The sequence below is a fragment of the Adiantum capillus-veneris genome, chromosome 22 (assembly GCF_014529385.1).
Source record: "Adiantum capillus-veneris isolate H3 chromosome 22, ASM1452938v2, whole genome shotgun sequence".
Classification (NCBI taxonomy): Eukaryota; Viridiplantae; Streptophyta; class Polypodiopsida; order Polypodiales; family Pteridaceae; genus Adiantum; species Adiantum capillus-veneris.
Window position 1 is genome coordinate 65,176,888 of NC_140952.1, and position 72,089 is coordinate 65,248,976.

General features: G+C 41.8%; 1 protein-coding gene and 1 pseudogene across 2 annotated transcripts; both read right to left on the reverse strand.

The window, feature by feature from the left end:
* Window positions 1-35,762: 35,762 nt before the first annotated feature.
* Window positions 35,763-39,718, reverse strand: LOC147429494 (DNA mismatch repair protein MSH4-like; annotated as a pseudogene). Its single transcript, XR_015185883.1, has 5 exons — window positions 38,034-39,718; window positions 36,761-36,836; window positions 36,578-36,650; window positions 36,316-36,461; window positions 35,763-36,240 (listed from the first exon to the last, which is right to left on the reverse strand). The product of XR_015185883.1 is annotated as a DNA mismatch repair protein MSH4-like (transcript).
* A 383-nt stretch (window positions 39,719-40,101) lies between these two features.
* Window positions 40,102-43,159, reverse strand: LOC147429495 (pentatricopeptide repeat-containing protein At2g03880, mitochondrial-like). Its single transcript, XM_086495767.1, has 2 exons — window positions 42,730-43,159; window positions 40,102-42,574 (listed from the first exon to the last, which is right to left on the reverse strand). The coding sequence occupies exon 2, from the start codon at window positions 42,493-42,495 to the stop codon at window positions 40,957-40,959; it is 1,539 nt and encodes a 512-aa protein (XP_086351893.1). The 5' UTR covers window positions 42,496-42,574; window positions 42,730-43,159; the 3' UTR covers window positions 40,102-40,956.
* Between the last annotated feature and the right edge of the window lie 28,930 nt (window positions 43,160-72,089).

A 72,089-nucleotide genomic window follows, 5' to 3' on the forward strand; every position in this document is an offset into this window, starting at 1 on the left:
ACACACATATATATATCAACATCACAAACCTTGTCAGAGAGAGAGAGAGAGAGAGAGAGAGAGAGAGAGAAATCAAAGAGGGAGGCTATTCTTATGGGTGGTTTGCTTAGGCAACATAGGTAGTAGCAACTAAATGTGAAAGTGACAGACAAAAGCATGCGATAAAGAAAAGCACACAAAATTGATGGTTTGAACTAGTGAAAAATTGGATGGCTTGGATTAGTCCAAGTCGCTCACTCTAGGATCAAGAATTCACAAAATACTTTTAGGTTAACGAGTAAAGATTACTCAAGACCTCTTGAGAGATAGATATGGTTCTTGAAGATCAAATGTGACCTATGAGAAAATAGAAACATAACATGTGGGGTGTATGGAGTTTGTAAGTGACTCTTGATGCTCAAAGATTATGGAATTGAGTATCACAAGTGAGAGTCCATCATGGTTGGGAAGAATGTGTGCAACAAGAGCTCATGGTTGAAAATGTGGGTGAAGCAAGCTCTAATGTGATCAAAAGCTAAGCACTTAGATTCGCGGACTTGTTGGTAGCCAAGGGTATGGCTACAAGTGTACAAGGGTGGGTGTGATTCTCTTATTCACAGAAGAAGATGGTTTTGTAGTTGTGTGCAACATACATGGTTTTGGATAACCCTCCTTTCCTGTACTTACGTGGTACAATAAGTTTTCCATGGCCGATCCCCCAAGATTAGAGTGACATTGGTATTAAAAGTGAAGTTTCATTATAATGGTTGTTTAGACAAGTACATGGCTTGCCTTGTATGCGCAAAAGGACGGTATTGACTTTGATGAGACTTTTCCTCTTATTGTATGATTCAATACCATACATCTTATGAATGCATTTGCTGCACAACAAATAATGTATGCCTTGTTTATCATATGAATGTCAAGTTTGCTTTCTTGAATAGTAATTTAGAGGAGTAATTTTATGTGAATTAACCTCCTAGTTTTGGTATTGATGATTGTGAAGATCATGTCTACTTATCCAAGAAGACACTATATGGTCTTCAATAGGCATTGTTACCATGTATGTGGTAGTGATTTGTGTGAACACACTTAGTGTTAGCGGGTCGCGACGATGCACGTCTATAACATAACTATCTCGTACTAACATAATATGTCAATACTCAAAAATTTTATAAAAAATAAAAAACTAATTATAAATTGATCTAACTCAAAATGAATTTTGTTATGTTTGTTTGTGAATGAAATTTTTAATAAAATTTATAAAATAATGAAATTAATAATTTTTAAAAAATTTTAAAATTTGAAAATGTGTGTGTGTGTGTGTGTGTGTGTGTGTGTGTGTTAGATTGTTGGAAAATTAATGTGCATCTTTATTTATTTGCGTGTTTATGTGCACAAGTGTGGTCATATGTGTGTGTGTGTGTGTGTATACATGAGATGAGAAGGATAGGGCACTCACATGTGGCCTATGTGAGCACAAAACACTTGAGAAAATGTTGCCAAATCTACAAAAACACACACACACACACACACATTCACTCTCTCTCTCTCTCTCTCTCTCTCTCTCTCTCTCTCTCTCTCTCTCTCTCTCTCTCTCTCACACACACACACACACACACACTATGTCAAATATAGTACATGACAACAAGGGCTAAACAGAATCTTCCACAAACACAACATCCCGTGAAACTAGAATACACTTTATTTGTGGATGATACAACCTGTAACCTTTGCTTTCAGCACTATAACCAACAAAAATACATTTGATAGCCTTATCATCCAGTTTTTTGTGATGTGTTTGTGGCAGCAAAGCATATGCCAAACAACCAAAAACACGCATGTGCTCAATAGAAGGCTTTCTATCATGCCATGATTCATATGGAGTAATAGACTGCAAAGGTTTCGTAGGACACCTGTTTAGTACATAAGTGGCACACATGATGGCCTCAAGCCAAAAAGAATGTGGCAAAGCTTGACTTTTGACCATACATCGTGCCGTTTTTGTAAGTGACTTGTTTTTCCTCTCAACAACACCATTTTGCTGAGGCGTATAAGGCACTGTACATTGGTGTTTATCCCACGACTAGCCAAAAATGCATTAAATTCATGAGACATATACTCCCCCCATCGATCAGAACGGAGGGTGCCCATAGTACATTTTGAGACATTTTCAGTCATAGCCAAAAATTGTTTGAAGCACATAAAAACTTCGAGCTTTGCTTTAAGCAAAAATACCCATGCATTCCTGGAGTAATCATCAACGAAAGTCACGAAGTAAAGGTAATTGCCCAAGGACGGAGTTTGCATGGGCCCACAAACATCACTATGCACAAGCTGCAACCTGCATGTGGTCCTAACCGAACCATCCTTTGGAAACTTCGAATGCTGCATCTTATCCAAAATATAGACGTCACAAACATGTTTGACAGGTGCTTTAAGAGGCGGCAAAGAAGCAACCATATCAGATTTTTGCAAACGCAGCAAACTGGAAAAAATTAGATGACCAAAATGTGCATGCCAAAGTTTTGCATCTGAAATAACCTTTGAATCCAAAATTGCATTTGCAAAATTTTTCCCACACCTTGTCATACAAAGTGAGTTTATACAGCCCATGGCATAAAATGCCATGCAACAATTTCATCACCGAAACTAAGATCATGTATTTTACATTTGTCATCCACAAAATTGACTACAAGACCAAGTCTAGCAAGTGCAGATACAGACAAAAGATTCTTCTTGATCCCAGGTACATAAAGTGCATCAACAAGTGTGAAAGAACTGCCATTTGCAGTAGTAAGCACAATATTTCCAACTCCCTGAACAGGATAAGAGGCATTGTTGGCATAAGTGACTGAATTCCCATGAGGGACAGACTTGAGAGAGGTGAAGAAATCACGATGTGAGGTAATGTGATTTGTAGCACCACTATCAAAATACCACACATGTGAATCTGTAGCAAATGACATGCATGCATCATGAACAGCATGATTATAGGTACACTCTGCACTAAAAGCCCATTCTGCATCAACATTAGCATCATAGTCTCCTTTCACAGAGGACTCAACAATAGCTGCATTTGTAGTGGAACCAGCATTTGCAGTGGAACCACCCTCTTTCTTCTTAGCCTCTTTGGCCTTCAACTTAGGACATTGCTTGATCAAGTGATCATTAGCTTTACAATAATGGCAACGCATCTTCTTTTTGCCCTTATCACCAAAATTTCCAGACAAATTGCTGCCAGTAGAAGCATTAGGAACATGTGATTTTCCACTCGCGGAAGAACCATAAGAAGTGGTTGCATTGTTGCCAGCATAAGCATTAGGGACATGTGAATTTCCACTCGCAGAAGAACCATAAGAAATGGTTGCATTGCTATTACCACCCTTTCTTTAAGAGGCAATAAAAGCCTATTCAAATGCACGCTGTCTAGTCCTATTTTTTTAATGGAAAGTGACTCTTGCAAACGACAATGTGCACAATGCATCAAACTTGACAACTTTAGGATTTCCTTGGGTCATAAGTCTCCAAGTACTAGCAAAAGTCTGGTACGAGTCTGGCAAGGCATCGAGAGCAGTCTGCACAAGGGAACTGTCTGAAATGACTTCACCTACAGAAATAAGTTGCTCATTGATATCCTTGACGCCAGCAAGGAAAGTGTTCGTATAATCTTCCTCATGCATAATCTTCGACTCAACTCTTTACGCAGCAATGCAATTTTTGCCTCATTGCGTCTTGCATAAAGACCAGCCAGAATATCCCAAGCCTGTTTTGCAGATTTTGCTAAACAAATGTGAGGAGTAATGGTGTGCTTCATAGACAATGCAATCAATGCATGAGCCTGCACATCCTTTACATCCCAACGAGCTTGTTCAGTCATAGGCAAAACAACTCTAACAACAGCAATCCTTGTAGCAAGACCTGCAACATCCTCAACATTGCCTACATCCTCAGAACCAGGGCGTACATCAATGCCCTACACAATATTCCAGACACCCTTTGACACAAGAACATGTTGCATCATGTAAGACCAGATAGAGTAATTGTCCCCATTCAATTTGTTCTTAGCAACAACAAACATCTTGAACACATCTGTGTTGTTGTCACCCTTGGAAAATGCCTGCACTTGATGTGAAAACTGCCCGAAGTGAGGAGAATTTCAGTGAGACCAACACGTGCTATATAGCACAAACCTAAGTAGAATGTATGGGACCTATTATGCAGTAATTTACACTGATAAAAATTCTGCACAAAATGACAAAATAGCATTGACGGGAGCAAAGCGAGACATGAACCCCGATGGCCTCTAAAACGTCGGGAGAGAACGACAATGTGCACAATGCATCAAACTTGACAACTTTAGGATTTCCTTGGTTCATAAGTCTCCAAGTACGAGCAAAAGTCTGGTACGAGTCTGGCAAGGCATCGAGAGCAGTCTGCACAAGGGAACTGTTTGAAATGACTTCACCTACAGAAATAAGTTGCTCATTGATATCCTTGACGCCAGCAAGGAAAGTGTTCGTATAATCTTCCTCATGCATAATCTTCGACTCAACTCTTTACGCAGCAATGCAATTTTTGCCTCATTGCGTCTTGCATAAAGACCAGCCAGAATATCCCAAGCCTATTTTGCAGATTTTGCTAAACAAATGTGAGGAGTAATGGTGTGCTTCATAGACAATGCAATCAATGCATGAGCCTGCACATCCTTTACATCCCAACGAGCTTGTTCAGTCATAGGCAAAACAACTCTAACAACAACAATCCTTGTAGCAAGACCTGCAACATCCTCAACATTGCCTACATCCTCAGAACCAAGGCGTACATCAATGCCCTGCACACTATTCCAGACACCCTTTGACACAAGAACATGCTGCATCATGTAAGACCAGATAGAGTAATTGTCCCCATTCAATTTGTTCTTAGCAACAACAAACATCTTAAACACATCTGTGTTGTTGTCAGCCATGGAAAATGCCTGCACTTGATGTGAAAACTGCCCGAAGTGAGGAGAATTTCAGTGAGACCAACACGTGCTATATAATACAAACCTAAGTAGACTGTATGGGACCTATTATGCAGTAATTAACACTGATAAAAATTCTGCACAAAATGACAAAATAGCATTGACGAGAGCAAAGCGAGACACGAACCCCGATGGCCTCTAAAACGTCGGGAGAGAACGACAATGTGCACAATGCATCAAACTTGACAACTTTAGGATTTCCTTGGTTCATAAGTCTCCAAGTACTAGCAAAAGTCTGGTACGAGTCTGGCAAGGCATCGAGAGCAGTCTGCACAAGGGAACTGTTTGAAATGACTTCACCTACAGAAATAAGTTGCTCATTGATATCCTTGACGCCAGCAAGGAAAGTGTTCGTATAATCTTCCTCATGCATAATCTTCGACTCAACTCTTTACGCAGCAATGCAATTTTTGCCTCATTGCGTCTTGCATAAAGACCAGCCAGAATATCCCAAGCCTATTTTGCAGATTTTGCTAAACAAATGTGAGGAGTAATGGTGTGCTTCATAGACAATGTAATCAATGCATGAGCCTGCACATCCTTTACATCCCAACGAGCTTGTTCAGTCATAGGCAAAACAACTCTAACAACAACAATCCTTGTAGCAAGACCTGCAACATCCTCAACATTGCCTACATCCTCAGAACCAGGCATACATCAATGCCCTGCACAATATTCCAGACACCCTTTGACACAAGAACATGCTGCATCATGTAAGACCGGATAGAGTAATTGTCCCTATTCAATCTGTTCTCAGCAACAACAAACATCTTGAACACATCTATGTTGTTGTCAACCATGGAAAATGCCTGTACTTGATGCGAAAACTGCCCGAAGTGAGGACAATTTGAGTGAGAATAACACGTGCTATATAGCACAAACCTAAGTAGACTGTATGGGACCTATTATGCAGTAATTAACACTGATAAAAATTCTGCACAAAATGACAAAATAGCATTGACGGGAGCAAAGCGAGACACGAATCCCGATGGCCTCTAAAATGTCGGGAGCCGATGGCACGCCTCGCGCCGGTCACGATAAAGCGAACATGGGGCACCACCTAGCTTTGAGTGGCTTGGACGCAGACCACGGTGATGTGAACACCGCAAACTTATACACACGAAAAGAGAGAGAGAGAGAGAGAGAGAGAGAGAGAGAGAGAGAGAGCTTTGACAATTGATGAAAACCCTCGGGGGTGTAAGGGAGAATTATTTCTTGCAGTATTTACAAATGACCTTCCTTCCGACGAGGTGGCACACCGTGGTGATGGAGAGGTAGGGAGAAGAGATGGTGCATCTACTTGGTGCGTTCTCTAAAGATGACTCGATGATGCAAAACTTGCTACCAAGAAGGTGTGTGTGCGTGTGCATCAACCATTGGAGTCGAGAGGTGGACGTAGCTCTCTTCACATTGTGCAATTCCCAAAACAAACCATCACACAAGTCCCCTCCCCGTGATGCCAATAGTGTCAATTCCTCCCACTAAAAATCTACCAAGTGCTGACCTCTCATGAACTGCCCCCCCACCGATAGTGACCTCTTAGTGCCCTTTTATAGGTGTTGGCTGCTTGGATTAGGGTAATCCAAGTTTGATTAGGGTAAGCTAATTGGGGAGACAAAGCAAGGCGGTGGGCCCGGTGTAGTTGACCCTTGCTTTGTCTTGGGAGTTATTTAAAATGAAAACCTCTAGGTGGGCCTTTGTGACCATCACCTAGAGAGAGAGAATTTACAAATTGGGAATTTTACAAGGCTTGGGCGAAAACTGGAAAATGATGATGATAACCTACGGTTTACTAAAAATGGTGTTGTGGTTGCGTGATGCCGGTGAATGGTAGCTTGCCGGTGCGTCGGTGTAGTGCGTACGTCTTTTCGGGGTCGGCCGGGGCATGCCTTTGGCGCCTTTGTTCTGTTCGTTGTTGGTGTCATGTGATTCGGGTCCTCCTCCTTTCTTTCGTCGAGGTCAATGTCGTTTAGTTTCTTCTTCTTCTTTTGTATTTTTTTGGTGTGTGTGTATGTATGGGTGCATGTGGGCAGGCGTGTGTGTATATGTATGAGTGCGTAAGCGTGAGTGTGTGTGTGTGTATTTGTATATGTATATGTGTGTGTGTGTATGCGTGCATGGGAACGGGGGCGGGTATGTATATAAATATATACTTATATATTTATTTATTTTTTCGACTGGCGACACAGAGGTGGGGGGGGGGGGGGGGGGGGGGGTGAAGATGGAGAGAGAGAGAGGGGGTGGGTGCGTAGCGCACGCGCGTGCGTGTGTGTGTGTGTGTGTGTGTGTGTGTGTGTGTGTGTGTGTGTGTGTGTGTGTGTGTGTGTGTGTGTGTGTGTGTGTTGCTTCACGGCGGCGCCTACGGGCTGGTGTACATAGCGCGAGAGAGGGGGTGAAAACTGTTAGAAAATAAGACGTAGCTAAATAGATAATTGAGTAGATTACTTAATGGAGAGAGAAAAATTTACACACACGAGATTATAGAGTAGAGTGAGAGAGAGAGTACACACGATATACGTGGTTAAAGCAGCCACTCAATGGCTTTAGTACTTCAAAACAAGAAGTAGTTTACAAAGGGATTATACCCTTAATGGAGCTCCCGCCTTGCTTCACTCTCACCACCTCACACTCACCTTGTTGCATCAACTTCACACTCTATGAAATGTGTGTAGAAATGGCCTCCTTTTATAGGCCAAAAGGGCTGCCCTCTCTCATGAGAGGCAGCCATGTGTAGCCACCCTTGTGTAGATAAGTCCAAATCGGACCCTCCAATCCGCCCATGTGTGGCCGCCCTTGAGAAGACAAGTCCGCTTTTGAATTCGGCCACCGGCCATTGACTTCCGACCAGCGGCCACCGGCCATTGACTACCGGCCACTGGCCAACCGGCGGTTGTTGTCAGACCACTTTCCGGCCGCCGTCCGGCCATAATATTCCGGCGGAAAGGAATATTCCGGCGATGGAAAAAAAAGTCTCGAGGGCTTCCGCCTCCAAGGCCCCTAAAGTTGCCCTTGATTTTTGACCGTGACAATTTTGGTTTTCGGCGAGTGATTTTCTTTCACGCACGATGGCTTCTCCTCATAATGGGGGCCTTACAAATGTGCGCTTTTACCACAGAAAATTACAAGGGTAAATCAGGCTCCATACTTAACAATCTCCCACTTGGAGACCGATCTCCAAACCAAACCTGTGACTGCTTTCTATCCTGGCTTCTTATCCTTGAAGGCCGATTGAAGATGAGCAAAAGCTCAACTTCTCCTTGTTGACCACCTTTGTAAACATGTCTGCAGGATTTTCACTTGTATGCACCTTTCCTAGCTTTTACTGTCCCTCTTCTTAAAGAGTGCGTATGAAGTGATATCTCACCTCAATGTGCTTTGTCCTTGAATGAAAGGCCGAGTTCTTCGCAAGATGGATAGCGCTTTGGCTATCACTGTACAAGACACAATTGTCTTGTTTGAATCCAAGCTCTTCTAAGAATCTGTGAAGCCACATAATTTCTTTGCTTGCCTCTGTCATTGCTACATACTCTGCTTCCGTGATAGAAAGTGAAACCACTTTCTGTAGCTTTGAAGCCAGCTTACTGTTGTGCCTCCAACCATGAACACATGGCCAGTAGTGCTTCTTCGAGTATCTTTGTCACCTGCCATATCTGCATCAGCATACCCTTCTAGAAAAATATCAGTTCCTCCAAAATACAAAGCATTTGTTGTTGTCCCTTTTAGATACCTAAGTATCCACTTCACAGCTTGCCAATGCTCTTTACCTGGGTTGTCCATGAACCTACTCACAACTCCCACTGCATGTGCAATGTCTGGCCTTGTCAGACCATAGCATACATTAGAGAACCTACCGCTGCAGCATATGGAACTTTAGACATATAGGCTATCTCCTCTTGTGTCTTTGGACACATATCCTTCGTTAGTTTAAAATGACCAGCAAAAGGTGTAGAAACTGGTTTTGCATTTTGCATTGCAAACCTTTCTAGTACCTTCTTGATGTAATCTTCTTGAGATAGCTTTATTGTCTTCTTCGTCCTGTCCCTTGATATTTTCATACCAAGTATCCTCTTTGCAGCACCTAAATCTTTCATTGAAAAAGATTTAGACAGCTCCTCTTTTAGGTCTTTGATGTCCTGCATGTTAGCACTTGCAAAACATGTCATCAACATACAACATTAGGATGATGAATTTCCCATCTCCCAAATTCTTCGTGTAGATGTAGTGATCCGAGTTGCATCTTGTGAATCCATGATCCAACATCCATCGATCAAACTTCAAGTACCATTGTCTTGATGCTTGCTTTAAACCATACAAGCTTTTCTTTAATCTACAAACCATTTTCTCCTTACCTTTTACTTCATACCCCTTTGGTTGAAGCATGTAGATTTCCTCCTCTAAGTCACCATGAGGGAATGCCGTATTTACATCCATTTGCTCGAGATTTAGATCATGAGCAACCACAAGGCTTAAGACAAGCCTAATTGAGTTCATTTTTACAACAGGATAAAATATTTCATTGAAGTCATATCTTTCTTTTGAGAAAACCCTTTTACCACAAGCCTAGACTTGTAGCTTTTCTTCCCACCTTCTTCTTCCTTCAGCTTGTACACCCATTTGTTTTGAAGTGCCCGCTTACCTTTAGGCAACTCAACCAACTCCCATGTCTGGTTGCGATGTAGTGATTCCATCTCCACTTACATGCTCTTCGTCCATTCTTCTTTGGATTCATGTTGCATAGCTTCTTCGTATGATTCCGGCTCTCCAGAATCTGAGATCAAGAGATGGTTGAAGGAAGGAACAAACCTTTCTGGAGGTCTACTTGCTCTTGTAGATCTTCGGGGAATAGGTTGAGGCTCTTCATTTGGTTGACGTTGTTGCACATTGTCACCGTTTGCAGTCCTTGAGTCTTCACCATCCTCAAGCTCCATGTACTCATCACCTGTTTCTTTTGTTTGTTTTCTTTCCAACTAATCTTTGTACATATTTTGCTCGTTAAAAATTATATCCCTACTCCTTAAGATTTTACCATCTTCAGGATTCCATAGGCGATACCCAAAGTCACCTTCTCCATAGCCAATGAAGAAACACTTTTTGGACTTTGCATCTAGCTTTGATCTTAGGCTTCTATCTATGTGCATGAAAGCCTCACACCCAAACACTTTGAGAAATGCATAATTCACCGGTTTACCTGTCCATGCCTCTTTTGGAACTCCCCCATCCAATGCCGTTGAGGGTGACCGATTGATTAAGTACACAGATGTACTTACAGCTTCCGCCCAAAGCTCAAGCGATAGGCCTGCATGTAGCCACATGCTTCGTGCTCGCTCCATGATTGTCCTGTTCATCCTTTCCGAAATCCCATTTTGTTGAGGTGTCCTTGGGGTTGTTCTTTGCCTCTGAATGCCATTGCTAGCACAAAAGCTTTCAAAAGCTTGGCTGCAATATTCGCCTCCATTGTCAGATCTGAGGCATTTAACCTTGGTACCTGTTTCATTCTCCACAAAGGGTTTCCACCTTTGAAATATGGAAAATACATCGGATTTATTCTTCATGACATAAACCCATGTTTTTCTAGTCGCATCGTCTATGAATGTTACATAGTACAATGAGCCACCAAGTGATGGTGTACTTGCAGGACCCCAAACATCAGAATGAACCAACTCAAGTTTTTTATTTTTTCTTTCATTTCTTGATTTTTGAAATTTTACCCTCTTTTGTTTACCATAAACACAATCTTCATAGAACTCTAAGTCCACTTCTTTCAAACCTGGTAGAAGCTTCTTTGTTTGAAGGATTTGCATTCCTTTGGCACTCATATGCCCAAGTCGGTAGTGCCACACCGCACTGTCAACTTCTGCAGTTGCTCCACAAGATGAAGGTTGCGTGCTAACAGTACACAAGTAAAGTGTACCGACTTTTTCTCCCTTGGCAACCACCAAAGATCCCTTTGAGATCTTCCACCGTTTGTTTCCGAATGCAATGTTGTGACCTTCATCGTCCAATTGTCCTGTAGAGATCAAATTTTTGCGAAGAGAAGGAACATGCCTAACATCTTTAAGCTTCCATTCATTTCCGTTAGCAGTTTTGACAGAAACTGTACCTTTGCCGACAATCTCATAAGCTTCATCATCTCCCAAGTATACATACCCAAAATTACCTTTGGTGTAGTCATGGAAATGTTGCTTGTGTGGTGTCGCATGGAATGAAGCCCCGAAATCTACTATCCAGGAATTAGACACATTGTCTAATGAGAGAATTAGAGCATCTTGCTCTTCTTTACCTGCCACATTGGCCTCCGATGTTGGCTTGTTGTCTTGAGACTCTGTCTCCTTCTTCTTCTTGGACCAGCAATCCTTCTTGACGTGGCCCTTCTTGCCGCAGTTCCAACATTCAAGAATTGACTTTGTGTGTGACTTGCTCCGCCTTGAGCGATCACGACCCTTTTGGTTTTTGAACCTTTCCTTAGGCCTTCCTCTTGTTTCCACTGACAATGCAACACTTGATGATTCTCCTGTGCTTCTCCTTCGTATTTCCTCTCTTAGGAGAACACCCACAACATCATGAAACTTAAGAGTATTTGTACCAGAGATAGAATTACTTATAGCCATCACAAGGCTGTCCCAACTATCCGGTAGAGATGATAGTATAAGGAGAGCTCGCACTTAGTCATCGAAATTGATTTTCACCGATCGAAGTTGACTTAGGTTTGTGTTAAAGTCATTTAGGTGTTCTGCAACTGAACCATTCTCTGCCATCTTTAAATTGAACAATCGCTTCATAAGAAATACCTTATTGGATGCCCATGGTTTCTTGTAGAAGTCATCAAGTGACTTCATCAATTCCTCCGTGGTCTTCATCTCCGAAACATTGAAGGCCACCATTGACGCCAAGCTTAACCGGATTGTTCCCAGGGCCTTTCGATCAAGGACAATCCATGCTTCATCTGCCATCGTTGCGGGCTTCTTTTCAAGACCGCCTAGTGGCAAATAGAGGTCCTTTTGGTAGAGATAGTCTTCAATCTGCATCTTCCAATGTTGGTAGTTTTTGCCATTGAACTTCTCAATCTTGAGCTTCCCTTCCCCCGCCATAACTCCCACTCAATTCAAGGAATCCTTTCCTTGAGATAATTTAGTTACGAGAAAATCTTGCTCTGATACCAGTTGTTAGGAAATAAGACGTAGCTAAATAGATAATTGAGTAGATTACTTAATGGAGAGAGACAAATTTACATACACGAGATTATAGAGTAGAGAGAGAGAGAGAGAGTACACATGATATACGTGGTTCATCCAATGTGGGCTACGTCCACGGGAAAGCAGCCACTCAATGGCTTTAGTACTTTAAAACAAGAAGTAGTTTACAAAGGGATTATACCCTTAATGGAGCTCCCGCCTTGCTTCACTCTCACCACCTCACACTCACCTTGTTGCATCAACTTCACACTCTATGAAATGTGTGTAGAAATGGCCTCCTTTTATAGGCCAAAAGGGCTGTCCTCTCTCATGAGAGGCAGCCATGTGTAGCCGCCCTTGTGTAGATAAGTCCAAATCGGACCCTCCAATCCGCCCATGTGTGGCCGCCCTTGAGAAGACAAGTCCGCCTTTGAATTCGGCCACCGGCCACCGGCCATTGAATTCGGCCACCGGCCACCGGCCATTGACTTCCGACCACCGGCAACCGGCCATTGACTACCGGCCACCGGCCAACCGACGGTTGTTGTCCGATCACTTTCCGGCCGCCGGCCGGCCATAATATTTCGGCGAAAAGGAATATTCCGGCGAGGGAAAAAAAAGTCTCGGGGGCTTCCGCCTCTGAGGCGCCTAAAGTTCCCGTTGATTTTTGACCGTGACAATTTTGGTTTCCGGCGAGTGATTTTCTTTCACGCACGATGGCTTCTCCTCATAATGGGGGCCTTACAAATGTGCGCTTTTATCATAGAAAATTACAAGGTTGATCAGGCTCCATACTTAACAAAAACGGGCCGCCTGCGGGCTGTGTACAGAGCACGCGAGAGAGAGAATGAGGGTGGGGTGAGGTGCTGAGGGAGGGGAGAGGGGATAGGGGGGTGGTGTGTGGTTGTGTATGGCCGAGAGCGCGTGAGGCGAGTGTGGGCGAGCACGAGGCTCGGAGGCCCGTAGCCGACACAGGGCAAGACAATGGGGGGGGAATGTAGTCAACGAGAGAGAGAGAGAGAGAGAGAGAGAGAGAGAGAGAGAGAGAGAGAGAGAGAGAGGGTGGGGGTGAGGTAGAGAGAGAGTTTTTTTAAGGGGTACGGGACCGTTTCTAAGAGAGGGTGAGAGAGAGCTAGATTCAGGGCTAGGTGAAGATAGGGGGGAGGAATATAATGTAGCGGCCCGCCGGGCTAGGGTGTGGACAAGTAGAGAGAGAATGAGAATCTTTGAAAGAGGGAGAGAGAGAGTATACCATATCTGTGAGACGGCCCGCCGGCGCTAGGGTGTGGACAAAGGCTTAGGCGTCTCATGTGCCTACCCGGCCGCATGATGCAGCGGTGGAGCACAAGAGACATGGAATATTTGGCGGCGCCGAGCAGTAGGAGAGAGAGCTCGTCTTTTGGTGATAATGGAGGGGTGTGGCCAAACTGGCGGCGCCCCGCTAGTGGTTACCTAGGGGGGGGGGGGGGGAGGTATTGGTGAATGGTAAAGAATGTTTTTTTTCTTTCTCGGTAATGGGCCTTCTTTTCCTTCGTGTGTGGTTCTCACGATCATGGTTTCGAAAACCGCCCATCAGTATGTGCAATACTGCCTGTAGTGGAAACGGAGGCCGAAATGAGCCCGAGTCAGAAATCTGAGAAGACTAAGCTGGATGAGCTCCCCTGAAATTTTTGCCGACCTGCGAAGCTTGCCAAAGCTCACTAAAATCGGAGAAAGTGAGCAGGCGTGTGCTAGAGCTGCTCACGACTAAGCCCGAGAGGACGCAGCCTGCTCTAATACCAATTGTTGGAATTAGGGTTTCAAGAAAACACACACAGCTTGGAGAAGACAAAGGAAGCTAAAGGCACACAATAGAGAGTGTATTATTTAGTTTGCAATGTAAAGATAGGTAGCCCTAGAAAGAATGGGCGTGTATACAATGTACGGGGGAAAAAACCTCCTAAAGAGGGAAAAAATCCCCCAGCATTCCTAAGTGTGTTCACACACATCACTACCACATGTATATGTTAACAGGGTTCCTACAGGTGGTCTGGTGCAGTCCCATTGCATTGGCATCCTGTTTTCAAGTGTATGGAGGAGTGAATGAGAGATTTTTCTCTTCAATTTTGCACGTGGGAGAGTCTATGGAATCTCTAAGGTTTCCATGGATGTGTGTGTGCGTAACATTTAATGGCCTAGTATCTTGTATGTAGCGGAAAATAGCATGAACATAGTGAGCATTTCATTAGAATAGATTCCTAATGAGACTAACAAGAGTGCTTGGGTGGAGAGAGAACCAAAAAGCATAACACCTAGTTAGATAGCATGAACAATACTTCAAAAGAAAGAGAAATTAAGCAATTGACAACAATTGAGGACCGGATTTGCATGGAGCCAGTCCCCGTCCAAAAGGCTTTGTATTATGATTTCTCCCATCAAGAGAGACATTTTACAATACAATTCTTTGTGTTCCTTCAATACTAGCTAGTGCAATGAAGATGGAAACTTCATGCACTAAGCAAAACACTTATCAAACACAAAATCAATTCCCTCATGGTCTGAGATCCAAGACCTCACACAAATTCGAAGATGGTGAGAGCTAGTGGGGTATGAGAGTAGATTGAGAGGAAGAAGGAGTATTCTTACGAGAAATATGTACATCTCCTCACATAATCACTCATATTAGCATAGCTTAGCTTAGTAATTAGCATGGTAGAGGAGATGAGCATGTATTGAAGCTTGGCTCTTGGCTGGATTTGCATCACAAAGCCAAGAGTCGTTGATGTAGGCCTCCCTTCTCACAAGCTTGGAGTAGGTGGTAAGCTTTCCATTAAAGCTTGAGAAGGAGAGAGAGTCTTCTTTGCTTCACACATGAGATTGTGTGAGTGTGTGTGTGATAATGCCTTGCAAAAATCATCCCCCTCTCTCTCTTGGTCGACCCCCCTTACTAATTACTCATGCTAGAGCCCTATTGGACCTCCCCAGCCTCAGCCAATGGAAATTAACAGGCATAAGTGATAGCCTTCTGACATGTGTCCCCCTTTCCCCTTTTGTGAGAGCTTTAGGTAATTATTTAATTCAACTAAACTCTCATTGGACCCCTTTGCTTCCTGGCCAATAGGAATTAGGCAAGCCATTGGGCTGCTGAATTCTCATTGGTCCCCTTAGGAGACTGTCCAATAGTCTTCTAGAGAGCTTAATTCCTATTGGTTCTTCTTTTAAGTGTTTTTAAATTAATTAAACTAGATTTACTCTAGCCTAATTCTCATTGGTTCACCTTCATGGCCATCCAATAAGATTTGAGTACAGCTTGTGGGCATCTGGCCTAGGGAGATGACATGTGTTCCTCTTTCCCCTTGTGTACAAAGGGAGATTGTGTGTGTGTGTGTGTGTGGGTGTTTCTCTCTCATGCCCTACTCCTTGGGCTCGCCCCCTCCTATGTAGGGCTTGACAAAGACTTTTTGGGAGACACACAAAGCATCCAATTCCCCTAATCTTTGACCTTTGGACACAACCTTTGAATTTTGGAACCTTAGCATTTTGGAAGTCTTAATGGGCTAAACCTTAGGGTCTTTTGAGACCATTGTTGCACATAGCTCTTTTGCAAATGCCCCCCCCCCCCCCCCTTTGGATCCCTATTTTCCCTCCTTTGGATCCCTAATGTGTGACTGGTCTGCTAGCTTAACCAATATTCTAGCTTTTTCTCCCCTGACACTTCCCCATATTAAATGATTAGTTTAACATGAGAAAATCATTTGGGAGAATTAGAGATTGATTGTTATGACAGTGTGCTACTCCAAAGAGTCCAACAGACTGGAGTTTGGTGAAGGTTTGGCAATGGTTTGAGAGAGGCCTTTTGTGACTAGAGTTTATGAGTTTTAGATGGTTTCTTGTATATTTTGGTCACCATCAAGTGTGATTTCAAGTGTTGATCAACTCGGCTCATCTTCTAGTGTCTTCGGGCAGGCAAGGGCTTGTAGGTCGAGGTGTTTGGATTTCGAATAGGGATTGTGGGGAGAGTTTTCATTGAGATCTTGAGTGATGGTGTATGTGGGCTGGAATTTAAGTAAATTCCTTGTGTTGTGTTGAGTTGTCTCGGTGTGTGAGTGTGCACACGATGTCTTTTTCTCCATCAACGTCTTCGTGCAAAGCACAAAGGCAACACGTATCGCAAACACTACACGAGAAACAAATCCCACTACTTGACAACCAGATGGCTACATCGACTCATGAACAACCAAACCTTTAGCGGCTTCCCAATGTCATTGCAAGACATACATATTTCTATTTTCTAGGACTACAGTATCGGCAACGATATCTGCTGGGGCTTCGAAGTACGCCGATATTTTTCCAGTGGATGATCGACATTAGATTACTTGATCCCTAATACTTTCCTTGCCTGGCACAAATACGTTGAGACTCAAACCAAATGTTTTGGCATCCCAGACTTTGGCACACCTTGCCTAGGCAATATTGAATAGGTGCAAGCCAAGCTTTGTATCGACGAAATTTGAATCACAAACAAAATTTTATATATCAATGTGTTCGCCTTGTTGCACTCGCCAACAATTGAAACTACTCAAAGTCGCAAGGTACTTCTCCTAAACCAACAGTGGGCTATTTCCCCATTGCCATGCTTAGAATATGGGATAGAATAGTCAAGAATAATGTGTACCACTCTTTTCATTCAATTCCTCCTGATGATTTTCATGATGTATTTGGGAAAATTTTATGTAATAACCCCCATCATATTCGTATAATGTTTGATAATTACCACAAACCACAAATGTCCCCTAACTTTAGGGGCATATGTGTTGGAGATCAGTGGGATAAGCAATCCCCATATCTCTTTGACCACCTATCAGAGGAACGGGCAGAGATCCATGCATAAGAACACATACCAATCACCAATCTTACCCTACCCGATCATTGGTATGAATTCCACAAGCCGCACTTCTCTTGTCATGAGTACGGCCCATGGATGTGTTAGGAATCGCAAGACACTCATCCTGAATGGAAAGAAATGACTTTCATAGCCGCATGCGACAACTGGGAGGCCAAAGTTTACTGTATCTATGGTGAAGCAAAACCAAAGCAGAACCAATGTAAATAACCTCTTTTGTCATTTTATATGGATTTCTAGTGTTACGAGAATAAAATTTTCAATTTTTGTCTATGCCTCTTCCAATCTTTTAGCTCTTTCTTTGGAATTATCTTTTTGTTTGATCTACAATAGCAGATGTGTAATAATTTTTGCAATTATTTTACATGTTGTCTACAAATCACTCCACTACGGTTGTAAAATTACCCAAAAAAATTTCCTACCGTTAAATACCCAGTAGGTGAAAATCCATATAAGTTAAGCTCCAAAATCAAAGATAACATTTATGCATCTACTGATGGTTGTTGGTTAACATTCCTACCACCTTGACACAAGATATTCCAGCCTCTCTCACTAGATAAACATAAAAAAGGTATTTAAAATTTACCTTTTCGCTTTATTGTCTCTACATTGAAGCACATAAGTATCGTTTATTAATGCATTCACACTGCAAGCAATCACTAATGGGAAAATATATTATATATATTGGGGTGATGAACACTTCTCTAACCTTAAATCCTCTCATTATCAGCTTCAATTTGTATTAAACAAGATTCATATTTTCATTCTACTAAATTGAAACTCATTCCTACCTTAGACGTTACGTGACATTGCTATTCTTTTTTACGTATTTTAATTGACATAAATTGATTTTGCTTAAGCAAGATGACACATTGTTTAATCACATAGCAGATTATTAGCACAAAATTGACACATTCTCGATTTGTTAACTATACTTTGATGCAAGTTTGATAGTGGTAGCCCTCTCCTACTTGTATCTCTCTCCACCCACACACTGATACATGCTTTTTTAGATGAACTATTTTCTCCAGCCATTTATCACATTCTGGCTTAAGCTTCTACTAAATGGAATTTTTATTGACATCATATAATATCAAGCTATAACATGAGCTCAATTCACTTGGGATGATTGTCAACATTCGATACATACTTTAGTAGTCCAACCTACTCCAATTTGGTACTAGGTAAGTATTTTGTAAGTTTTATACCTTGTCTAGTCCATTGGTCATGTGCACACAAATTTGCCGATTTTGGTAGTGTAAATGTTCATTCTAGTGTAGATTTGCTGATTTAGGCAACACCAACTATACGTACATCCGCTAGTTTAGGCAACACAAGTGAAAATTCCCCGATTTAGATAGCACGCCAACAAACTGTAGACTCACTAGTTTAAACAATATTAAGTGTAGATCCACCGATGTAGCCAGCACAAGTGCAGATTTGCTGATTTAGACAGCACAAAACTAAATGCACGCCAGTTTAGGTAGCATTAGTGCAGATCCATTGATTTAGGCATCACAACTCATTGGCATAGATTCGCCGATTGAGGCAACACAGATCACAAAATCATGCTGCAATGGATGGCTACCACTGTCCCTATAATATGATTTTGTTAGCCGAGGTATGTAATTTCAATCATTTGGATTTAGAATTGGATTTGGACTTGGTATATGATGATATCTTGTCGCAACAGTGTTTGCAATTTATGAGAATTGATTTATTAAACGATGAGTGTGACCAATGATATTTTGATCCATCAGGGTATGACATGTATTGCTTATTCAAGTGGTGTTGGACACGAGAATATGTAGTATGTGGATGAAGATATGCCTAAGAAATGTTGTTTAATTTTATGAATTTTTTCTTTCAATATGTGATACTTGTGACATAAACTACTAACCATTTTTTTTGACAAGTATGGTTTGCAAATTATTATCTTTGCAATTGAGGACAATTGTATTCTAACGGAGAGGTATGTAATGGAAATTGATATTTTGTTATTTACTGCATCTGACAAATGAGGAAAGTATGACCAAGCTATGGGCTACATGAACGAATATCACATTTATGGACATTTTATTATTTAAGTGCTCTTTATGAGCTATGGCCATTTAATGTCATGTTGTCCAGTATGTATTCACTTTGAACATTCAAGAAACTTATAAATAAATATGTGCAAGAGAAAAATGCTCACTCTTTCACAGGGGGAGATTGCACCCAGTGCATGTGTCTATTCTTCTCTCCTTTCCTCTCTTCTCTCTCGTCGAGCCGGTGTAGCACTCTACTCTAGGAGGTGCACCTGCACATGATTTCTCTTGTTCTCTCGCTCTCTACCTCTCTCGTGTTAGATTTGCTATGTATTCTATGCATACACAATTGTGCAAGTATGTGGATCTTATGATTTTATCATCAATTATGTGCTATTTGTATGTTTTGCAAGGCTCTCTATGCCTTCGATTGTAGCAGTTTGCATATCTCTGAGTTGAGTAGAAAACCTTGGTGGTGGATGATTTTTCATGGTTCACTAAAGACTCTGAAGATATCTCTGATAAGACCACCTTGGTGGCTTAGTGTAACTTATCCCTTTTTGTCCCTGGTCGGGTCTTTCAAAATTCAGGTCTTTGTGACCCTTTGGTCTATGGGTCTATGGAAACTAGCTTTGGGTACCCCAAAATTTTGAAATTAGAAAACCATAAAAATTTGTCCTATTTCTCTCAAACGTTTATATTGGATTTACTTGAATCAATTTTGAGTTGTGTAGCAAAAATTAGAGCAATTTTGGTGAACTGCACTTGAAACTACACTCAAAACAGTCTCAAGACTAGGATACATGAACTTTAGCTTGTATTTTGGTCTCTAGAGCGTATTTTTATCTCAAAATTGATATATAAGATATACTCAAGTATATCTACAGGCTCATCAAGTCAAATACCCCCACTATGAAGAGGTACATGGATCACGATCCACGACTCCTTGTCAAATTTTGACAGTAGTTAGACAAGGTCATCTATAGGCTCTGTCTCAAATTTTACCAATTTTTGAGGTTGGGGGACATGGATCACGATCCATGTTCCACCACATCTATACTTGATCTCTAGAGGGCTTGTTACACTCTATGTCCACAAACTATATCTCAACTTTTTTGAATTTGGAATTGTTTTGATAGATCAAAAGCAAAATCCTAGGTCTATTGATTCAGTATTTCGTTTTGATTTGTTTTCTTTTCAAAATTGCACTTGGGGATATTTTCCCTTGCATATGCACTACAATCTGGAAAAAATTCAGGTAAAGTTGTCACCATGGGGACATGGTTCGCAATCCATGTTTGGAGGCCAAATTGAGTTTTCTTGGTACCATTAGGATCAACATGATTACTAGGTGCTATGGTATTAAAAATTTTAGGTTTGGACCTCTGGATTGGAAGTTAGGTCAATTTTGCACTTTCTTAGAGTACTTGGGCAATTGTGGGATTTTGACTTGGGAGTCCAAATGAGATAAGACTTTTGGATTAGGCTAGAAATAGCATGTAGATCAAAGTGGTTGGGTTTTGGTACCAAAATTTGGGAAAGGCACATGGATCGCAATCTATGTTTGGAGAGATTTTGACCCCAAATTTAAAGATTAATGTATTTCTAGGCTATCCCTATTTTTTTTTTTGTATTTGGACAGTGAAACCCTACGTCTATTTTAGCAATTTTTGGCTGTTTGTTGTTTTATGCCCTTTTGGTCTTCTTTTTGGATTCTTTTTGCAATCTTTTTTTGGGAAGTATTGTTTCTAATAGTCTTTGCTATAGATTGGAAAAGTCTCTGCCAAAAAATCTCAGATGGGGTACATAAATCGTGATCCATGTTCCATCACTTATGGACTTGGGAATTGGCCAATTGATAAATTATGATGTTATTAGCCTATCCCCAAAATCTTTTTGAAGTTGGATCAGTTTTGGTCAACCAAAAGTGAAATCTTGGATCTGCTTTGGTGGTTTTTGACAATCTCTATTTTTGGTCTTTTTGATCTCTGTTTTGCCAATGTATCTTTTGGCAAAAGTGTCTGTCTAAGTCTTAGCTACCTACTATTCAAATCTCAACCAAAAACTATGACAAGGTACATGAATTAATCTCTATTTTTGGTCTTTTTTGCCAATGTATCTTTTGGGAAAAGTGTCTGTCTAAGTCTTAGCTATCTATTGTTCAGATCTCAACCAAAAACTATGCCGAGGTGCATGAATTGCGATCTATGTTTGACCTCATTTTCACATTATACTTGGTTGGCAGGTAGTCTATGCTATTTTGAAGATGCTCCCTAAAACTCTCTGAATTTGGATCACAAAAAGTTGAATTTTCTCAAATTCTAGTCGAATGGACTAGCTTCTGGTAAATTTTCACAATTTCCTTGATTTGAGTGTGATTTTGGTTTCAATTTGATCCCAAACTTTGGTATCAGTTGTATAAAGTTAATATCTATCAATTGGTCTCACTTTTGCCTAGTTCTGCTCAGGGGTACATGGATCATGATCCATGTTCCTCTACAAATTCCACTGAAACCTATCAAATTGTTTCCTAAGGCCCTTGGGTACCAACTTTTTGAGTTTGGATTAAATTTTAGGTTTTTACCATCAAATTTTCAAGTTATGGTCATTTTTGCCCAAAATATGGTTTTCAACCTTTTTTGCCTTGATCTTTCAACCCAATTTGATGGCGAGAAGTCCTACTTACCCTACTCCTATGTGTTGGAGATAAACATGAAACAAATATGAACAAAACAATGAAAGTTTGAGTCGCAACGGAAAATGGTACAACACTTTGAAAGTAATGAGAAAATTGAAGAATAATTGCTTTGGCTATCTCACTCACAACTCTCCTTACCTCTCGAGAATAGATCTAGCAAGTCCCCAACTTTTAGACTACTCTATCAAGTACTAAACCCCCAGCTTAGCTACTTTGTTGCTAGTGTTAATGGAATGGAAGGACTAATCTCTAGAAAACAAAACTCAAAGTATGCACTAGGTCACTCACACCCAAGGATCATTCATCAACAATGACACCAATGTTGGTAGGTTGCCACGATGGACGTTTGTAGCATAGCTATCTAGCACTAACATAATATATCAAATACTCAGTGAAGTTACTTGGATGGGGCATGAAGACTCTTTGAGGTTGTCAATCCTCAAGAAGTGAACCTAAAAAGCAAACACATCAACTCAAAAAGCAAATCACCACTCTTTAATCGAAAATTCTGCCTATGTCTTATCTTATTGCTCTAGGGCATCACGTCATTTTGATGACTAAACATACTCGAATCATCACAGAACTTTAAGAGAAGCTATATTATGTCTAAGGGGACAAGTCTACAAAGTCTGGTCACAATCTGACAAGGTACCAAAATCACAATCTATCATGTACTAGATCATAAAAACAACAACAAAACAACCCAAACAAGTTGCCCTAAGGTCTAATAACACTTTCCTATTGTCAAAATGTCAAAAATAGTGACTTGATCACTCAAGCCTGAAGGTTAGGCTCAAAAACATGTGGTCGCAAACCACAACAGATCTTGGAATGCTTACGCTTGAAAGATATACGTACATATAACTTCTTTTCTCCCAAGGACAAGCCTCCTTTCTATACTAAGGTTATTGCATTTTATATATAGGGCTTTCTAAATGGATAATGGCCGTCTCACATGAGCCTTTACACATCTCATCAAAGAATTACAACTTAAGGAATTAAATTGCTACTCTGGGATCAAATTTACACATAGTGTAGCTACACCAGCTTGAAAAAATAACAGAGTACAAATATACAAGAAATGTGATGTCTGGCTAGGTGGACGCCCGTATGCTGAACCGGCCAAACTCTTAGGACCACTAGGGTACTTTTTCCCTCACTAGGAGGTTTTCCCCCCCGTGCATTGTATGTACGTCCATCACTCTAGGGCTATCTTATCTTTTTATTTTCTTACTAAGAAATATACTCTTTTCCATGTGCCTTGAGCTTCTTCATCTTCTCCAACCTTTGTGTACATCCATGCGACCCTAACTTTGATAAATGGTATCAGTAGGTCACGCATACTCCTGATAATGTTACCAAAACCCCTTCACTCATATTCTTAGACCTCTAAGAGCTTTGGTGAGCATCATTATGTTGACTAATACAAACTCATTTTAGCCTCCATTTCAACTACTAGCAGTACTGCAATTTCGCCTTTTTATGCAAAGTTTTTTTTCAGTGCAATTTTTTGCAGAACTCGTTCTTTACAATCCTCTTTGGGTTGTGCTATATAGCACATGTTAGTCTTACTTAATTTTCCCTCTTTTGGATAGTTTTTACATTAAGTGGTCACTCGCCATGGTTGACAACAACACGGATGCTTTTGAAATGTTTACTGCTAAGGATAAATTAGATGGGGATAATTATCCAATGTGGGATTACATGATGATGCATGTTCTTCTTTCAAAGGGCATATGGAATGTTGTGCAGGGTATTGACATACATCCACCTTCTGTGGATATAGACTCCATTGAGGATGTGCAAGTATCTAGCAGATCTGTTACTGCTAGAGTTGCTTTGTATACAAATGAGAAATCTCGTTGGGATGTTACAGATGCACAAGTTCATGCATTGATTGTATTATCTATGAAGAGCACTATTACCCCTCACAATTGCTCAACAAAATGATCAAAACAGGTTGTGATAGTCTAGCACATCTTTGCAAGTTGCAGTGAGGTAAAAACTACATTGCTTCATAAAGAGCTAGACTCTACGATTATTTAAGAAGAAAATGACATGGACATTTTTCTTACTCGTCTCAAGGATATTAATGAGAAACTCATTTCTATAGGTGAAGTCATTTTTGACCATATACTTGTATAAATTGTTATAGATGCATTGCCACCGACTTTTGCTTCTTCTTGGAGACTTTTGACCCAAGAAATACTTAAGCAGTAAATTTTGATGCATTATGCACATTGCTATTATAGGAATCAATTTCAAGGAAGAACATCGTCAAACAATGGGCGGTTGAATGAGGGTTGAACAAGCTTTTGTTGTTGCTCAAAGACGAGGTGGTAATTATAGTAGCCACTTCTTGTGGTTCTTCTATAAGTAGTAAATCACCTGTGTCTAGTGCTTCTACTGGCTGGCAGCAACTCATCTAGGAATCATAGTAAAAAAGTCAAGAAGAATATGCATTGCCATTATTGCAAGGCTAATGATCACTTGATAAAATTTTTCCTAAGTTGAAGGTGAAAGAAGCCAAGAAGAAAGAGACTAGATCTTCTACCATTGTAGCTATTATAGAATCTTTTATAAATGGATATTGTGATGATGATGTAGATGCAAAATGGGAATTTAGTGTAGAGTGTACTTATGATCCTTTTGTCCATGGTGCATGTATGTCAATTGCTATAGAGTCACATGTTTGGTACTTTGATAGCAGTGCTACAAAGCACATTACTTTGCATCATGCCTTATTTACCTCTCTCAAGAATATCCCTCTTGGGAATACGGTCAACTATGTCAAAAATGCATCTTATCTAGTCAAGGAAGTTGGAAAGATTGTGCTAACTACTGCAAATGGTAGTTTTTTCACACTTGTTGATGCACTTTACATATCAAGAATAAAAATGAAACTTTTATCTATGTTTGCACTTGCAAGCTTTGGTCTTGTTGTTGAATTTGTTGATGACAGATATCCACTTCATGATTGTAGTCTAAGTGATGAAAGTGTTGCATTTGACATTTGTGCCGTGGACTATATAAGCTCACTTTGCATGACAACTGTGGAAAAAAAAATTGCAAGCGCAGTTGTGGATTCAAAAACTCTTTCAGATGAAAAACTTTGGCATAAATGTTTTGGGCATCGGAATTTTTCTAGTTTATCGTGTTTGCAAAAATCTAATATGGTGGCTTTTTTGCTACCTCTTGAAGCAAATTCTAAGCATGTTTGTGAAGGCTATAATTTGAATAAAATACCACATTCAAAGTTTCCAAAGGATGGATTAGTAAGGGTTACATGGAGGTTACAACTTGTGCATAGTGATGTTTGTGGGCCTATGCAAACTCCATCCTTACATAATTACCTATACGTTGTGACTTTCATTGATGATTACTCTAGGCATACATGAGTGTATCCACTTAAAACTAAGCTCAAAGTGTTCACATGCTGCAAGTAGTTTTTGAAAATATCTATGAATGTGATATGGGCACCTCCATTCAAATCGAGTGAGGGAGTATATGTCTTATGAGTTTAATACATTTTTGGCTAGTCCTGGGATAAACACCAACGTATAGTGTTGTGTACACCTCATCATAATGGAGTTGCCAAAAGAAAAAATTGGTCACTTATGGAGATGGCATGATGCATGGTCAAGAGTCAAGATGAGCATGCATTGAAGCTTGGCTCTTGGTTGGATTTGCATCACAAAGCCAAGAGTTGTTGGTGTAGGCCTCCCTTCTCACAAGCTTGGAGTAGATGATGAGCTTTCCATTAAAGCTTGAGACGGAGATAGTCTTTTTTACTTCACACATGAGCTTGTGTGAGTGTGTGTGTGTGTGATAATGCCTTGCAAAAATCAGCCCCCCCCCCCCCCCCTCTCTCTCTCTCTCTCTCTCTCGTTCGACCCCTCTTGTTGATTGCTCATGTTGGCATCCCATTGGCCCCTGTAAAGCTTAGCCAATCATAAATTAGAGGCATAATTGCTAGTCTTGTGAAATGTGTCCCCCTTTCCCCTTTTGTGAGAGCTTTAGGTATTTAAATAATTCAATTAAAATCTCATTGGACCTCTTAGTCTTCTGGCCAATAGGAATCAGGCAAGCCATTGGGCTGCTTAATGCTCATTGGACCCCTTGGTAGACTGTCCAATAGTCTTTAGAGAGCTTAATTCCGGTTCTTTTATCAAGTGTTTTTAAACGAGTTAAACTAAATTTACTCTAGTCTAATTCTCATTGGTCCACCTCTATGGCCATCCAATAGGATTTGAATGCACCTTGGGGGCAATTGGGCTAAGAACCTGACATGTGTCCACTATGCCCTTTGTGTATAGGGAGCTTGGAAGAGTGTGTGTGTGTGTGTTTCTTTCTCATCCCCTACAAAAATGGCTTGCCCCCTCCTTGATAGGGATGTGGGAAGACTTTTGAGTCTTCCCACAAGCATCCAAATTTCCCTAAGGCTTGACCATTGAGCATTTCATTTAATTTTGGAAGCTAAGCTTTTTGGAAGTCTTAATGGGCTGAACCTTAGTGTCTTTGAAGCCCATTGATGCACATTTCTCTTTTGCAAATGGTCCCTCTTTGGATCCCTACTTTCCCTCCTTTGGATCCCTACTGAGATCGGTATGCCATCCTTACCAATATTCTAGCTTTTCCTCCCCTTGTACTTCCCCATACTAAATGATCAGTTTAACATGAGAAAATCATTTAGGAGAATTAGATATTAGTTATTATGACATAGCTTTGGATATGAAGCCTCAATTTACCAATCAAGTGATTAATGATTCAAGGAGAAAGAGTGTCTGTTGAGCCTAAAGAGTGTCTGTTGCTCCCTTCTTCGATACATATGATTGTTTTGTGGAGCACGATTGTCTTTAAGACTCTCTTGAATAGCCTTGGCGAGATCTGCTAAAATCATCTCAGATATCTTTGGCTCCTTAGCAATAGGCTTTAGGGTCATTGGCTGATGCCCTGATGCTTGCGAGCTAATAGATTTAAGCTCAACAGACACTCTTTCTCCCCTAATGAATCTATCAAGCAATTGACTATTATTGAAGCGCTCATTTGGATTACAACGAGAATTCAAATGCTTCAAGCGACTAATAAAGTCTCTCACCTGTTGGGGTATAGGCGCCTGTGCCTTGCCCGGCCGCCCAGAGTCTGGGCGTCCACTGACTTGTATACCTTATACATAGCATAAGTGTATAGGGGGCTGCTCACTCTTGGAGTCTCCCCACCCACATCATGTGTGTCTCCTTCTCTCTCTCTCACTCTCCGTCTGTGGTGCTCCCCGATCCCCTTCAATTGGTATCAGAGCGTAGGTGCGGAGGGAGCGCGTATGTGCACAGTCACGATGACAGCGGAGAGCCAGTTTCATTCCCGAAGTCGCGTCCGCGCGCGCACTTTCAAGAGTGCAAACAGGGTTTCGACTTCGGCATCGGCAAATTCAGCTTTCCGAGAGCGTTTCCACCGGGTGTTTTGGTGTTTTACCCCCTTTTCGAAGCCATTCGAGCCATCAAAAAATTCATTCGAGCTACGGTTGAGGAGCTGCATTTTTCAGCCCTCTTTTGGCAGTTTATGCTGCGTTTTTGGGTCGAAATGGAGGTTTTTGGCATAGCTTTCACACCTGGACTCGGATACATGTGATCCAGGAGTCTACCTTGGGGTTTTGGCACGCTCCGGACGCACTCGTCATATCAGAATTTTAAAATTCTGAACGCTGAATTTTCTGCAGCAGCAGTTGTTTATTGTGTGTCGAGGATTCCACACATGGTTTGCTCGCAGATGTGAGAGTGATATTTGCTGCAAGTTTCCTCACAGGTGGGAGGATACGATGTATGCCTTATGTGGTTTGATGCTCAGGGAGACTAATGTGATTGCATTTTGAGCTCGGCAATGTATGCCTCGAGCATGTTTGTTGGCAGTCACAGGTAGAGCAGATATTTGTGTACTAGATTTGCAGGTGTTTGTAATGATGAATGCAAAGTGTGGAGATTTGGTGCATGCATTTGGAGTACGGTTTGATGCGCTTTGGTTGCTCATGTTTTTGAGAGTGCAGTTAGTTTGGTTATTGGTTTTGTGGCCGTTTTACTGACGAAACTCTGGTGAAATTTTCCCAGGAGTTTTATGCGCATCATTTATGCGATCTAGGTAGAGATTGCGGGTTGCACTCAGCATTTGCGTGCGGTGTTCTCTGCAGGTGGGAGATTTATGCGTGTGTATCCATCGATACCGCACATTGTGGGCTTGGTGATTAGCTCACGGGTTTGACAGGCGTACAGTTATCTTGGCACACTCACAGGAGTGAGTATTGTGATGTATGCTTGTGTGGCTACGAGCTAGGTAGCCGGATTCGAGCACTACTGGCTTGAGGTTTTTCAGCAGGTTTCAGCTACAGGTTTACAAGTTTACAGGCAGGTTTGAGGGCTTATTTGGGTGCTGAATTTTCAGCCATTGTTTCCTCTTTGCAGGTGTCCATGTATGGCTCAGTTGTAGGCTGATCTGGGACACGTTTATGACTTGTTTATGCAGTTGTTTAAGGGCTGAATTTTGGGGCTGATTTGCAGCCATATTTTACAGCCATATTTGCAGACTTTTGTTGATGCGATTCGAGCCAGTTTAGGGCTGATTTGGTTGACATTTGCTACTCATTGTTGGTTGCTCTTTTGCGAGCATTATGGCTGATTTTTCATTTGACTTCCAGCGTTATGGTCTGGCACAGTTTGATGGTGTAGATTTTGTTGCTTGAAAGGAACATATGCTTGTTGCATTGACAGATTTGGGGCAGGATAAACCCTTGCGTGGTTTATCGGCAAAGCCCAAGTCTATGAGTGATGATGATTGGCAGGATCTTGATGAGTTAGCCATGTCTACGATTCATCTGCATCTGGTTGAGTCTGTTGACTGACAGGTCTCGAGAGAGACTACAACTCATGCTTTATGGCAGAGTTTACATGCTATGTACGCGACATCCATGTCTACAGGGGAGTCTAGTCCCACTTCTATGTCCATGGGAGAGATTGTTCCCACACGCAAGTCTCGACGGCATAGAGACTTGACATGTTGGCATTGTGGACATAGAGGGCACATTAGGCGTCGATGTTTCAGGCGTTTGAGACAACGGAGGCGACAGATGTGTGATGCAGATTTGGGCATGACAGATGCTAGTGAGATCAGTACGGTGGTTACTGAGTATGCTTGTGATGGCGATGTCACATTTACATCTAGCTTGTGTTCAGACGATCTTATGTCTACGGATTGCATATCGGATTGCACATTGTCTTTACATTGGTTACTAGATTCAGATGCTACTTTTCATGTCACGTCGCATCGTGAGTGATTTAGCACGTTTTCTAGTGGGAGACTTGGTTGTGTGCACATGGCTGATGGTGCTGTGTATGACATTGAGGGTGCAGGAGACGTATGTTTGTCCTTGCCCAGTGGTATGAGATTTACCCTGCGTCATGTGCGTTATGTGCCAGATCTGAGACGGGATTTGATCTCAGTCAGACAGTTACGGGAAAGTGGATGTCAGATTTCGCTACGAGAGCGAGATTTTGTGATGCATTTGGGTTCGCTAGTGATTACGAGAGGTGCCAGGAGTGGTACATGTTACCCATTGCATGTGGATCACGGGAGAGACGGTGTTGTCTCTGTGATCATGCAGCCAGGTAGAGAGCGAGAGAGCAGGCGAGTCTCTTTTGCTCATGGGTTGCAGGGTACTTTGCATGGAGTGCAGAGTAGTGAGCTCGTTGTGCACACAGTTGGGGCACGACTTGAGCAGTCACACAGAGAGGTGACAGAGTCAGACATGCATGCTTTGCTAATGACTGAGCAAAGCAGAGAGTCAGTTGTGCGAGATACTTCTATGCAGGATAGACAGGTAGAGCGGTCTTGCTCTAGTGAGTCACAACAGGAGGATGTTGTGCAAGAGTCTATGCATACGGAGTTAGAGCATGAGAGCTCTAGTGAGTCACAGCAGATTGAGTGGTCATGTTTGCAGTGGATGATTGCAGAGGAGGCTGAGATGTCAGCAATTATGCAGTCATTCCTTTCTATGCTCGACAGTGAGCATGGGGATATAGTTGTGCAGGATATGTCTTCCAGCAGACACCTAGAGCAGCTGGTTTGCTCTGAGGTTGAATGACAGGGTGATGCGTCTTTTGCGGACAGTCAGGAGATGCATGTGGCTGACACGCCTTGTCAGTCAGAGATGCCTATTGCCAGGGATATATATGTTGATGCATGCTCCGTAGAGCTAGCAAGGCCCGCTAGCATTGCATCGGCATTCGGTGGTCTCATGTATGAGATGTTGATCTTGAGACTGGATATCGCAGCTGCAGTGGGAGCATATGCAGTTGGGGTTGTCAGTCGTTTGTTGACTGATGATGGCATAGTGCACGAGGGAGATATGCAGGTATTACGTACATACTTGCAGTACGTGTGCGGTACGTCTGGTGGTGTATGGACTTACACGGGAGCAGGACAGCCGGATGCACACGATCACAGCCCGCCAGTGGGCATCGGTTGAGAGCGGTTTTCTCTCGCCTTTTGTAGTCTTTAGACTAGGTTCTCTTGCTTAAAGGCACAGTCGCCTTTAAGTGGGAGGTTGTTGGGGTATAGGCGCCTGTGCCTTGCCCGGCTGCCCAGAGTCTGGGCGCCCACTGACTTGTATACCTTATACATAGCATAAGTGTATAGGGGGCTGCTCACTCTTGGAGTCTCCCCACCCACATCGTGTGTGTCTCCTTCTCTCTCTCTCACTCTCCGTCTGTGGTGCTCCCCGATCCCCTTCATCACCGACTCTCCTTCCTCTCGTTGGGCTTTCTGGAGCTGAGAGGCTACACCCCAAAGTACTCTCTCTCTTATGTATTCTTTCAAGAATAGTCTCCTAAGAGTAGGGTAAATCATTTTTTCTTCCACCCTTAGGGTTCTATACCAATCCCCAACCTTTCCACTTAAGGTTAGGCTTAAAGCATTACTCTTATGCAGGTCATTGTGTTCTCCTAGAGAATCGCATATTTGTTCAAACACTTCGATATGCTTTCTCACATCCCTGTCTCCACTAAATTTTTATGTGAGCTTGGCTATTTGTACTGCCTTACTTCTAGGCTCTCTATCAGGCGTGTTACACATATTCTCAGCAATAGATCGACCAATAGCTTGAGCAAATGTTGCCAAGTCACCTAAGTGAGCAGGAACCGTGGGTGGAGGTGCTCCAGAGACTACATGTGGAGTAGGTATTGGCATTGGGCTTGGTGCACAGGAAGCCGTTGGATTCCATGTTGGTATCGTGTTGTGCCATGTGACGGCCCAAAGTTCATATGTGTGGCCCTAGGCATAGCAAACCTCGGATGCGACATGCTAAGGCTAGCCGGTATAGTCCCATGGAAATAAGAACTTGGGTGTTGTGGTTGTGGAGCATAGGTTGTGGAAACAATGGGAGAAGTAGGGACTACATGAATACGATGACCCATAGGTGCATACGATTGATACACACTTGTAGGTACTGTTGCAGGCATTGAGCTACCATGTAGTGGTGCTTTACTAACAAATGAGGTGCATGGCGTGTTTCTCGGCATGCCCATCATTGGGATGGGCATGGTAGCCGTGGTGTCATTAAGGGAAAGATGAGATAGACTTGGAAAGGTAAAGCTATCACTTGTGGGCTCAGATTGCAATGAGACCCCTGGCGAAACAATATGTGGAGGATCCATCGAACTTACCGAGAGAGTCTCCATTTGCGATAAGGTCGGTTGTTTAGCCTTTCCTGTATCCAAGAATCTCATGAGACCCGTTGAAGGTATGTGGATCCCCTTGTTCTATCTCTCTAACTTAATGACCCTATGGATGACTTCACAAACTCTTTGTCGTTGATCCTCCACACTAGTAGCATCCATTGTGGATTGTAAGATATCTAACCAACCCACGTGATAGGTGTGACCTGTGTATAGATCGGTTAGAGTTTCTGTTTGTAGTTCATACTCCCAGTTCTCATTTAAGAATGCTCCATCTAGGATTGAAGTGCTAGGAGTGTCTTTTGAACTAGATGCAATGTGGCTCTCTAAGAGTTGGCCCTTAGCGGTTGCTAAGTCAGGATACTCGATTGCTCTCCTAACAAGGATATTGACATAGGGACTTTCGCTTTTAACTCTCTTCATTGCTTCGCCTTGCGTAAGCTCTCGATTTCCTTTTCCCTTGCTGCAAGGATATACCGCTCAACCTCTTGCACTTTGGCAAGGCTTCTACCATCAGGTAATATAACCTCAAAGGGAAATAATTCTGAAGAGTCAGGGGGTGTAGTGAATGGAGTATTCACGTGCACATTCTCTAAGGACATATGGTCTACGTTGGTCATGAATGGAGAATTTACTTCCCCGTCCTGCTTATTTACATCACTAGCTCCATGTTCGGAGCGAGTGACTCTACTAAAGGTTTCCTTTAAACAACTAAGCACGCTCGGTTCAGACTGTGGACCCATGGCATGCATGTCTTGACTTGAGCTATCGGGATTAAACATTAGGAAACCCTCCATGACGTCGTAGTCAGAGGAGGAGTCACTAGCCGCTATGTTCGGGTCTTGGTTTGTACTACCTTGGGTCCTCACCGAGGGCCTGTAACCTAAGGTAGGTGGATATTGAGAACTCGTATAAGTCGAAATTCTCTCTTGTTGCTCCGTCTCTAGTACATGACCAGAGTGCAGATGCATGTGCCTTTGACGTCCTATAAGCGTCGAAGAATAAACTCGTCGCTTATTTTTTTAGGCGTCCGTTTTTACTCGTTTTTTTAATGTTTTTTAATGATCGATTTTTTGATTAAAGTGTGTGATAGCTCAAAACGAGCGTATCACTCAAAGGGTCGCGGTGTGCTTTACAACACAACGTTTGGTCATCTGAAGCTCCGTTGATCCTCAAAAAAGTCAATTTTTAGCTACGTGTGATGTTAAAATACGTAATTTTAAAGGGCGATTAAAGCCTGAGCGTGAGCGTGAACTTGGGCTTGGGTCTGGGATTGGGTCTGCGAAATATTCCCGATTCCGGTCATACCTTTAATTTTTTTAAAATTTTTTAGAGATAAGATCGCCGTGGCCTGCGCGCGAACGCACACACTCTACCTTCTTATTTACAATTAATACACCTACTGTTACACACTAACACACTTCATTAGCTCTCACCGATCTACTTCCTAATTATTATACATTACATTATACAGAACTAATAACCTTAATACTAACAACTTATCACACAGAAAACAAAACACAGTATTTTTCAAAACTTCATTAACAAAGACATACACAGTAGCAAAAACAAAATCTTTCTTCTCAACACACACACCTTCCTTCCCTACTTTTCTTACAATCGAAATTGCACCACAAAAGAAGCACAAAGTGTCATTCAAGTTTAGTGTATGACATTCACCGACAACGACGCCAAAAATGTGCGCGTCTGTCGCACGTGTCAATGCAAGGAACTTGCCAATACACTGTGGACGAGCCACAAATGACTCCAAGCACGCAACTAGCTTAAACTAGTAAGCTCAAAGAAAACGATGGTGTGTCACTCACCGCTCTTGCTGTCGTGGAGGATTCCTCACCACGAAGATGAGGGAGACGCCGCTACGCCACGCTCAACCGCCTCGCCGTCGTCGTGCCGCTACAATGCTCGATCGTTCTCTCTCTCTCTCTCTCTCTCTCTCTCTCATGCATACACACACACAAAGAGATGAAGAAGAAGAAGATGGAGATGAAGCAAGAGCACTCTTCAATTGCACAAATGAGAGAATAAATGAATTTTAGGTTTAGTTGACTTTTATATGAGTTTGCCCCATTCACATTTGGACGCACATGCTTAACCAACTAATCTTTTGAATGTTCCAGTTAGAGTGCGCCTCTCATCGACGATCACTCTTATCCTTTTCCTATTGGATCGACAAGCTCAATACCTGACTTTACCAAATAAATAATACAACGTCCGTCGTAGGTGATAAGAATGTACGTAAGGGGTAACAACAACAAAAGAAGATTTACTAAAGAAAAAAGACGAGAAAATCTAAATTGTTGAGAGCAAATGACACCGTACTTAGCTAAAGGGAAAATGTTCGAAGAAATGTGAAACATACGGATGATATTTAGATTGACATATTCTGCTTCAAGACGCTTATCATAGATATCTACTTTTAATCCCAAGGGAGTCTGAAAAATCTTAAGGTCTAAAAAGACAAAACGATCACTATTTGTGGTACAGTTAAGTTCACAAAACTCCTTAAGATAAATTCCTCCACCTACAGTACTCGAATTCAAGTACATAAAATCTTGAAATGAAAGAACGTCGAGAACAAAAATATCATCTACAAAGCGTCTTACATTGCATAACTTGTGCAATGTAAAGCTAAGCATAATGATTGCATCAAGAGGTGGGTAGATGGGAGACCATCAAGCAATGCATGCACAATGAATACAAGCAACTCAAAGGGATCAATACATTTAATGCACTTTAGTAGTTTGGAAGGCTATGATGGAATTCATGAATAGGAAGGAGCAAGGGATTGCGAGCAGACGTGTAGAACCTTAAATTGTGTAAAAGGCCAGAGCCCAAAAGAAGAAGAAGAAGAGAGCATTGCATGTCATTGGTCTGGCTTCATCGCAGGAGGGAAGCAGGATGTTGGAATTGTCAGATGCCCTTGTGATGTGTGGATCTGACAACATAGGAAAGAAACTCGATTTAAACACAGACAACGAATTGGATTTCACGCAAGGAGGTTTAATTTCAATAGGTTTCTTGCAAGCGAATAATTGAGGCAACAGTGTGTCCTTAGCGGGCAAGATGTTTTGTCGAACACTTGTCGCTATCATTCCACCTGAGTTTGAGTAACTTGTGTAGGAGTACATGCTGACCTAGGTTCAGTGCACCCTAGTAATCACAGTGCCTCGGAAATGCATTCGCAGGCTTTCTCAAGAATTTTTGGAAAATCCCTCGATCCATCCCATGCTGTTTTCTTTAAAGCTTATGAATGTTTGTGTCTCTGTTTAGATGTTTGCGATAGTGAAGACATTGGAGAAGTTCTGATATATCGGCTACAAAATGAAATCCATGGTGTCTCAAAACTCTATAGATTGTAGGCACAGCAAGCAATTATTCATGATGCATCTGAAAACTTTATCAAAGGTAGTGACAGGTAATGGGTAATCAGTTGTCACGGTCCATTTCATGGAGTATCGTGTCCACAAGAACCTTCACATGGCTGAATATTACAGATTTTCAGCGTGGGAACACCATTATGTACACAAATAGCCTTATACCCTATGTTTTCAGTCCTCTGAACGTAGCAGACCTTACAAACTTCCAACAGCAGTGAGATAGATAGCAGTGTGCAGACATTAAAGACCAGAAAAATTAAAAGTAGAACCTGGCTATGGATTGTAGAGCAGGCCTTGAGCAGACCAGAGAAAGATTCCAGTAGGCAGCAAGCAGTGTGTTTTGGAAATGCTTGGCCTCACACCTCCCATACTTGAGGTGAGAGTTGCAAATTATACTAAGCACAATGGGAGCGTAATTGCATTAAAAACTCCATGCAATTCTTCAGTTGTTGATACAACGTGCACTGACTACTCTGTATCTTTATTGAAGATGCAAAATGAAACAATTTTGCCTATCTGATTGCTGAGTGTTTACATCACCCTCTGTTGTTGGTTTTTTTGGTCATGGTTATGAGGATTCGAGGAGGGAAGAGTTCTCTTTCCTCAAAAATGGGAACGGGGTCAACCTACAAGCGATGCAGCAGATAAGTACGCAGGCTGTCCCTAAGCACGCGGTGTCTATAAGCATCTTACCTCAAAGGCGCAACGTTAAAGAGGAAGCTAAACTCTGGTCACCTCTGATTTTGTGTATATCAAGTCGTTAATAAAGTTGGTGACACAGGCCGCAATAATCAGAAAGGAAACGAGAGAGAGGTTAAAGAGGGAGAGTGAGAGGGGGAGGAAGAGGGAGAGGAAGAAATGAAATGAAATGAAATGTTATATTAACGTCTTCAAAAGGCCAAAATAACCTATGAGACCAATCTGTTACAAAATGGTGAATCTAATACCATATCTGGGTACAAAAGAACGAGAACAAGGCGTCCACAGGACGAGTGGCACTGCCGGTTGAACAATTAACAATCTTCTGTACCTGAAGAAAAAATCTTGGAAGGCCTTGCAACTGGACATCTTTTTCTGGTATAGCGATATAAAATCCCCTCTTGCTGTTGAATGGCATCTTTAAATTTGGCAAATCTAATGTCTCTCTATATTTCTTGGCAAGTGCTTAAATCGCTATATTTAGCTGTTGACAGGATCTATCCTCACAAAGTGCAAGCAGATGCTAAAAAGGGCATGTATGTAGATAGATACTCCTTTCATGTAGAGCTTTAAATTTGGGGTGCTGGCACATGGACTCTTTGATATCAGTGATAAGGAGGCTTCTTCCTGCCTTAAGGACCTGGAATCTCATAGAGAACCCATTACTTGAAAAGACAACATGATCCTAAAGAGCAATGATTGACTGCAACTTTACCTCTCCAAGAGCAGGAAGAACTTCCACTGCTTTGAGCAGGATAATACTAGCAACAAGAGCCCAACTCCGGCCTCTTGTGCTAGAAGAATCTGTCGCATTATCTACAGTTTTCTTTTGCCAAAAACAGAAGTGACAAAGGACCCAGTCTTTGTATGAACAGGAATGCTTTGTTAGCTTGCAGACAAATACCAACAACTTGCTTCCCAATGAAATTTCTTTTGTACCATTGTGAAATAAAGTGGCATAACGACCTTGAACTTACCAATGTCCTTAGGGAACTTCAGGAGTACTCTTGAAAGTCTAAAAAACAGCTTTTCATTACTGGTTAACTCCTCCTTCAACTCACAAAGAGTGCAAAGAAAGTGTGAGAATAAAAGAAGCCTATTCAAATAATTCACAATCCATTTGGTAGCGAGTTATAAGAACCATTTTGAGTCCTCCTTACTAGACAATCGTGACGAGTATATATAGTCACAACATCCTTCAATGGCTGAAGGAGATTTGCTCGGAGACGCATTGACCTACAATAAGAAGCATCTAAAGACAGTTAAGCAAATATACCCACAAGCTTAAATGATTAAAATTCTCATATACTTAGTTCCTTGGTCAAACATCGACCTGCAGTGACATCATCGTAATGAAGACTAAGAAGAACCACTGCAACATGTTAAGAGGCGAACAGAGGGGAATCCTAAGGTTATAATACAATTCGGTTCAAGCTGCAAGATGAAACTTTCAACACCATAATTTGCCAAAGTTCGCAAGTGTCATCAGCAAAGCAAGGTTTTGAATACCTTGTCGAATCATTACCCATATGATCCACTGATCCATTAACACTAACCTAAGGTACGACCTTAAGGTGATTAGTTCTGCTCATTCTCAATGAGCAGGGCAATTGAGAATCTCTTTATATCTAAATATTTTTTGGTCTCAAGCTCAGTACAAAGACCCAGCAAATGAGTCATGATGTTGCAGCATCTAGTTACTGGTGACAAAATCTTGCCTAAGCGAATGATGGATCACAATAATTCCTTTCTCGTTTCCCACCCTGAAACATAACCTTACATTAAACAGGGAAGGTCACGCAGAACTATTTAGTCACTGTGGTGCTTTTAGTACTTGGTTAAGGAAGAGAATCTAACCATCTAAGAACAGCAGCTGCTGCCCCTAGGCAAAGATAGTACTATTTGAAATACCCATCAAGACTAAAAGCCGAAGGTTCTTTGGCTGCCAAATTCTTCACATGGTAGCACCCTGGACCACAGTAAAGGATCCATATGTAGAAGATGTTCTAGTTCTCTCTTTAATTTGCAGAGAGGGAGGAAAACACGTCCTTGAGCTTAAAGAATGGATGTCATTACTACGGTGTGAAGATGTAGACCAGACATGCCAGTAGGCTGACAGAAGAAAAATGCAGCTGACCTTTTTAGCTTGCACATGATTGAAGAGTCCGAATGTGCCTGCCGAGCCTTGGGGATTTGTGCCGGAGGGCAGCACAATGATTTCAATAGGGTCGAAGAGGTGCAGCATTAAAGTAGTGGTGTTTGTATAGGACTGTGAGATGCGCTCCTCAGGTCGAAGGCAGCCAGCCCTACGTACCTGAGTCCAAGCACAATGTGCCAAGCATACACACGCGCAAAACTTCTTGCATGTAAGGATGCATGCAGTGAAACTCTCTCTCTCTCTCTCTCTCTCTCTCTCTGGTGTCTGCGTCGTACCTCCGCTCGACTCTCGATAATGGCCACAACGATGTGATCATGTGATTGTGTAGCCGAGGACTCGGGAGTCTTGCTGCTGCGCCTGCTGGAAATGCTCCGCTGCCCAGTGGCATATCCCGCGAGCCCGTGTGCGTGTAAATGTGCGCTCAAACTCACAGTTGGCCAGGTGAACCCGACTCGTGGCGCACGTGCCACGCTTCAACCCTCTTTCTCAAAGAAAGCGAAATTGAAGGCCACACTTTTTGTAGTCAAATCGAATTTGTCCGGCAGTGCCAACAAAGATACTACTACTAGAATCCGTCCTCATCCTTACTCTGGATGTCGAGAGAGTATGGCTCGAATCCTCTGCTGTAGTCTTGAACCTGCAGGTCCTGCACAACGATCTACTCCCCACACAAACTTCCCAAATCACCAACTGTCAGCTGCCGGGGGAGATTCATCACTCGTCAAAAAGTTCGAGATAAACGATTTTCCTATTTTGACTTACGCTCTACGGGCTGAAATTGGCTTATCATTCACCCTCCCTTTCTGCCGAAAGGCAGTGCCAACAAAGTTTCAAGACTCCGCAGGGTGAAGAAGTAATCACCCATGTAACCACCACCTCAGCTTGGGCGTTGAACATGCTGTGTGAAGATTTTCAATCTCCTATTGTGGGGGCCATACTATCAAAAGGTTATATGAGCTTCTTGAAAACCTAGATGAACAAAGGAGGACCACCATCGTAGATGTACAGGGCCATCCTCCAAGAGTGGATTTACCGGCAAATTTGATGAACAATTCTCTAAGCTGAAAACCACTCCTTGATGCAATATATCGCCCATGACAAGGAATCCTAGGAACATGACTTCAAGGATCATTTCACAGAGAAGCCAACATTGAAAGATCTGCAATATCCTGAATGGGCTCCTCCCCTACAGCTGCACATGCAACAATTCCATTTGTCCTATCCCAAGAGATACAGAGGTCCAGCTTGCTAATGAAATGAGTATATGTGATGCTAGCTCCCCAGAACGAGCCAACGGAGTTGTGTTGGATGACAGGCAACCAGGATTTCTATCCGGTAACCTTGGTGCTTGGGAGGTTTCCCAAACTGGCCCCGTTTTCTATGCAAACTACAACGGAGTAGACCAACTCGCAAAGAGGGAGGGTCTCCCGGCTACCTACACCGCCTATTTACAATCGTTGGACTAATCACCCTCTTGGCCTCATTTTAAGTGACTGGCCACACTGGCCGGGTTCACACTGCATGCGCCCAGACACTGGATAGACACTGGATACCTGTGCCGATGGTGTCATAGACTAGGTCCCCTCTACTGCAATGGGGACATAAAACAATGCAAAGCTCTTAGATACAATAAAACATCTACGATTAGACCCCTAGAGACCACTCTCATCGAGCTCCTAAATGCCGTTGAAAACAAATTTCAGGTTCATGTTTGGGAATAGGATGTGAATCTGTGGATAAAATTGTGCATCCTTACACATATTAGGGAATAGAATGAGAATCTGGGGATAAAATTGTGCATCCTTACACCTTTCCCATTTCATAGTTCCCTCAAAAGCCATTATAATCCTTATTGCCTGTGTTGCATGAAACGTTTCCAAACAAGAAACAGTAGCCTGCAAATGGCAACTTGAAACAATGTGCAAAACCTAGGAAACGCCGGGGTTATACTCAATGGAGGCTACATGGGCACATGAAAAACCCCAAGATGATGAATTCGTTGATGCTTAATGCTTACAGATGAGCATGCACAAGCCCCAAAAGCATTAACCTTGTTCATTTCTTGCATGTTTTGCAAGGAAGTTACAACATCGAACCGCCTCTTTTGGCTGGAAACGCATAAGGACCGTTTCCAGCCCTGAGGATGGCGTTTCGTGCAACGCAGCTTATTGCTATGTCTTACAAAAGCAAGATAAGAAGTGCTACCAGTACCAATCAAACAGCCAAGCAAACACATAAGGTACAGAATATCAGAACGCATGCTAACCCCAGCTATCCAGCACAACAGAACCAGGAGAAACAGCATGGTCTTGAAAAAGGGTTTCAGAGTTTGCCACATCTCCGAGACTAAAAGAATTTGTTTTCTTTGCACTGAGATTAAGGCATGTGAAATGCACATACAGAGTACGACCAACATTCAAAGATTGCATTTAATTAATAACAACCATATATATGTCAAAATTCATGTTGTATTGCAGGCATACCATCGCTAGTACAAAAAGAGATTAGTACACATCAATGTCTGATCAGTTAATAATCATAACGCAAACCTCAAACCATACATGGTCACGATCAGTAACACAAGCAGCCCTCTATCTCTGCAGCACAAACTCTGTGAACTGATGATTTTGGAATGTTGCAGAGAAAAGCTAATCACAAACATTTGGGCAGAAGGTTTTAAAACCCTGAGCTCTAAGGTTTCCTAAACCAATACATCCATTTAATGCCTTTTTTTTGGCACTATGTTCAAATCAATGGTTAGGGCAACAAGTAGAAGTGACAAAGATTAAAAACTGACCTTTGTTACCTTGGTAAGATTTAATTTGAAGCATTATTCTCATAAAAGCACTCTAGCGTCTGCACCTATAATTCATGGATTCTGGTTTAGAAACACAGAGAATAATGGCATAGAGATAGGTTCTCTTTTCAATGAGGGGTGTGTGTCATTGATGAAAGCAACAACCTTGACCCCAGTTCACTTTGTGTTTAGCTTATCACCCTCTATATGCGCCAAAGTCCTCTTGCAAAAGATCAACTTTTCTTCGATATGCATACGCTCTAGCTAATGTACATTGCATAGATAACTCTTTCCTATGATCCAGTTACTCTAGGTATGCACAGGCTTCGATCATTCACATGCGTGCTGTGTTCACATCACATGGTGTTTATTTTGAGTATAAAATCAGAATCCATACAAAACTAGTTTTTCAACTCATGTGAAAGGCTAGCAACACAATGAGGCACGTGACCAATGCTTCTTAACCGCTCTTCCAGGCCATTCAGCTTTTTTAATAGCTCGCTATTAAGAAGGCTTTTATCACCCACGGTAAAGCCATGTATCTTGCTGCCTACCTCAACAAAGGCCACTCCAGGCACCTTCCACAATGCCGCTGAGCTTCGCATCTCATTTACTGCTATCCACTGGTCCCACATGCCAGCATTGGCGTATACCTCCAACATAAGTGCGTATATTGTAGGCTCGCTCGCATCCAACGCACGAAGGTTATCAAAACAAACTTTGGCCAGATCAACTTCACCCCAAGTTTTGCTGTGGGTAAGAAGCGATCTCCAGCCCACCTCACAAGGTGGAAATGGCATACTCTGAAGTAATCCCTGTGCGTCGCTTATGTTACCTGATCTACCAAGAAGATCTACCATGCACATGTAATGATCGAGTGCTGGAGCTACACCATATTTACTCTTCATCGACTCAAAATGACAACAGCCCACCTCCAAACGACCTGCGTGACTACATGCTGACAAAAGCGAAACAAACGTCACATCATCAGGTACTAGCCCTTCCTTGAGCATATCCTCAAAAAACTCCATTGCCATATTATGTGCTCCAAGTTGCCCACATCCAGCAATCATAACATTCCAAGTTACGGCACTTTTCTTTGGCATTTCCATGAACACTTTGCATGCCCCTTCACAGCTTCCACATTTGAAGTACATGTCGACAAGGGCACTTCCAACCATACTGTCTACCTCCACTTCTTGGTCAAGTATGTATGTATGGATTGCTTTTCCTTGATTGAGCCCTACTACTAAAGAGCTGGCCTGCAAAAAGTTTATTAAAGTGACTCGATCCAGGCGTATGCCTTCCTGCTGCATTTGTTGAAACATTTGAAGAGCTTCCTCACTACGACCATTTTGGGTACACCCTGCTGCCATTGCCGTCCACGTTACTATATTTTTTTCTGGTAAATGAAAGAAAAGCTCATGTGCATCTTCAAGACTTCCCTTTGTTGCATACATGTCAATGAGAGAGCTACCTACATTTAAGAGCTCCTCCAGTTCGTATTCAACAATGACACCATGTGCCATTCTTCCCTCTGACAGAGAGCTCATAAGGATGGAGGCCTTTAAGACAGCAACAAATGTCACATGATCTGGTTGCACATCCTCCTGCAGCATTCTCCAAAACAAAAGGAGTGCCGATTCAGCAAAGCCATGGTCAGCATAACCTGCTATCAGGGTGTTCCATGTTATTGTATCTTTTTGGAAAGATTCATCAAATAGTTTAACCGCATGCGGAAGGCTTCCACACTTGATATACATATTAAGGAGAGTGTTGCGGACAATGTCCACCAAAATATGGCCAAGGGCACTGATCTGCACATGTAGAAGAATTCCAAGGCGCAGGTCCAATAGCGTGACGCATGCATTGAGCACTGCAACGATGATATGGGCATCAGGAAGATGGGCACAGGAGAGATGCAAGTGGTTGTAAAACATAATGGCATCGTGTGGGCTTCCAAGCTTTGCTTTGGCTGCAATGATGGCAGACCATGCGAAGACGGTAGGATCAGGAATTCTGGAGAACGAGCAGGATGCATCGAGCAATATACCGCAGGCAGAGTACAAGCGGATGAGGTGGGCACCATAGAAGGAAAGGGTGTCAAGATCATGCTCTGCGAGAAAAAAGTGAAGAATTCTACCATCGAGGAGACGGGCTGTGCTGATGCTTACCTTCAGGAGGCTAGCGATGTCTCTGATGAATGAGGAGCTTCGCTGATGGGTTCTCTCTAGAGAGGCCAGCCTCCTCTCTTTTGCTTGGGAGTTGGAGGTCGAGCAAGTGTCTTGGCTTTAAATTTAACTCTCAGTCAAGTAAATATGCTAGAGCAAAGTATTAACAAAATTTAGTCTTAATTAGTTGGTCACACTAAGTAGTAGTAGGGGGGTCCCAGCTGAAAAAAGTTCAAAAGGGAGATGGAATCGGACATGATACCCTCTCAGCAAACCGGAATTCGATCGCGCAAGCAGGTGAGGGGAGATCGTTCAAGCAGAAAGCGGGCTAGGGGGGAAGCGCTCTCGCAAACGGGAGGCGGAAGAGGGGGGCCAAAGGCATGGTGAGGATTCGGGTGGTGCAGAAGTTGCGCGAGCGGCAGGCGAAGGCGGGGGAGGCAATTTTTTTTTTTTTTGTAAATGTAACATGGAGTTTCCTCAATACACGAGCGAAGAAGGGCTTGTGGTCTACAGCGGAGTAGACTTCTATGCACGCCTATGTTCGATTCCTCCATCCCTTTTTACACGGTGAGTGTTGAGGAGGATGCGTTATGAAGACCTAAGATTCGAAAGAATCTTAGAACAAACGAAAAAACCAGTAGACTAGCCAGTAGTAGTGTGACGGTAGTAATAATAGGGAGACAGGAAAAAGCTTAATGACCTCATCCTAAAGAACGGGGAGCCACAAAGAAGGAAAAATATCTTTCATTTTGAATTCTCATTCGTTTTAGTATAAAAGGAAGCTCATAATACAAAGAAAAAAGAGAGTATTATGGATATTACGAGTTTTAAGGAGTTTGTCCCTTTGATACCCTTAAAATAAAATTCATTTGTGTGACCACATCTTTACAAATTTTAGAAAATACCACTAATCCCACTAAGGCATAGCAGGACTCGGCTCTTAGTTTTGAACCAACAACCAAACTCACCACCATAAACTAAGGTTGCTTACACACTCAGGTGATGACAAAGATGGGCAACGGTTATGAAAACCAACATGGCAGTAGAAGATTATAAGTTTCGTTAATTTCGCAACCAAGTCTAGCAATTGCATGGCAAAAAGATTACAGGTTCCAAGCTCCCCTGTCCAAAGATGGGCAGTGGTTGAGCCACATACCCCACAGCTGAAAAATGAGAGTTGAACCAATTAGTTAACCAGACTTTGTTGAAATGTGGTCCCGAACTTAAATATATGAAATTGCTCCGTGTGTAAACCTTGCGTGCATGTCCCATTGTGAAATGGGCAAGCTCGTTTTTGGTGTGTATCTAGCCTAAATCAACACCTATGAAGAGAGAGAGAGAGAGAGAGAGAGAATATACACGCTCGCTTGCATAATATGCAGCCATGTTGTCGTGTGACTATGTGTCTACAACGAGAAAGATGGGAAAATAAAATCTTAAAGTAGTGTTTAAGGTGTGTCTCAGCTTAACCTTGAGCCGATTAGAAACAATCGGTTGAGAAATTGAAAAGGAAAAATTCCATTCGGAGCTTACAAAAAAATAGAGTAAAAGGATCGGCTTAAAGGGATTTGGGTTGGATTGTTGTCCCTTAACAATTGACGATATAATTTAGTGTGGGTATCGCATATGGTTGCTAGGGGGACATCGTTAAAGCAATTTCATGAGTAATTGAGAAATATGTCAGTTGCCACCAACAAGGCACAAGCTTGGGGTGCATTGGCACATGAACGAAATAAGGAGCTCACATCCTATGACTACAAGTTTTTGACATGAGCTTGGGTATGGGTATCGCATATGGTTGCTAGAGGGACATCGTTAAAGCAATTTCATGAGTAATTGAGAAATATGTCAGTTGCCACCAACAAGACACCAGCTTGGGGTGCATTGGCACATGAACGAAATAAGGAGCTCACATCCTATGACTACAAGTTTTTGACATGAGCTTGGGCAACAAAGCTTTTAGAGTTTGTGAGCATTTTTTGAGCTTTTTAGGACAAGTTTTCTTTGTTTGTCGAATGAGTTTTAAGGATTCTTTTTTTTAGCTTTTAGGGAGCTATATATAGATGAGGGCTTAGAGCCTATCGTAAAATTATATAGTTCTCTCTCAACTAAAGAGAAAACCAAAGTCAGAAAGGGTATTTTTGAAGGCACTCTCAGCAAGAGAGGGAACTCGGGATCAATGTAGACATTGTGAACGTAACTCAACAGGGGAGGAAATAAAGTGTTTATTGGTTTCAAAACAAAGAACCCGAGCCGAGAATTATTCTTGCAATGTAAATGAAGGGAACAAAGTTGTATTTTTCTTTAAGTAGAAGGACAATGCTTTTATGGCTTGAAACATGTAGAGTTCTTTCAATCTTTTATTGTTATCTCCCTTACACCCATAGCCGGAGACCTGCCTATCTGACTAAAGTAACACAACTTTTTTTTGTGCAAGATTATTTTTGACCCGGTGAACCTGACGTGAAGTAACCGAAACTTGAGCAGAAGCGAAGATGGCTGATGTACAAGTAGTAGGGATATTAACGATGCTAGATGGTTTTGTCCTTTTCTTCAACAACAAGGAAAATACGACTTGATTGAGATGATGCAAAGTGCTTTGGCTCGAGTAGATAGCCAAACAGAAAAGCAAAAAGAGATGAATGATGCAATGGAAAGGGAAATAAAATCAATGTTTAAAGAGTGCAATGACTTTCAAGGGCATGATCCTAAATGTAGTAGAGATGAAACTTTGTGGTGTTTTAGAAGAGCACATGATTATGACTTTTGAACAAGTAGTGAATCTAGAATTGATGAAAATGGTTCAAAAACTTGCAAGGGAATATTTTGAAATGCTTTTATACAAGAATGTTGTTATTATATTGACTTAGAGCAGGAAAGGTTGATAGCACAAAGTGAACAAGAGCAATCAGTGATTAGGGATATACTTGCTGAAGCAGACAAAATCAAAGATGGTTCAGAGGGTATATGTAAACAGCTTGATAGACATGTTGTCTAGGATTTAGAGAGTGCACATGATGAGGATATCTCAAATGAATCAAAATGTGTATGCAAAGCAACTGACCAAGAGGATGAACGAATGATCTAGTTGAGATATTAGCAGAGGGTGATTCATAGAGGGTGTTTGATTCAGACATCATCTCCAGTCCAGATGAGGATGAACATTAGCAGGGTGTCGTGATTTCACAAGAGATTACAAGTTTTGAGTCTTCATGCTTCGAAAATAGAGGAGGTGAATGTATTGGGTGTAAGTAGGTATCTGATCAAGCATCTAGTGTTAGGAAATAGGACATAGCTAAGTAGATATTAGAGTAGTTTACTTAATGGAGAGAGATAATTTTGACACACGAGAGATTAGAGAGAGGGAGAGAGAGAGAGAGAGAGAGTACACACGATATACGTGGTTCATCCAATGTGGTCTACATCCATGGGAAAGCAACCACTCAATGGCTTTAGTACTTCAAACAAGAAGTAGGTTACAAAGGGATTATACCCTTAATAGAGCTCCCACCTTGCTTCACTCTCACCATCTCACACTCACTTTGTTGCATCAACTTCACAATGCATCACAATGCCTTTTGTGTGTAGAAGAGGCCTCCTTTTATAGGCCAAAAGGGATGCCCTCTCCCATGAGAGGCAGCTTCCTGTAGCTACCCTTGCGTAGACAAGTCCAAGTTGGACTCTCCATTGCGCCCATGTGTGGCCGCCCTTGAAAAGACAAGTCCGCCTTAATATCGGCCACCGGCCATTAACTTTCGACCACCGGCAAACCGGCCAACTGACCGGCGTGTTCCAACCACTTTCCGTCCGGTCATAATATTCCGACGAAAAGGAATATTCTTGTGACCGTGAATTTTTGGTTTCTCGGCGGTAAGTGATTTTTCTTCGCGCACGATGGATTTTCCTCATAATGGGGGCCTTACTAATGTGTATTTTTAATAATAAAAATTACAAGGGGTAAGTCAGGATCCATACTTAACAATTTCCCACTTGGAGACTAATCTCCACACCAAACCTATGACTGCTTTCCATCCTTCCTTCTTATCCTTGAATGTTGATTGAAGATGAGCAAAAGCTCAACTATATACTCTTTGTTGACTACCTTTGTAAATATGTCACAGGATTTTCACTTGTGTGTACCTTTCCTAGCTTTAGTTGTCCCTCTTCCAAAAGAGTGCGTGATATCTCACCTCAATGTGCTTTTTCCTTGAGTGAAAAGTTGAATTCTTCGCAAGATGGATGGTGCTTTGGCTATCACTATACAAGACACGGTTGTCTTGCTTGTATCCAAGCTCCTCTAAAAATCTGTGTAGCCACATAATTTTTTTGGCTTGCCTCTGTTATTTCTACATACTATGCTTCCGTGGTAGAAAGTGAGACCACTTTCTATAGCTTTGAAGCTCAACTTACTGCCATGCCTCCAATTGTGAAGACATAGCCAGTAGTGCTCCTTCAAGTATCTTTGCCACCTGCCATATCTCCATTAGCATACACTTGCAAGAAAATAGCAATTCCTCCAAAGCATTTTTTTTTGTCCATTTTAGATACCTAAGTATCCACTTCACAGTTTGCCAGTTCTCTTTACCTGGGTTGTCCATGAACCTACTCACAACTCCCAATGCATGTGCAATATCTGGCCTTGTCCAGAACATAGCATACATTAGAGAGCCTACCACTGTAGCATATGGAACTTTAGACATATAGGCTATCTCCTCTTGTGTCTTTAGACACATATCCTTGGTTACTTTAAAGTGACCAGCCAAAGGTGTAGAAATCGATTTTGCATCTTGCATTGCAAACCTTTCTAGTACCTTCTTGATGTAATCCTCTTGAGATAGCTTTAATGTTTTCTTTGTCCTGTCCCTTGATATCTTCATACCAAGTATCCTCTTTGCAACACCTAAATCTTTCATTGAAAAGATTTAGACAGCTCCTCTTTTAGGTCTTTGATATTCTGCATGTTAGCACTTGCAATCAGCATGTCATCAACATAAAACATTAGTTGAACTTCCACATTCTTTGTGTAGACGCAATGATCTGAGTTGCATCTTCTAAATTTGTGATCTAGCATCCATCCATCAAACTTCAAGTACCATTGTCTTGATGCTTGCTTTAGACCATACAAGCTTTTCTTTAATCTGCAAGCCATTTTCTCCTTGCTCTTTACTTCATACCCCTTTGGTTGAAGCATGAAAATTTCCTCCTCTAAGTCACCAAGAGGGAACGTTGTATTTACATCCATTTGCTCAAGATTTAAGTCATGAGCAGCCACAAGGCTTAAAACAAGCTTAATTGAGTTCATTTTTACAACATGAGAAAATATTTCATTGAAATCAATACCTTTCTTTTGAGAAAACCCTTTTACCACAAGCCTAGACTTGTACCTTTTCTTCCCACCTTCTTCTTCCTTCAGCTTGTGCACCCATTTGTTCTGCAGTGCCCACTTACCTTTAGGCAGCTCAACCAACTCCCATGTTTGGTTGCTATGTAATGAGTCCATCTCCACTTGCATTCTCTTCATCCATTCTTCTTTGGATTTGTGTTGTATAGCTTCTTCGTATGATTTCGGGTCTCCAAAATATGAGATCAAGAGATAGTTGAAGGAAGGAACAAAATTTTTTGGAGGTATATCTGCTCTCGTAGATCTTCAGGACATAGGCTGAGGCTCCTCATTGGTTGACGTTGTTGCACGTTGTCACCGCTTGCACTCCTTGAGTCTTCACCGTCCTCAAGCTCCATGTACTCATCACCTGCATCTTCTGTTTTTTTTCTTTCCAAGTAATCTTTGTACATATTTTTTTCTTTGAAAACTACATCCCTACTCCTAAATATTTTACTATCTTTAGGATTCTATAGGCGATACCCAAAGTAAGCTTCTCCATAGCCAATGAAAAAACACTTTTTGGACTTTGCATCTAGCTTTGACCTTAGGCTTCTATCTATGTGCATAAAAGCCTCGCACCGCACCCAGACACTTTGAGAAATGCATAAATTATCAATTTACATGTCTGTGTCTCTTATGAAACTCCCCCATCTAATGTCGCTGAGGGTGATCGATTGATTCAGTACACAGACGTACTTACAACTTCCGTCCAAAGCTCAAGTGATAGACCTGCATGTAGCCACATGCTTCATGCTCGCTCCATGATTGTCATATTCATTCTTTTTTAAATGCCATTTTGTTGAGGTGTCCTTAGGGTTGTCCTTTGCCTCCGAATGCCATTGATTGGCTGCAATATTTGATTCCATTGTCGAATCTGAGGCATTTAAGCTTGGTACCTGCTTCATCCTCCACAAAACCTTTCCACCTATGAAATATGGAAAACACATCGGACTTATTCTTCACTACATAAATTGCTAGACGCATCGTCTATGAATGTTACATAGTACAATGAGCCACCAAGTGATGGTGTACTTGCAGAGCCCCAAACATCAGAATGAACCAATTCAAGTTTTTTATTTCTTCCTTCATTTCCTGCTTTTTGAAATTTTACCCTCTTTTGTTTACCATAAACAAAATATTCATAGAACTCTAAGTCCACTTCTTTCAAACCTGGTAGAAGCTTCTTTGATTGAAGAATTTTCATTCCTTTGGCACTCAAATATGTCCAAGCCGGTAGTGCCACACCGCACTATCAACTTCTATAGCCATTGCACAAGTTGAAGGTTGCGTGCTAATAGTACACAAGTAAAGTGTACCAACCTTTTCTCCTTTGGCAACCACCGAAGATCCCTTTGAGATCTTCCAACGTTTGTTTCCAAATGCAATGTTGTGACCTTCATCGTCCAATTGTCCTGTTGATATCAAATTATTGCAAAGAGAAGGAACATGCCTAACATCTTTAAGCTTCCATTCATTTTCGTTAGCAGTTTCAACACAAATTGTACCTTTGCCGACAATTTCACAATCTTCATCATCTTCCAAGTATACATACCCAAAATTACCTTTGTTGTAATCTTGGAAATGTTGCTTGTGCGATGTTGCATGGAATAAAGCCCCAGAATCTACTATCCAAGAATTAAACACATTGTCTAATGAGAGAATTATAGCATCTTGGTCTACTTTACCTGTCACATTGGCCTCCGATGTTGGCTTGTTGTCTTGAGACTCTGACTCCTTCTTCTTCTTCTTGGGCCAACAATCCTTCTTGATGTGGCCCTTCTTGCCATAGTTCCAACATTCAAGAATTGACTTTGTACGTGACTTACTCTGCCTTGAGTGATCACGACCCTTTTGGTTTTTGAACCTCTCCTTAGGCCTTCGTCTTGTTTCCACTCACAGTACAACACTTGATGATTTACATGTGCTTCTCCTACACATTTCCTCACTTAGGAGAACACCCTCAACATCATCAAGATTAAGAGTTTTTGTGTCAGAGACAGAGTTACTTACAGCCATCACAAGGTTGTCCCAACTATCCGATAGAGATGATAGTAAAAGGAGGGCTCGCACTTCGTCGTCGAAATTGACCTTCCCCGATCGAAGTTGACTTATGTTGGTGTTAAAGTCGTTTAGGTGTTATGCAACTGAACTACTCTCTGTCATTTTTAGATTGAACAAGCACTTCATGAGAAATACCTTATTGGATGCCGATGGTTTCTTGTAGAGGCTATCAAGTGACTTTATCAAGTCCTCCATGGTCTTCATCTCTGAAATGTTGAAGGCCACCATTGATGCCAAGCTTAGCCGAATTGTTCCTAATGCCTTTCGGTCAAGGACAATCCATGCTTCATTAGCCATTGTTGCGGGCTTCTTTATAAGACCACATCGTGGAAAATAAAGGTCCTTTTGCTAGAGACAGTCTTCAATCTGCATCTTCTAGTGTTGGTAGTTTTTGCCGTTGAACTTCTCGATCTTGAGCTTCCATTACTCTACCATTACTCCCACTCAATTCAAGGAATCCTTTCCTTGAGATACTTTAGCTACGACGAGCAAACCTTGCTTACGAGTTGTTAGGAAGTAGGATGTAGCTAAGTAGAAATTAGAGTAGTTTACTTAATGGAGAGAGACAATTTTGACACAAGAGAGATTATAAAGTAGAGTAGAGAGAGATTATAAAGTAGAGTAGAGAGAGAGAGAGAGAGAGAGTACACAAAATATATGTGGTTCACCCAATGTGGGCTACATCCACGGGAAAGCAACCACTCAATGGCTTTAGTACTTCAAACAAGAAGTAGGTTACAAAGGGAGTACACCCTTAATAGAGCTCCCACCTTAAGTAGAGTAGAGTAGAGTAGAGTAGAGAGAAAGAGAGAGAGAGAGAGAGAGAGAGAGAGAGAGAGAGAGAGAGTACACAAAATATATGTGGTTCACCCAATGTGGGCTACATCCACGGGAAAGCAACCACTCAATGGCTTTAGTACTTCAAACAAGAAGTAGGTTACAAAGGGAGTACACCCTTAATAGAGCTCCCACCTTGATTCACACTCACCACCTCACACTTACCTTGTTGTATCAAATTCACAATGCACCACAATGCATCACAATGCCTTTTGTGTGTAGAAGAGGCCTCCTTTTATAGGTGAAAAGGGATGCCCTCTCTCATGAGAGGCACCGTGTGTAGCTACCCTTGTGTAGACAAGTCCAAGTTGGACTCTCCAATGTGCCTATGTGTGGCTGCCCTTGAGAAGACAAGTCTACCTTGAAATTGGCCATAGGCTATTGAATTCGGCCATTGGCCACCGGTCATTGACTTCCGACAACCGGGCAATCGGCCAACTGACCGACCGTTTTTCGACCACTTTTCGGCCGCTGTTCGGTCATAATATTCCAGCAGAAAGGAATATCCCGATGGCCGTGAATTTTTGGTTTTCCGGCGAGTGATTTTTCTTCACGCACGATGGCTTCTTCTCATAACGGGGGCCTTACAAATGTGCGTTTTTAATAGTAAAAGTTACAAGGGGAAAACCAAGCTCCATACTTAACATCTAGAAGTGGCTAGAAGTATACTTATCAGGATAATTTGAAAAGGGAGATAAATTCCATCTTTGAAAGGTATACAGAGTACTATGAAGCAGATTTTGACAGACGCTATGATAAAGTGAATTTCGTATTAAAAGGCCACAAGCCTTTTTGGGTGACGACAAAAACTCCTCCTAGCCTCCGTTATAACCTTTGTCATGATACTACTCCTCCCTTGGAGAATATTTTCTTTCTCAAAATCTCAAAAACATAAAAAAAAGGTAGGAAACTGTTTCTTAAGACAATATTGCTTTCCCAATTGACACTTTCTTCAGGTCGATCTTTCCACTTGATGAGAACTTGCTGGTTTCATAAACTATGATGATCCAAAATCTTTTCTAGCTTGTGACGTTGAGCAAGTGGCTCAATTATTTCAACTGAATATCCCAACCAACAACATTCTTTGCCTATCCTAACTGCTTTCGTAAACAACTAACATGGAATACATGATGAACTCTTGAAAGTGCTTGCAAGTTTAATTTGTATGTACATTCACTTCTTGAGGATCCTGAAACAAATTACAATACTCAATTGAAAATTTAGGTGAAGGGCTAGCATTCAGACTTTCTGAATGCTTTAAACCCTTTAGAAACATCTACTTGAAGGAGTACGAGCGGAAGTGCGACGCGAGAGAGAGTGCAAGAAGAAGAGCACGACGATATGGTGAACTCGCTCTACTGTAATGTGTAGAGCATAGTGAGTTCTTATTAGGTTTTTACAAAAGAATATGTGTACATACTTGGTGGCCCGCCCACTTACCTGGGCGACCACATTGGGCTTTATACCCCAACAACCTCCCACTTAAAGTCCAATGTGGTACTTTAAGTGTGAGAGAAGCTACTATACAAGCTAATATACAAGAGATGTAGAGAAGTGATGTACTACCCTACACCTAACTGCTTGCGAAAATGCGCAAAGCTCTCTGAGGGAAGTCCTTTTGTAAGTAGATCAGCAGGATTTTCTGTGGTGTGAACTTTGACAAGCTGAAGTTGCTTATCCTCGAGCATTTCCCTGATGAAATGATACTTCACATCCACATGCTTTGTCTTTGAGTGATAAACTGGATTGCGAGCCAATTGTATAGCACTTTGACTATCACAATATAGCACATGCATCTCTTCTTTGATTCCCAAATCTGTTACTAGGCGATTAAGCCAAATTGATTCTTTGCATGCCTCTGATGCTGCAACATATTCAGCCTCTGTAGTAGACTGAGTAACACAATCTTGTAATCTAGAACGCCATGATACTGCTCCACCAGCCAATGTAAAGACATACCCTGATGTAGACCTTCGGTTGTCTAAGTCACCTGCATAATCTGAGTCTGTAAAACCCTTTACACTTAGCTCCTGACTCCCATAGCATATACGCATACTCTTTGTAGCTTTTAGGTATCTCAATATTCCTTTCACTGCCTCCCAATGTTTCTTGCATGGGTTTGACATGTATCGACTTACTACTCCCACTGCAAATGCAATGTCTGGGCGAGTAGCAATCATTGCATACATCAAACTACCCACTGCAGACGCATATGGAATCTTATCCATTTCAGCCTGTTCTTCCTCAGACACGGGACAATCTTGTTTGCTAAGTTTCACATATGGTGGCAATGGAACACTCAATGCCTTTCCCTTCTCCATATTGAAACGTTGCAAAACCTTGTCAATATACTCTGTTTGAGATAACCAAATCAACTTCTTTGATCTGTCTCTCTCAATGCGCATACCAAGTATATGACTTGCCTCACCCATGTCTTTCATGTCAAATGATTTTGCCAGCTTTGACTTCAAAGCTGAAATTTCTTCCAAGTGCTTGCCAACAATCAACATGTCATCCACATACAAAATAAGGATCAGCCAACTGCCATCCTTAGCCTTCTTTGTATATAGACAGTGATCGAACTCACTACGTTTGTAGCCTTGAGAAAGCATAAACTTGTGGAATTTATGGTACCATGCCCTCGGTGATTGTTTTAAGCCATAAAGACTCTTTAACAACTGGCATACCCAATCTTCCTTGCCTTTCTCAACAAACCCTTCTGGCTGCTGCATGTAAATTTCCACATCTAAATCACCATGCAAGAACGCTGTCTTGACATCCATTTGGTACAACACCAAATCTAATATGGCAACCAATGCAAGAAAGCATCTCAATGTAGTCATCTTGACCACCGGAGAGAAGACTTCATCAAAGTTAATGCCTTGTTCTTGCTTAAAGCCCTTGGCAACAAGCCTTGCTTTGTACTTTGGCTGACTATCATGAGCGGTGATCTTATACCTGTAAACCCATTTACAAGGTAGAGCCTTTTTTCCCTGTGGTAATTTAACTAGCTTCCATGTCTTGTTTTTATGCAGAGCTGTCATCTCTGACTGCATAGCCAATTGCCAATTCCCGGAGTCCTTCATTTGCACTGCTTCCTTGTAACATGAAGGCTCATTGCAATCAGTCAACATGACATAGTTCATAGATGGAACAAACCTATCAGGAGGTTGCGTGACACGTCCAGATCTACGCACAATAGGTGGCTCAGGCTCAACCACAACCTATGGTTCCACTCTATCCTGCCCTTGCTCCTCTTGAGCCCTTACATTTTGTCTTGCACGTGCAGGTCCATCTTCTTGGAAGACAACTCTTCTAATCTCCTCAACCCTCTCTGGTTTAGAATGATATTTGGATTCATTAAAGTGAACATCATTGCTACGGACAACCTTTCTGGATTCGGGATCCCAAAGTCTGTACCCCATCTCACCAGAATTACCATAGCCTAGAAAGATGCACTTTCTACTCTTTGGCTCAAGTTTGTTCCTAAATTCCTTTGGAACGTGAGTATATGCCTCACAGCCAAAAACTCTGAGATGCTTGTATGAGGGCATTTTGCCTGACCATACCATCTCTGGCACTGAATCCTTCTGCAAAACCTTTCTAGGAGATCTATTTATAAGATGAACAGCTGTTGATACAGCTTCAGCCCAAAACCCATTTGGAAGCTGTGCATTAGACAACATACTTCTGACCTTCTCTTGTATGGTCCTATTCATCCTCTCAGCAACACCATTTTGAGGAGGATTGTAAGGAGCAGTAAGTTCACGTTTTATAGCTTTTGACTCACAAAAGTCCTAAAAGGCCTTTGAAACATACTCTCCACCATTGTCAGTGCGTAAGCATTTAAGCTTCTTGCCACTCTGATTCTCCACAAGTGTCACAAACGTTTTGAAAACACTAAACGCTTCATCATTATGCTTGAGAAAGTAAACTCATACTTTCCTCGAGTAATCATCTATAAATGTCATAAAGTAAGAAGCTCCCCCTAGAGATAGGTTAGGCATAGGTCCACACAAATCACTATGAGCAAGTGCCAACTGTGTATCTCTTCTACTGCTTCTATGCTTATGTGGCTGCTGTGTTTCCTTACCATACAGACAATGTTCACAGAATTCAAAATCATTAAATGAAAAGCCAGGCAAATAACCAGAACGAGACAAGATTTCCATTCCCTTCTTGGACATATGTCCTAACCGGCTATGCCACAAAGAAACGTTCGGCTGCTCGGTTACATTGATTACATTTTTAGAGACATTTGATACATAAATCATGTAAAGTCCTCCAGACTTTACTCCATGTGCTACTGTCATAGAACCCTTGGATATCTTCCACATGTTCTGTCCAAAAGTGGTGACATAGCCAGCATCATCAAGTAAACCTGTGCTGATCAAGCTCTTTGTAATTGCGGGAACATGTCTCACATTCTTCAGCGTGAAAGAAGAGCCATTCTTAAACTTCAATTGAACATCTCCAACACCTAAGATCTCACATGTCTGCCCATTGCCTAGTCGAACATGATCTTTAGTGGTCATATAAGAGGTAAACCACTCCTTGTTTGGAGACACATGAAGTGATGCCCCTGAGTCTATAATCCAGTCACTCAGTGCATTTCCATCAGATGTTGTAAGAAGAGCTGAGTCCATTGTATTCTTCAAGAAGTAGATGTCTCTTGACACTAGACTGTCATCCTCTGCAACAGTGTTTGTCACATTTATTTCTTGAATCTTCACTGAGGACTTGTTCTTCTCACCATGGTCTTCAGCTTTCTCTTTGCCTTTTTCTGCTTTCCGTTCTCTGCAGTCTCTTTTCATGTGACCCTTCTTGCCACAATGGTAGCATTCTATGTCACTCTTGCCTTTAGCATTGCGGGACTTGCTACGAGACTGATTCCTGTTTCCACCTTTGTACTTTTCTTTGGTCCTTCCCCTGACAACTAAGGCTGTTCCTTTGCCTTTGTCCATTGTCTTTCTATTGGTTTCTTCAGTAAGCAGACTTCCTTCTACACCTGCTATTTGCAAACCATCTGGAGGTGAAGAATTACTCAAAGCTGTGCGAAAAGTGTCCCAACTTTCCGGCAATGTGATCAACAGGAACATAGCTCTAACAGGTTCATCAAACTTGACACCTTGAGCTGACAACTAACTATAGATTGTGTTGAATTCATTCAGATGATTGGACATAGGTGTCCCTTCTTTCATCTTCAAGTCAACAAGCTTCTTAAGCGAGTATACCTGTGAAGCTGCACTCTGCTTCTCATAAAGATCACTCAGCTTTAACCATGCTTGATAAGCCGACATCTCGTCTGCTACATTGAAGTAAACACTTTCTGCCAAAGTCAGCATAATGGTAGAAAGTGCCAATTCATCCATTTCGCTCCATTCATCTTCGTCCATATCTTCTGGTTTTATCCCCTTGAGCTTTATAGGTTTTATCTGCTTCTTTTGTACCAACACGTGCCAAATCTGCTTCTTCCACAATGGGAAATTGGTTCCATCCAGCTTCTTGATATTGTAAAGAGCAGTGTCCTGTGATCCAGCCATAGCTACGCTTCACAGTAGTTTACTTTCCTGGGAAAAATTCGGGAGAGTTTCCCCTGTAAACTGACCTCTGAACCAATATCAACCTGTCAAATGAACCAAGAAAGCTTCAGATTCTGCAGAAATTTTGGCAGAGTCTCCTTTGTAAAATGGCTCTGGTGTACTAAAAACAGACCAAAAAACAGCTCAAAAAACCACTGTCTCTCTAACACTGTAAGCTGTGGGTAAACCTGTCCTGCACCTGTACTGTCTCTCACTGTCCTATCACTATCCTGTAAGCATAGACTGTGATAATGCCTCAACGGCAGTAAAGCAAAGATGCAATCCCAACTGTCTAACTCACAGTCAATACATCCTAGCTGCCTATCTAAGGGTGCTCGAGGGATCGCTCCAAGACCTGTATCACCGAAAGGATCTCAACATTCGAGAATCCCCCAGCTCAATAAAACCTCACTCGACCCTCAACAAAGGCTGCAGTAAATCTGACAGTACATAGACTTCCCACAAAGTCATACATCCACAAATTTCCCATTATATGCTGTAACCGCTGCGACGGTTGTTTGCTGCGTGACTCACAACCAGCAAACCCTCAACAAACATACATCATCTCTGACAATACATCCCATGTGGAAGTACCTGCAATGTCAGGATGAAATCTGGAATATCAAGCAGCAAACACAAGCTACCTGATGAACTAGTGGATGTCGCCTACAGTCTCTGTGTAGATGCGCCCGTGTCGTATGTGACACGCCTCCAAGAACTGTGAGCCGTCCTTCGATGTGTAGAAATCCACAAATCAACACTCTGGGAGTGTCGATATCCTCAGCACCTGCAGTCGTAGGCCGAAAACCCCAAATTTGCGGAGTCGGATCTGCACCCGCCGAGACCACGTAGTCGAAAATGGCCTGCGCACACCTTTCTCGAAGCTGAATGGTGGCCGAGATGACCTCAGAATGAAATTTTGACAACACCAAGCCCTTCGGGCTTACCCACGAGATTTGGGGCCGTGTCTTCGCCTGTCGAATTTCACTCCAATCTGAGTTGGTGACTCTAGCCTCCTGCAGTGCTGCCCCGAGCCTCGATCTGAGCTCTGATACCAGTTGAAGGAGTACGAGCGGAAGTGCGATGCGAGAGAGAGTGCGAGAAGAAGAGCACGACGATATGGTGAACTCGCTCTACTGTAATGTGTAGAGCATAGTGAGTTCTTATTAGGTTTTTACAAAAGAATGTGTGTACATACCTAGAGGCCCACCCACTTACCTGGGTGACCACATTGGGCTTTATACCCCAACACTACTCTCCCTTTGTGAGGAGACTTGTCGACATTTCTCATCTACAAACTTTTTGTAATTGTTTAACATTGCTCTTAGCAATCCTCATCAAATAAAAATGTGCTTTTGAGAAATTCATAGCCAAATGTATGAGTTCATTCACGAATCCTATGGCAAATGAGACCGGTGTTGATAACCATAAATGGGCTAAATCTTGTGGAAACATGTTTTGCCCTATTGTACGCAAATTCCAAAATAGGCAGATGGTTGGGAGATAGTCTTCCCAATCTGTCTGATTTTTACTAACATAGGCTTGTAGCATATATTTTAGTACCTTATTTACTCACTTAGTATGTCCATCTATGTGAGGATGATCATATGTACTCAAGTTAAGAATCATCCTGAGATTACAAAATACTTCTCTCCAAATGACCATCCAATTTCATGTCTCTATCGCTAACAATATTAGACGGAAGTCCGTATAGCTTATACAAGTTCTGCAAAGTAGTCTTTATAGGAATAAACCTACATGTCTTGGTCAAGCGTTCTACTACTACGCAAATACAGTTGTGGCCATGAACTGTCGGAGGTAGACCAACAATAAAGTCCATAGAGATGCTTTCCCATTTTTTGTTTGGAATCTCTAATTGTTGTAAAAGCCCGCCTACCTTGAGATGCTTAGCTTTTGTCACTTGCATTTTTGGGATCTCTAATGGTTGTAAAATCCCACCTACCTTGAGATGCTTAGATTTTGTCACTTGATATTTATCATGTACTAATGTACATCCTTGTGTAAACTTGGCCATTAAAACTATCTTTTAATAAATGCATATGTCTTTTGAATACTCAGATGATCTGTGCACGGACTATCGTGAAGCTCAAACATATTTGGCACCTAGTGTCTAGGTCCATGCATATACATACACTCCCCTTGTGGAGTAGATACCCATCATCGATAGAAAAATTATTCCATCGCTAAAGTTTTCTTGTGAAGAAGTAAAGCTACATTGCAATCATATTAGAGCAAGAAGGATCCCTCATTTCTACGTGACTCCACATCGTATTGTATAGTGGATGGTGCTCGCACTTCCCTCGAAGAGAGGCCAATAATTCACTCTTAATTTTTGCAAAAGAAAGAGCATTAATCTCTAGCATGCGGCTTAAAGCATTGGATACCATGTTGTACCGACCTTTACAATATGGTAAAGGGCACACATACTCTTGAAGAATCTAGCCTTTTAACCCTTCAAGTCTGTCTAATTGGTAAACCACTTGAATTAGTGCTTTCACGTTCAAAAAATATCTCAAACTCTACACCATATAAATATTGCCTCAATCCGCGACGGGCATGTATAATGGCAGACAACTCACACTCATATGCATAGTAATTCTGCGGGGTACTATATTATTCTTTCTCTCAAAGGCAAATGGTCCACATCCTTGAAGTAGCACTGCATCAATAGCCTTATTGCTAGCATCAGTCTCCAAAAAAAAGGGTTTTGTTGGATAGGTGATGTTCAAGATGGAGAAATAGCTAAAAATATCTTAAGCTTATCAAAGATACTATGTTGTTCTGCTTGCCAAGTAAATTGACAACCCTGAGTCTTCAATTGGTCAATCATAAGCACAACTATCTTTGCATAATTCTAAATGAATTTGTGATAGTATCTAACCATGCCTGCCCAAGGAAATTTGAAGCTCTTCCAAACTTTAAGGAGAAGGCCATTTCAAAATAACCTCGACTTTGCTAGGATCCATCTTAAGACCCTGAGTGAAAATATTATGGCCAAGATATTGCACCTTTGCTGCATGAAATCCCGTTTTCTCTTCTTGGTATATAAGGAATTCTTCCTAAGCATATTAAAAAATTTATCATAGATGATCTAAATGACCTTCCTTAGAACGATGTAAATAAGTATGCCATCCAAGAAGACAACTACAAATTTACCCAAGTGAAGTCAAAGGATCATGCCCATAAGTGTAATAAATGAAGTTAGAGCATTTGTTAACCTAAAGGGAAGAACAAGAAACTCAAATGGTCAAACCTTGTTTGAAAATCTATTTTAGAAATATCTCTTACATCAATTTTTAATTGATAATATCCTAATCGCAAATCAATCTTTGTGAAGTATATGGACCCATAGAGTTGATAAAAAATCTCTTATGTACAGGAATTGAATCAACTAATTGCTAATCCCCTACAGGTACGCACAATTCCATCGCAAAGGAATGCAAAAATGGAGAGTTTTTTGAAGTGAAAACTTGTTCGATTTATAAGGGAATTGTCCCATTGTGTGCGAGAGAGAGACACGTGTAGATGTGTTTGCTCCACTCAAAAGGATGCAAAATAGATAATTACAGTCTGATGTGGTTTTTTGCAGGTTTAGGGTTTTGCACCTAAACTGCAAGGTAATGCAAGGGGAGCCTTGGGAAAGCCTTGGGTGCTTGTACAAGAAAATTTAGAGAGATTTCCCACGAGGAATGTCGTCTAATTCAAAAGGAAAGTGACCCTACAGGTGTGGGAGCTTGAGGGCTACCGACAGGAGTGATTGAGATGCGAATCGGAGTGCAAATATGGAATTACAGCTTGCTGTAATTTTTTTTGCAGGTTTAAGGTTTTGGTCAATTTTGATGCGTGCAGGTCTCAGGAACTTCAGGGAAGCTACAGAATCATTGAAAAGGTGTTTTGGTGCAAATTGGGGGCCGATCTATTGAAGAAGAACCTATTGTTGAGAGTTCTTCGTTATCGTGGCTAGCATATGTAAACTTGGATGACTCAAATCATGTGAAGCATAGCTTGGTTTATACCATGTATCCAAGGTATATGCACATCTAATGGAAAATAACTGAATTTTGAAGAGAAGATCTTGAGTAAGGGATATGCTATGCCTGACACATGAATGGTTTGGGACTTATGGCCTCATTGTATCAAAATCCAACCTTGGAGTTGGTTGATTTGCCTAAAGGTAAATGGATACTACAAAATATATGGGTGTACAAGTTGAAGAAGGAAGAAGGCGGAAAAAAGAGATACTCTAGGCTTGTGGTAAAGGGGGTTTTTCAAAAGAAAGGTACTGATTTTAATATAATATTTTATCATGTTGTAAAAATGAATTCCATTAGACTTATCTTAAGCCTTGCATATCTGCTCAAGACTTGAATCTTGAGCAAATGGATGTAAACATGGCATTCCCTAATGGAAACTTGGATGAGGAGATTTACATGCTTGAACCAAAGGGTATATAAAGTCAACCAAAGGGCATATGAAGAAAAGGGTAAGGAGAAAATGGTAGCAGATTGAGAAAGAGCTTGTATAAGACAGTGGTACCTAAAACTCAAATGATGGATGCTAGATCATGGATTCAAATGATGCAACTCAAATCATTATTTATACACAAAGAATTTGGGGGATGGGAAATATATCATCCTAGTGTTGTATGTTGATGACATGCTAATTGTTAAGTGTAATCATTCTCATTTTTTTGTGTGTTTTGCAACAACCTATCTGTGAGCTAAACCTTAGGGAAAATTTGGACTCTTAAAGGGGCCTTATAAGGAGTTTGACTTCCTCTCTCATGTCCAAAACGGGCGTGCGGTAAATTTTTTGCAAATCAACATTAAACTTGACGAAGATTTGGTAATTAGAACTACTCTTCAAGCTCGTTTTATTGATATATAGCACGCCACGAGATTCCTCATATTTTGAAAGATTTTATTTTTGATTCTCTAGATTCTAAACGGAGTTGTCACATCACAAGAGAATCAAAAATAGAATCTTTCAGAATATGGGGAATCTCATGGCGTGCTATATATCAAAACAAAGAGCTTGAAGGGTAGATTCTAACTGTCAAATCTTCGCCAAGTTTAGAGCTGATTTGCAAAATTTTTATTGCACGCCCATTTTGAACATGAGAGAGGAAGTCAAACTCCTTATAAGGTCCCTTTGTGAGTCCAAATTTTCCCTAATGTGTGTCGTTTGAGTGCATAAATGGTTGTTTTTTGATAGTAGACCATAGGATGACCTTTTGGATAGTTCTGTTGCAATTTTCAGGACCTTGATCATGATGGAGCGTGAGTTTTGTACCTTGTTGGATTGCAACCACACTTGGTAGGATAATTTCCTCCTCCTAAAGTTTTGTTCCATTCAAGTGCCAAAAATGGCATGACGACTAGAGCGATGAGACTGGACATAGGCAGATTGCGTGAGTAAAAAGTGATAGATTTGCTAGTGCTTATGATAGCTTTTTTTTGTAGGTTTACTTCTTAACGTCAACACCCTCAAAGAGTCTCTGTGCCCCATCCGAGTTGCTTTCTTGAGTATTGACAATATGTTAGTGCCAGATAGTTATGCTGCAAACGTCACGGTGACCCACTAACAAACATGAATAGCATGTGCAACAAGTACTTGAACTCCTATGTTCGAATTAGCTTTATGCTAAGCGTAGAAAATGCACCTTCTTCACTGATAAAGTAGGCTACTTGGGATTTATTGTATCCAAGGATGGCGTCTCTATTGATCCAAGTAAGATTGAAGTTGTCGTAGCTTGGCCTAGTCCTAAATTTGTCAAAGAAGTATGAAGCTTTATTGGCTTAACAAGATGGCACCGTACTTTCATTGAAGGCTATGCTAAGATTGCATCTTCATTGACTAATACCCTTAAGAAGACTAAAGTATTTAATTGGAATGAACATACTCAAGTTAGCTTTGAGAAACTGAAGGATGCCTTCGTGAATGCTCCGATATTACAGCTTCCAGACTTCTCAAAGACATTCATTATACTCACTAATGCAAGTGGACAAGCATTCGGTGGTGTTCTATCTCAAGAAGGAAGGCCGATAGCTTATGAATAACTTATTCATCAAAGTATACCTCATGATCCACTTTACAACAAGATTATGTATTTAATGAACTTGGGTAATTGCACAAAGAAGCAAGAAAGTCAAAGCAAAGGCTTCCATGTTGAAGACAACGATCTCTACTTCAACAACCGTCTTTGTATTCCAAATAATGGTGGAATCAAACTTCAAATTCTATAGGAAGCTCATGATATACCTATTTCAAGACATCCATGTTACATTAAAACTTATACTGATGTAAGAAAGAGTTTCTTTTGGCCAAGATTAAAGTGTGATGTATTGAACTATGTTATAGAATGCTTAACAGGTCAACGTATTAAGCCCGAGCGAATTTGATGCCCTGGTAAGCTTCAACCAATTGATGCTCCACATATGAAATGGGAATGGATATCCATAGATTCGTTAAAGGATTTCCTACATCTCTGGGATATGACTCTACTTTTGTGGTTGTTGATATTCTTACAAAAATGACTTATCTGTTCCCTATCAAGAAAAAATTTACGGCTAAGGATACAACTCCACTTTTCATGAAAGATGTCTTTATGTATCACGACTTACCTTGCAAGCCATGTAATTTTGGATCGTGATGCAAAGTTCACTTTAATTTTTTGAAAAGCGTTTTCAGGAGTTTTTTGGAACAAGGGATTGTGCATATGTACACACACATGCATGGTGCATCAAATAAAGGATTTCCCATTTTCCAGAGCCAGGTGGTTACGTGGGGCCCACATGTGTATAGGTAGGACAACATGTACATAGTGCATCAATTTTTACTATTACTAGTATCAATGTGTTTTTTCTATAATAATGAGGAGTTGGTAGCGTGTAAAACTTCTTGAGGAAGCTATCCGCGGGCCGACGACATGACGTAAGCAGATGCGTCGGATGGCATCTAGTGGCGTTAGGAGGTCGAATGGGGTCAATACTTGCACGTGGATAAGTACAGACACGACGTGGGTGTTTTCTTGTGCTAATTATGAAAAAAGGTCATCATGAGGACCATATTTTGGGGCCACTTCTGACGGGATGCATTATTGAAAACAGTCGAGTGCCAGGTGTGCGTATGGATGCAGCAGGGTGACAACTATGCACTGCGAGGTTAGTTTTTGGCATGTTCAGGGTCCATTTGAGGTCATCTAAAAGGCCAAGGGTGCCCAAGTAATAAAGCTAAGTGTGGGAACTGAAAAAACAGAGGAAGACCAGAAAAAACGTGGAGAGAAGAGGAGGAACAACCGCAAATGTGTTTTTGGGGTTTTTGGAGCCTGTTTTGGCCGTAAATTGCTCATCCGAGGTCGGATTTGAGCACTTTGACATTGTAGACTGGGGTTTTGGGCCGTTCCGGACGCGATGGCGCTGTCCATTTTTCCAAATTCCTCACTCTTTTTCTGCTATTTTGGCTGTGTAAGTTTCTCCTATGAACGAAGCTTCTGCTCCAAGTTGTGATTGTATCTGGCATACTTTACCCATATTGTGTGAGCTATTTGCCCCATTGGTGTTGGCCCAAGCTTAGTTATATCTAAACATCAGAAATTCTCCTCTTTTGAGCTGAGTTTTTTGGGTGTGTGTGTGTGTGTGTCTCTGTGTGGAGTGGGCAAGTGGATAGTCTCTCTCCTCTAACTCCATCGGTGTGTTCCCTGTCTCGGCTAGGTGGATTGTGTAAGCCGAGTGGTGCCCCATAGTGTGTGTGTGTATCATCCCAAGAGTGTGTGTCGGGTCATTATAGAGGCGTTCTGTGTGTTTCCATCCCGCTCACAACGTTATTGTCAGCTACATGAATCCTATTAGCATTTAGTACGGCTTATCATCCTCAAACTGATGGGCAAACCAAGAGAAAAAATCAAATCATTGATGACATGTTAAGAGCTTATTGTATGCATGAGTAGAGTAAATGGACCAGATATTTGCATTTGATTAAATTTTCATGTAATTCCTTATTCCAACATTCAATTAGAATGTCTCATTGTCAAGTGTTATATGGACAAGATTGTCTTACTCCATCAAACTGGACAGACCCTCTAATAAGGATTCAAGCATCCAAAGACATATTGAATGAAATGCAATTGCAGACGAATCTTATATGTCAAGACATTAAGACTATTCAAGATAAACAAAAGAGTTACACTGACCCTAAATGATCTATTTGACTCTTTGATATTGTATTGTTGAGAGTAAAACCTAAATGTAGCTCTTTATCGATGGGTAAATGTAAGAAGCTCTGTGACATATATTGTGGACCTTTTGTCATCACAGAGAGAACCAATGATCAAGCTTATAGACTCTTATTACCACCACATATCAAGGTACATGATGTTTTTCATGTCAGCTTACTCAAGAGGTATGTACCTGATCCCAATCATAATTTTGACGATTCCCTATTACCTACTTCCACCAATGAAACTTTTGAAGTATACCTTGAAGTGATTCTTCAAAGTAGAACTAGACCATCATTGAACACCTCATCAAATGGTCAACATATCCTGAGGTGGATGCTACTTGGGAACATGATGATGTAATGAAACTAAATTATCCACTCTTCATGTCGCGGTGAGGACACCACAAATTTTTCAAGTGTGGGAGGATGTAAGATCCCTGATTTTTGGATCTCTTTTAAAAGGTTGAAAGCATGGTTTGGTGGTACAGAAAGGACTGTCCTTGACACAACGTACATAGGCTTGGTGGTTCATGTGTGTAAAACATTAGGGGAAATTTGGACTCTCAAATGGGCCCTATAAGGAGGTTTGACTTTGCCTCTCTTGTCCAAAGTGGGAAACCCAATGAAGTACATAAACACTTTGTCAAAACCCTATCAACCAACATATCATTGGAAAGATCTTAGAAAGTACGTTTTAAATCCCCAAAATCTAACAAATTTGGAGTTGATTTATAGAAGTTATGGCCTTCTCACTGAAGCTGAAATGTGAAGAGATTCCATTTATAAGACGGAGTTGTCACATAAAAAATAAACTTTTTTAGAATATAAGGAATCTGATGGCATGCTATATATCAATGGATCAGTACATTTTAAATCCAAAAGGCTAGATAAGTTTTGATTTCATTTGTAAAAAAGTTACCTCGCACCCATTCTAGACAAGAGGGAGAAAGTCAAAGTCCTTATAGGGCCCATTTGAGAGTCCAAATTTTTCCTAATGATAGAGGAACTTTTAATTGGAATTGGAGAGGGGCCATATATTTCTTTTTTTTAAAAGATGTTTTTAACTTTTGAAACATGTCACTTCCGAGAAGAGGTGGGGAGTGATGGCAAGGATAGGGAGGTTATGTTTCCAACACCTCTCTCTCTCTCTCTCTCTCTCTCTCTCACACACACACACACACACACACACACACACACACACACAGTTTTGCATCTTTCACCTTGCCTTCTCCATAGCCACCAAAGTTCTTGTGGTTTCTCTCTCTCTCTCTGTCTCTCTCTCCTGTGTGTGTGTGTGTGTGTGTGTGTGTGTGTGTGTGTGTGTGTTCATGGCCAGAGATAGCCACAAAAAGCAAGAAGCAAGGTCCAAGAAGCTCCATAGCCATGGAAAGCAAGCTCCATAGTCATTGTCATCTCTCTCTCTCTCTCTCTCTCTCTCTCTCTCTCTCTCTCTCTCTCTCTCTCTCTCTCTCTCTCTCTCTCTAGCGGCCTACTGTGTCTCCGGTCTCCCTTGGGTGAGGGGGCAGCCCTAGGGGAGGCCACAGAGCCCTGCTCCCCATCTCTAGTAGCAACCCCGCCCAGCTCTACTCACGTGCATTCTCGCTCTCTGTAGAGCTCGTCAGTTTCAGCCCCTGCTCACCCCAGCCTATCTCAGCCTCGCCAGTCTCGGCCCATGCCCAGGCCCGGCCAATCTCAGCCTCGCCAGTCTCGGCCCATGCCTAGGCCCGGCCAATCTCAGCCTCGCCAGTCTCAATCTCAGCCTTGCCCATGTTGAAGCCCGCCAGTCTCAGCCTCGGCTCACCCGAGTCTCGACCTGCTACACAGAGAGAGCTCCTTTAATTAAAGTTGATTATAGGCCTTTGAAGGTGATTTTTTCTCTTGAGAGACTACCCACCATGGCCACTCGGGCTTCTTCTCGCGTGAAGCCCACATTCGCCGGCGTCGTGGCAACACCCCCAAAGGTGGACAGCATGGCCCAGCTTCAACATGAAGTCCAAAGACTTCGCAAGGAAAATGACGCTTTGAAGGAAAGACTCGCAGCCATCGAGTCTCGCCTCACCACAGTGGAGGACTCCAACAAGGGGAAGACGGAACAAAAGGAAATCGAGCTCAATACGAAGACGGAAGTCACCCTCACAGAGAAGGTCAAAACTCAAGTACAGGATGTCATTTTTCGCGAAGTCGAAGTTCGTGTGGCGTCTACGCTATGCGAACAACAACGACAAGATGCTATTGCTCTCAATGTCCGCATTGGCGGACTCCCGAGCGATTGGCAAGGAAAAGAGGACCCCAAGTTCCACAAGTCTTTCGATCGCATCCGAACAACAACCCCCATGATACAATGGGATCCAGCAACAATCACCACTCTCGCTCACGAGCATCGCACCAACCATGCAATTCTTACCTTCAAGACCAAAGCGGATCGAGTCAAGCTCCTTGAGCAATCGAAGCTTCTCAATGACACAAAAAATTGGTTTGCCGAAGATCTCACACCCACCCAACTCAAACAAAAGAAGACTGAACTCCAAAAGATGCGAGAAGCGCGCACAGCAGGGAAATGGGCAGTTTACCGAGGAGGCAAAGCCATCATCCAAGAGTTTCGAACTCCCAAACCGCCCCCCTCCTCCTCACCTACGTCATCTTAGACTTTTGTTCATCCCACCTTATCTTTTTTCTCCCCACTCAATGGACTCTCAGTCCTTAACTGATATGTATGAGACGAAATCCTTTGTACTGTTTTGTTCTGGTCCTATAGGTCATATATGACCTCCATGGACGATAATTCAATCTCTCTCTCTCTCTCTCTCTCTCTCTCTCTCTCTCTCTCTTGCTCCTTGTCAATGGACAATACTATAGGAGATTACTACTTGGTTGATACACAGATGGTCTCTTTCAACGAGCTAGAAGGTGGTCCAACCACGGATGAACATATACAAAGCCATCCCATTAGCACCTCCATTCAGACATGTCTCACTAATCGGGCTTTCCTTTCTAACTATTGGGCTACAAAGAAATGCAAATAGAGAACAAAGAAAGACATCCTCTGCTCTTGGATTACCAAAAGCCAAGACAAGGAAGAATATTTGCATAGCGGTGGCACGATATTGGCGCAAACAAGCACTAGGATTGTCAAGGAATGAATAGAAGGTATTATTCCAGTAACTCTTGAGACCACCAAACATTTTTCGAGTTGCAAAAATCAAATTTTAACAATGTTGAAGAGACCGTTCTATCGGGTGTGCACCACAATTTGACTCAAATTAAGGTCCCGCACTCAACAAGTGAGATTTTTGTGAAGAAAACCAATAGTACAGGTGTGACCTCAGTAAACCAATCTAAAATTGCTAGTGTCCTGGGTATCCATCAAGGAAATATATCTGCTGCAAGTTCAAGGAGACTGGAGAATAAAGATGTGGATGAAGTGTTTCCATTGAGTGCATGTGAGAGACAATTGCTTCGAGGAACCGTTAGTGCGACCAAAGTTGGTCAATGCTGGAAGGTGTGCTATGTTGTGCTAGAGATGTTGATAGGAGTGGGACAAAGGGTTAAAGTAGGTATGAAGAGCCTGTGTATACAGGGAGCAGTGGGGATGTATGATTAATGTGGTTTCTTAAGCCAAAGGGACTCCAAAAAGGGCCAGTTGAGGTAGTGGGTCTAGATGTTTAGAGTGCTAATTTGATGTTCTAGAATGTGGTGCTTTAGAAGCCGGTTCATACGGCTCCACAAACGGAGTCACGATGTAGAAGATATTGAAGTTCAAAGTTAGAAGGTTTTGCAGATTCCTAATGAACATGGTTGATTGGGATACGTGGCCATGGATGATGTTAGTGGATAGGCTTGAAGAGCTCAAATTGTGGAGCATGCCGGGTTTTTTGGATCATCAATTGGAGCTCTAGAGAGAAAGTTATGGCCAATGGATGATTTGCTAGGGGTAAGTTACCTACATTGGAAAGTGTGCCAATTGGGAGATTTTGAGCCTTGCCAAGGTTTCTAAGACTAGTGTCCAATATGAGAAGTCAACAGGGAGTGACTGTTGTCAATCGGATGCTACAATTAGATGTGGCCTGTTGAAGTTGATCACAGTTAAAGGTGATGCAATGGCGGGTGTTTTTCCCTAATTTTGGTTGGCTCAATTTACAGACCTGGTAAAGTCAAAATGCAGTGGAGATAGGGGGGCTCAAGTCCCACAATGTAAGGATTCATGTGAAATTCACGATCCGAACACCGAGCCACCAGGTGGCAAAGCTTGGAAGGAGGACCAAAAAATGGATCTTTGGAAATTTTAATGAAATCTTGATAGCCTTGGAGGGGGTTCAACTTGTGGTGGATGCCATCTGGTACTAGGCAAAAATCCCACATGACAAAAACGAAGACAAACACTTGGGTATGTGACAAACAATGAGCACACCTCATAGGCATCAAAATGGGAGGGCTCTCCCTTGGAGCTCTCACGAGAGGAGGCTATGGCGAGTGTCTCCTTGCCTATGGTGAGTGCTGCTCGTGAAGCCTCTAGGCAGTGTTGGCGGTGGATTTTGATGGAGGTGGCATTCACGGGTGGTCAGGTGGCGCTTGTTAGTGCTAATGTAGCAGCTTGGGTTCCCACGAGGCCCTTAGGTTGAAGCGAAAGTGCACCCAAGGGGTTGTCACATCACCATGACGTCCTTCAAGAGCTCAAGAAGGTGATTCTCATGTGGTGACGTGAAAGAGGGGGGTTGAGGTGTCACAACCCTATCACATAACCGTATCACATAACCCCACCTTTTTTGAAAGTAAGACTCCCTATAAGAGGGTTCTTTAAAAAGTTGTAAGGGCATTTTTCCAATTGAAGTTTTGAACGGGTGAAGAAAAGGAGCAAGAGGAGAATTGATCTGTGCAAGCCATGGTGGCTCTATAAAATTTTTCAAGAAGAAGCTCGTCTTTCCCCCCCTTCTTAGTGTCGATTCCCCGCTCCCCCTCCTTTCTTTTTTGCTCGTGTGCTTTGCTTGGTGTTACCGGTGTCGGTGTGATTGGGTGCAACCCCAAACTGAGGTTTGTGTGTGCAAAGTAAGAGATAGTTAGATATATAGATTGAATTATCATCCATGGAAGTCAAATATGACCCATGGGACCAAAAACAAACACTACAATGGTTGCATCTTAAGCAGAGGATGATGATACATATCAGTTAAGGATCGAGGGTCCATTGGTAAGGTGAAAAGAAAAGAAAAGGGAAAGACAAAACCTAGGGGAGTTTAGCTGCGGGGAGAGCTGATTTGGGATTTTATAACTCCTGGATGATGGTTTTTCCACCTCAATAGACTGCCCATTTACCTTGTTTGTGGGCTTCTCGTACCTTCTTGAGCTCTTCACTCATGTGTTTGAGTTTTAGCGGGGTGATTTCTTCTGTGATCCAAAACTTGGTGTCTTTGAGAAGACGTGATTGTTGGAGAAACATGAGTTGTTAGACAAGGGGAACTAGAACCTAGGAGTCCACCACCCAACCACCCACTATATAGCATAGCCCTTGTCCCTTTGACCTAGTTGGACTCCCTTTCCACACTGCCTAGCCTGGCCTTGCCCTTGTCTAGTCCGGCCTTGCTGGTGTCCTGACATTACTCCCCCCTTAAGAAGAGTTTTCGTCGTCGAAAACAAAAGTGGGAAACTTCTTCTTAAGAACACTAATGTTTTCCCAAGTGGCACCTTTCTCAGGTCGGTCTTTCCACTTGATTAAGGCTTGTTGACGTACATGATGACATGTACGCAACTCATGATAATCGAGAACACGTTCAGGTTCATGCGGTAAGGTAGGAGGCTCAATGAAATCAACCAAAATCTGTTGGTCAATGACATTGTCGTCCCCATGTAACCGCTTACGTAAACGGCTTACATGAAATACCAGATGAATACGAGAATGTGCAGGTAGCGATAATTTGTAGGCATGATCACCTACTCGCTTGAGTATTTTGAAAGGCCCACAATATTGGGGAGATAATTTAGGTGTTGACCCAGTTTCAGACTTTCTGAATATTCTGGCACACGTTAAAATACTTCCTCCCCTTCCTCGAAGATAACTTGCCGACGTTTCTCATCAGCATACTTCTTATACCGATCGTGTGCTTGTCGAACATTCTGACAAGCGAGTTTCAGCATATTCATGTGGTCTTGGAGAAAATCCTTAACCTGTTGGAGCTTTTTGGTTGCCAACCCCACCGTAATAGGGGACCTAGGTTGAAAGCCATACATGAGCATGAAAGAACTAAATCCAATTGTGACATGCTTAGCATTGTTGTAGGCAAACTCAAGAATAGGTAAGTATTCTTCCCAGTCTGACTGTTTTTTGCTGGCATATGCTCTTAGCATATCCTCTAGCACTTGGTTAACTCGTTCAGTCTGACCATCTGTTTCTGGATGATCAGATGTACTGAGGTTCAGTTGTGTACCCAATCGTTTAAACACAGCCCTCCAGAAGTGACTGTTAAACTTGGGATCACGGTCGTTGACAATGTTACTTGGCAAACCATACAATTTGTATAAATTATCCACAAATAACTTGGCTAGTTCTGGTGTCTTAACCGTTGATTTGGTTGGAATAAACTTACATAGTTTAGTCAACTGGTCTACGACCGGTACCAAGTCATGACCTCGTACAGTGGTTGGTAAACCCACAATAAACTTACATAGTTTAGTCAACCGGTCTACGACCAGTACCGAGTCATGACCTTGTACAGTGGTTAGTAAACCCACAATAAAGTCCATAGAGATGCTTTCCCATTTTCCATTGGGAATCTCTAAAGGATGTAAGAGTCCTCCTGCTTTCAGGCACTCTGCTTTGTTAACTTGACATTTTTGGCAATGCAAGACGTAAGCTTGAACAAAGCCATGTATACCTGGCCAGTAAAACTGTCATCGTACGAGAGTATAAGTTTTTCTAATACCCGGGTGCCCTGCACTTGGACTATCATGACATTCATAAAGAATTTGGCGCCGAATGTTTGTGTCCGTCGGTACACAAACTCTCTCCTTATGGAGTAGGTGTTCATTGTCGATGGTGAAATGCTTCCATCGCTGTAGTTCATCATTCGATAGAGGAGAACTAGGTGTGGAGGTTAACATTACACTACCATCATTGGAGTGAGAAGGATCCCTCATTTGAACATGGTTCCACACTTTGGAATATGCTTCATCATGCTCATATTTGCCTTTGAGAGAATCCAAAAATTCACTACGAAGTTCCGTGAACAAGAGAGAATTGATCTCTGGCATACGGCTTAGAGCGTCAGCCA

Coding starts and splice junctions, on each gene's coding strand:
- LOC147429495 (XM_086495767.1), bottom strand. CDS start 42,495: ATGTTTTACAACCACTTGCATCTCTCCTGTGCCCATCTTCCTGATGCC.